The sequence below is a fragment of the Anguilla rostrata genome, chromosome 9 (assembly GCF_018555375.3).
Source record: "Anguilla rostrata isolate EN2019 chromosome 9, ASM1855537v3, whole genome shotgun sequence".
Lineage (NCBI taxonomy): Eukaryota > Metazoa > Chordata > Actinopteri > Anguilliformes > Anguillidae > Anguilla > Anguilla rostrata.
The window spans coordinates 36,950,331-37,011,278 of NC_057941.1; the positions used below are offsets into that span (position 1 = coordinate 36,950,331).

At 42.1% G+C, this 60,948-nt stretch overlaps 1 protein-coding gene across 4 annotated transcripts; it reads right to left on the reverse strand.

Annotated features, from left to right (window-relative positions):
- Nucleotides 1-6,885: 6,885 nt before the first annotated feature.
- dtx2 (deltex 2, E3 ubiquitin ligase) lies at nt 6,886-59,332 on the reverse strand. 4 transcript variants are annotated; one of them, XM_064352026.1, is made up of 10 exons: nt 58,777-59,331; nt 57,884-58,211; nt 56,802-57,393; nt 37,617-37,675; nt 24,389-24,523; nt 22,329-22,396; nt 19,000-19,158; nt 18,658-18,819; nt 18,482-18,571; nt 6,886-7,322 (listed from the first exon to the last, which is right to left on the reverse strand). In XM_064352026.1, the coding sequence occupies exons 2-10, from the start codon at nt 58,194-58,196 to the stop codon at nt 7,077-7,079; spliced, it is 1,824 nt and encodes a 607-aa protein (XP_064208096.1). In that variant the 5' UTR covers nt 58,197-58,211; nt 58,777-59,331; the 3' UTR covers nt 6,886-7,076. The 4 variants fall into 4 exon arrangements, with proteins under 4 accessions (XP_064208096.1, XP_064208098.1, XP_064208095.1 ...); XM_064352028.1 differs by having other exon boundaries at nt 57,884-58,001; nt 58,777-59,329; XM_064352025.1 differs by having other exon boundaries at nt 57,884-59,331.
- Nucleotides 59,333-60,948: the final 1,616 nt, after the last annotated feature.

Genomic DNA, 60,948 nt, shown 5'->3' on the forward strand with positions numbered 1-60,948 from the left:
GAACAAAACAAGTCAAGAACAAAACAAGTCAAGAACAAAACAAGTCAAGAACAAAACAGGTCAAGAACAAAACGAGTCAAGAACAAAACAAGTCAGGAACAAAACGAGTCAAGAACAAAACAAGTCAAGAACAAAACAAGTCAAGAACAAAACAAGTCAAGAACAAAACAAGTCAGGGAACAAACACAAGCAGGCAGGTACATGTAAGTCAGGGAACAAACACAAACAGGTAAAAGAACGCAGGCAGGTATAAATGGACTGAACATACATCGGTAACAAACACAAGGCAGAACAAACGCAAGGAACCAGCACCCGAGTCAAGGGAACAGAGAACTTAAATAGACAAGGGGTAACAAGACACAGGTGAACTCAAAAAACAATCAAACCAGAAGGAGGGGATAACAAGACACAGGTGGGAACAATGATGGGATAACGAGACAATGAAACAATCATACAATTAACAGGGGGGGAGCAGGACACAAAACAGAAGTGCCGCCATCTGGCGGCCCAACAGGGGAAACACAGACAGGAAAACAGGACCATGACAGAGTCAGGTCAACAGGAGGATCCCATTGCTCATCAGTGGGTGTATCCTCACTGGATCTCTTAGCTTGGACTTGGTGGACTGACGCAGTAGATAGGTGGTCTGACTTGAATGTGTTGGCAGGGTATACTGATCTAACAGACTGCACCATTCCAATAAAAGTCCTTCCTGACAATGTGATGTCATGGCTGGTAGGATTTTGCACACTGACGACAATTTCTGAGGTCATGCCTGCCTTCACTGATACAAGAGTATCGCAAAACTCGAGTCCTTCAGGCCACTGTGGAATCTCATGAGACTCAAAAATCAGAGTCTTATTCTCCTTGAAAGGTGGAGCCTGTACTCAACATTCAATCTGGATGGAGCTGTGTTTAGGCACATTGACTCTCTCATTTGCTGTTCTCACATTGTACTCACATGGCTGCCCTACACTCACTGTATTAATAAAGACTTTTGCTCTATTCTTCCTAAGGTGAGGGAAAGCTACTTCAACTGTTTTCATGAGCTTTTCTTTGGCCCTGTGTTTTGTCTGGTCCTGTACGCTGTTCACCACTACATGCTCAATGACATTAAAGCCAATGATGGAACATGGTTGCTGGTTGCCTTTTAGTACTAGCATGGGTATCAGCAACTCTTCATCATTAGCAGTAAGTTTAAAGCTCACTTCAAGTCGACCAATGTACGGCATGTCCGTTCCATTGGCTGCTTCAATTTGCAAATGGTCAATTGGGTTAACTATTTCTGCTACATCCCTTAGCTTTACATCAGGTAAGTGGCTCTCTTTCCAGACCTCATCTATAGCACAAATTTGTGAGCCAGTGTCCCAAAGTTCCTGAATTCTCTGTTTGTGCAGAGAACACCTGATGAGACATTTCTGGCATAAGCAGTATAATGAGGGTTTATCTGACTTAATTGGGTTTTGCTGCCCCCTAGTGGTCACTTAGCTCACTTCAGGATACAAGCCACCAGTGTTTGTCTGAAGATCACCTCCGCTGCCTTGCTGGGCTACTTTCTGATGCCTGGGTAGCAACCACCTGGACCACCCTAGCAACTATCTAGTACTCCCTAGCAACCACCTAGCAGCACTCTAGCAACCACCAGGAACACCCCTGGAACACTCCATAGCATCCACCGAGCAACACCCTAGCAACCATCTAGTACTCCATAGCAATCACCTAGCAACACTCTAGAAACCACCTGGAACACCCCTGGAACACTCCATAGCAACCACCTATCAACTCCCTAGCAACCATCTAGTACTCCATAGCAACCACCTATCAACTCCCTAGCAACCATCTAGTACTCCATAGCAACCACCTAGCAGCACTCTAGGCTGTTGCTGTTTGGTTGCTATTGAGTTCCAAGCTATTGCTAGGCTGTTCTAGGTAGTTGCTATAGACTTCTAGGCGATTGCTTGGCTGTTGCTAGGTGGTTGCCATGGAGTTATAGGCAGTTGCTAGGCTGTTGGTAGGTCTTTACTGAGTCCAATGAGGCGATCCATAATTCTTTATGACAAACGGTTGAAAAGTTATGAAACATCAAACATCGCCCAATCAGGAACGTGGGCGAGGTTAATCTACACCAATACACAAAGGACTCTCGAACAAGTCCAATAAAACATCCTACAATTTGTGGGCAATGATGCCCCATAGAGATTAATACTAAATGTCCAAAACCAGAGAGGTGTTTGCCATGGAGTTCAATGCAGTTGATAGGAGGTTATAGGTTATTCGAGATGGTTGATAACTAGGCGCTTGCTATGGAGTTGTGGTTGGTTGCCAGGGTGTTGCTAAGTGGTTGCTAAGGGGTTCTAAGCCATTGCTATGGTGTTCCAGGTGGTTGCTAGGGTGTTGCTAGGTGGTTGCAATTTATTGGTGGTTGCTTTGGAGTTCTGGGTGGTTGCTAGGGCGTTGATAGGTGGTTGCAATTTCTTGGTGGTTGCTTTGGAGTTCTGGGTGGTTGCTAGGGTGTTGTTAGGTGGTTGCTATGGAGTTCTTTGCAGTTGATTGGGTGTTGCTAGGTGGTTGCTAGGGCATTCGAGGTGGTAGCTAGGGTGTTGCTAGGAAATTGCTATGGAGGTCTAGGCGGTTGCTAGGTTGTGCTACGAGGTTGCTAGGGAGTTCCTAGGTGGTTGCATTTGAGTTCTAGGCAGTTGCTATGGTGTTCTAGGGGTTGCTAGGGTGCCCTAGATTGTTGCTAAGTGTTTGCAATGGAGGTCTAGGTGTTTGCTAAGGTGTTGCTAGGTGGTTGCTACGGAGATCTAGACAGTTGCTAGGGTGCTCTAGGTGGTTGCTAGGGTGTTTCTAAGTGGTTGCTAGGGTGTTGCTATGTGGTTCCTATGGAGTTCTATGTGGGTGCTAGGGTGTTGCTAGGTGGTTGCAATGGAATTCTAGATGGTTGCTACGGCGTTGTTAGGTAGTTGCTATGGGGTTCTAGACGGTTGCTAGGGTGTTGCTACGATGTCTTATGTGATTGCTAGGTTTTTACAGAGTCCAATGAGGTGACACATAATTTTCTATGACATACAGTTCACAAGTTATGAAATATCAAACATCGACCAATCAGAATATTGGGCGAGGCTAATCTACACCAATGGACAAAGGACACTCTCCCAAGTCCAATGAGGCATCCCACAATTTGTGGGCAATTTCTCCCCATAGATATGAATGCCGAATGTCCAAAACCAGAGAGAGACCAGAGTTCAGCTGCTAGATGACAGAGCATTGTGACATCAAAAGGGTGAGAAGACAGCATTGTGACATCACAAGGGCGAACATTCCACCATTCATTCTCTATGAGAAGAAATTTATTTGCCCAAAAGAAGTGGAATTTCTCAAGATCGTGCACAGAAACTCGATAACAACCACCTTGCACCACCCGTTCACCCTAGCAAATAGCCTTGAACTTCATAGTTGCCACGCAGCAACATCCTGACAATCGCCTTGAACTCCATGGCAACCGTCTATTACCACTCTAACAATCGCCTAGATGCCATCTATAACAACACCATAGCACTATTGCTCAATAAATGTGTCGCAAATCACATTGCAGCGATGTTGTTGCACATTGCTTCTTGCACTGATCGCTCTTTTCAGCACAGTATTTGCATTGATTCCGACCTATTCCCAATATTACTCATAAGAAACACTGTACAATAAGAATCTAGGAAACATTTGTATGTACTTATAGTCAGTGCATTGTATGTGTGACTAACTTTGCATTTGTGTACGTTGATGACGTGTAATAAACTATACCTTTTACTGTTCAAAATGTTTTTGACTCAAGGGTGGATGGTAGAACTAAAGATCATTATCAACAAGTGGGAATTTCGAGTTTTCCGTGAGTGCAGTGGTGTGGGTGTGGAATGGGCACGTAGAGACCAATAATTTATAACTGGGTTACAAGCATGACCCTTGGACCATTTTGCATGTCAGATGCCAAGCTTTTCAAGTATGATGGATTACACATATAATTTAGTAAATATTACTTACTGATGTGGTCTCTGTGCAATATCAGTAACTCCTTGGATTGCATTTCACAGCTTTTGGATTTGAACATTTTTTCAAGTTCCTTTTAATAACATTCTCGCTTTATAGCCATTTTGGGCTGATTTGCGCTATAGGCTTTCTTTTCTTACTTGCATCATCAATAAGAGTGAATGTAAAGGTGAATCTGTGAATGACTAGAAATTACTTTCTATAGGGTGATATTATTATTGATATCCATCCATCCATTATGTTTTCCCATTTACCCTGGATACCCAGGCGAACATACGAACTCTATGCAGTGGAACAGATGCTTCACATTGGGTGTCATTGGCTGATTGTGCAGCAGGCATTCTGGCATTCTGGAATTTATATTTGAATTTATATTTATATTTTTCAAATTATGTTTGCTTTTCTATATTCAGGACTTAAAATTTTCAAAAAAATAATGCCTTTAAAATAAGCATAAAAATATGCTTATTTGTGTCTCATGAGCACTCTCCATAAAGAAAATCAGTACCAGAGGGAAGTAGAAACCAAGCATGATCCAAGATAACAATGCCACCAAAGGGGGGAATGGAACAACTTGGACAAAGCCTGCAGCAAGTGAATGACTGCGCGTTGGCCGTTATTGTACATACATCATGATATGTATCGGCCTAAGGCGTTCATCATCTGGATGGAGATTTATCCTGAGTGAAACGTGGCAAAGCTGTACAAGTGGCGCATCTTCCTCGATGAGCTGGGGAAGGCTCGTAGTACCGCATAAACAACGGAGGCAGCACATGCCAAGGATCCCAGCCGCTGCAGCCACTGTGAGGGAGATCGAGGCTGCACCTAGTACACCAGTACCTGAGGAAAGTGTGTGTCTGTGTCCGCGTGCATGCGTGCCTGTCAGGGGATCGGGATCAGTTAAAAGACTGTAAAGTAATCATCTTCCTAGGTTGCTGCTGGAAAAAGAAGTGGAATGGGTGCCAGGTCTGCATGACGTCTAGATGAGCACGACATGTGCGACATGAATAAATTAATTTGCACAAAGCACACAGTGACGACATGATTCTAGTGTGCTGTGTAGACAGATGCACACACGCCTCGTTCATATTGCTCATTTCTTGTTCATTTTTGTTAATATCTGGTTCTAAACATTCTAAAAATTGCATAAATGAAGTTTACTTTCAATAAAAATTTTCTCTCTTTTTGCTTGATTTTAAAGTGAACGGGACAATCTGACCCTGAACAGAAGAGGTGTCTCATCTGTACATATCAATATCACCCTTATGAAAAGCAAAAGTTCAATATTAAAAATTAAATGTCATGTAAAACTAGTGTATTTTAGGTATTTTCCAATATAAAGAAAAAGAGTTTGAACATGTATTTTTCATGAATAACGAGTTGAACTAATGAAACCATGATCTGTGAGAAATGAATATCACCATTGCAATAAATGTTGATTGAATTGATAGTAATTAAATAATGTTTATTAGGAATATTTTCTGACATTTCGATGGACACATTGACCAGGGAATAAGTGTAAAACTGTTAATACAAAGTGCCAAACTCTAAATCAGATGCTCAATTTTCTGAACAGAGCCACCTACTGTTACTACAACGTTCAAATGCTGATTACTACAAATGCAGATAACAATATCAACAAGTGTTTGTAACCATGTCCAATAACATTGCCCAGGTGAGTAGCATTGCAACACAATTGATAATCTCGTCACCACTTCATAAAAGGCTGCGTTGAAACCTGAATGACAGTTTCTGACAACATGGAGCAGGTCGGGGAGGTTGAGGTTAGTACCAAAGAACATGGTCTTGAAATAGGTTGTGGTAGTGGTCGTGGCCAACGCGACAGAACAATTGTGTGCACCGAACTCCCAATTCTTATCCCCATCAGCCTGTAGGTGGACGGTATATTATTATTATTAATGATTAAACCTCATATCATCTAATCTAATGTTTTGTATAATACCTTCTTTCATATAAACATAAGCGCTATACTGCAGTCTATGACAGGGGATGCTTGTACATAATTTAAAATACTTATGAGGATATGACCATTGCACAAGTATTGTGCTGTTGTATTTGAAAATGCACCAACAATTAAAATTCAATGATGAACATATCCACTGTTCTGCCACTGTTCTTCATTTTGATGCTCATAAACATAAGCAGACTTTTGTTCATTGCCATTTGAGCAGTACAAACTAGTATTATCAAGTTAAACACTATGTTAATCCACATGACAATTTATTGATCATATTGTATGAATCCTGTGTGATTTTGCGATATAAAATGTTCTAACCATCTATTTTTGGAGCAGAAGCAAGGCTTCTTGCTTCATAGCAAACCACAAAAACAATCAACCTATAATAAAAAGCACTTAATCGTCCCACGGCGCAACTTACTTCCGCAGACACATTTTACCTGGGACCGCCTGCGAATACGTCCCACAAAACGTCCCTCAATTGTCGTCCGTGAGTGACCACAATTTGCCATGCATAGCCCCCGGCGCGCAGGTTCCCCGGCGCGCCGTGGGAAAAATGATGCCAATTATGTTTCAATTAAAAGGGACAAAACTACAATCGTTTGTATCTCATTTACAACAAAAGCATTTTAAAATCTTTAATAATAGCAAAGGATAATGCACCAATTTATGTGAAATACGCCCTCGAATTTTCAAACAGATCATTTCTAAAATATAGCATTTGACATTTCCTAGATTAATTAATTCATCATTCATTTGTGTGTCCAAGAGATGGGTAGTTTCCCTTCAGAAGAAAGACTGATAAAGCTACAAAATGTAAACAGGACTGGGAGAAAAAGGCAGACAACAGAATAAAAGAAGACAGCTTTATCAATGCACATTTATTTACTTGGATTTATATTTCAGAAATGAAAAATACACTCTGACCAGAGGCAAGAGATTTAGCTTTTTCAACATAAGCACAGCTGTCAAGTCCTAGCATAGTCCTCAACATACATGGTAATAGAGTGCTTAGCAATGAGAGAGGATAGGCTGGTGACAGAGCAGGGTCAGCGTCTTATGTTCCGTGACTAGGCACCGTCTCGTTCAGGCACTCCTCAGTCACGCCCTGTGCGGCGAGCTCCGACAGCACATTGTCCAAGTAGTTGGGGTCTGGGTAGCCATGACCGGAGATGTTTGACATCATCTCTGTCTTATGGTGAATCTCATTCCACACCACGGTATCAGGCTCCCCGGTGGTGCTGGAGGTGCCAACAGTGAAGATGAGCCTCCTGGTCCAAGCTACTTTCAGCAACTCCAGTACCTGAGGGGGACAGAAAAACAAAGATGTGAGCAGCTATCTTCAAGACACACGGTCTCTCATGACCTGTTTCACTTCAACAACTTCAATGCTTCAGCACATATTTCACTGCGGAATTTGAATATACGTCTCGTAAACATTTTAACAAGGTATCTTATTCAACATATGAAAAGGAAATAGTCTGTTTCCAATCATTAATTCCACTTCTGACACATTCTAGAGGACCCTAGGTAGCCGCACAAAAAGTGAGAACGATTCACGGTGGAATTTCATATTAAAGACCCTTTGAAAATATTACGAACTAAAACAAGATTACTCAGAAATGTATTAATAGAAAACTGACTGTTTCCAATCACTAATTCCACTTCAGGCACATTCTAGAGGACCTCAGGTAGCTGCACAAAAAGTGCCAGAACGATTCAATGTGGAATTTCATATTAAAGACCCTTGAAATATGTTATACAACAAAACAAGATATTATACTCATAAAAATAATAGACAACTGTCTGTTTCCAAGTACTAATTCCACTTCCGAAAGATTCTAGAAGACGGTATGTAGCTGCTCAAAAATTTGCATAACGTTTCACTGTGGAATTTCATAATAAAAGCCCTCCAAATATATTATACACTAAAACAAGATGGTCTACTCAGAACATTATTAAAAGAATACTGTTTCTCCGATCACTAATTTCACTTCTGACAAATTCTACAAGACCCCAAGTAGCTGCACAAGAATTCTGAGAACGATTCACTGTGGGATTTCAGAACGAAGGCCCTCCTAATATGTTATACAACAAAACAATGTTCTGCTCAAAAAATTACTAAAAGAAAACTGTCTCCTCTTCACTAATCCTTCACTAATCCTACTTCAGACACATTCAAGACCCCAGGCAGCTGCACAAACAGTTCCAGAATGATTCACTGTGGAATTTCAGAATAAAGACCCTTTGAATATATTGTAATAAAATTATAATTAAAAGAATAGAACATCTTTTCTGAGTACAACATCTTGTTTTGTAGTATAACATTTTCAAAGGGTCTTTATTCTGAAATTACACAGTGAAAAGTTCTGGAACTACCTAGGGTCTTCTAGAATGTGTCTGAAGTGGAATTAGTGATTGGAAAGTTTCCAGTTAATTTTCTGAGCAGAACATCTTTTAGTGTATAAATATATTTTAAAGGCTTTTATTCTGAAATTCCACAGTGCATTGTCCTGGAAATTCAGAGCCAGTGGAATTCATTTGGTGTTTAGAACGATCAATACCGTATTTTGTTTAAAGCGACGGCAAACCGCGTTTTGTCGACGCATTTTTCAGTTCTCCCAAGTGGAAAAACCTCATTACCGTAATAACTAACGTACGTGTACCCGCAGGATAAATAACGTGGCGGCTGGCTTAACTGTGATTTACGAAGTGGCGGCTGGCTTGACCGCATTGAGTAGGGGGAGGGAGAAACGAACTGAATTTGTAATGATAGAAGAAATTACTTTTAAAAAATGAAAATAAAAAATATTGCACTTTGTATTTCCTTAACTATACAAGGTAGTAAAAAAGTGGCCTGTTTAGCGTTAACACCTACATGAAGGACTCTGCAGCTGAAGAACATGCATTCCCCATTCACTTACCCACAGGCAATGACTATCTTCCATATCATAGGTCACCAGTGTCGGGGAGGACTTTAACTAGTATGCTAGTTTTTCAGCAGTTTGCTGGTAGTTCAACTACATTCAAATTTGTGTAGAAGTAGTTAACTACTTTTTATGTCTGAGGTGCCGTTAATTACAGGAACTACAGCCAACTACCAACTACTGCCTCCATCTCTTCTCTCTCTAATCCTGCTTGGTGAGAAGTACTCTACTCTAGTATCCTACAGTATTGTAGTTTCACAAGCTACCTTTCTCATTCGGGTAGTTGTCCTGTAGTTCAACAACTTGCAGTATGAAGCAACTAGTAGTTTGAACTAAACAATTCATTCAGAAATTGTGAAGTGTGGTTGACGCCAATGCAAAGTCGACTTTCTGTTGAACAGAGGGAACAATGCAATGTTGCAGTAGGAGGTTGCAGGTGTAGCTAGGCTGTTGCTATGGAGGTCTAGGCGGTTGCTAGGGTGTTGCTAGGTGGTTGCTATGGAATTCTAGGTGGTTCCTAGGGTATTCTAGGTGGTTGCTATGGAGTTGAAGGCAGTTCCTAGGATGTTGCTAGTGGTTGCTTTCGAGTTCTAGGTGGTTGCTAGGGTGTTGCTAAGTGGTTGCTATGGAGTTCTAGGTGGTTGCTAGGGTGTTGCTAGGGGGTTGCTAGGATGTTGCTAGGTGGTTGCTATGGAGTTCTAGGCGGTTGCTATGGTGTTGCTAGGTGGTTGCTATGGTTCTAGGCGTTGCTATGGTGTTGCTAGGGGTTGCTATGGAGTTCTAGGCCGTTGCTAGGGTGTTGCTAGTGGTTGCTATGGAGTTCTAGGTGGTTCTAGGGTGTTGCTAGGTGTTGCTAGTGGTTGCGATGGTGTTGCTAGGTGGTTGCGATGGAGTTCTAGGCGGTTGCTAGGGTGTTGCTAGGTGGTTGCTATGGAGTTCTAGGTGGTTGCTAGGGTGTTGCTAGGGGGTTGCTAGGGTATTCTAGTGGTTGCTAGATGTTGCTAGGTGGTTGCTAGGGCGTTGCTAGGCTGTTGTTATGGGTTCAGGTGGTTGCTAGGGTGTTGCTAGGTGGTTGCTATGGGTTTAGTGGTTGCTATGGAGTTCTAGGTGGTTGCTAGGTGTGCCAGGCTTGCTATGGTGTTATGGTTGCTATGGAGTTCTAGGTGGTTGCTAGGGTGTTGCTGGGGTTGCTAGGGTTCTAGTGGTTGCTAGTGTTGCTGTGGTTGCATGAGTTTAGGCGGTTGCTAGGGTGTTGCTAGGTTGTATGGGTTCCAGGTGGTTGCTAGGGTGTTGCTAGGTTTGCTATGGTGTTCAGTGGTTGCTAGGATGTTCTAGGTGGTTGCTAGGGGTTGCTAGGCTGTTGTTATGGTGTTCCAGTGGTTGCTAGGGTGTTGCTAGGTGGTTGCTATGTGTTGTAGGTGGTTGCTATGGGTTCTAGGTGTTGCTAGGGTGTGCCAGGCTTTGCTATGGTGTTCAGTGTTGCTATGGGTTCTAGTGGTTGCTAGGTGTGCTTGGGTTGCTAGGTTTCTAAGTGGTTGCTAGGTGTTGCTAGTGTTGCTATGGAGTTTTAGGCGGTTGCTAGGGTGTTGCTAGGCATTGTTATGGTGTTCCAGTGGTTGCTAGGTGTTGCTAGGTCTTGCTATGGTGTTCCATGTGGTTGCTAGGGCTAGGGTGTTGCTAGGCAGTGGTTTATGGTTCCAGGTAGTGTTGCTAGGTGTTGCTAGTTTTGTGTTGCTAGGTGTTCAGTGGTTGCTAGGTAGGCGTTGCTAGGGTTGCTAGGGTGTTATGGTTCGGTGTTGCTAGGTGTGCTGGTGTTGCTAGGTCGGTTGTAGGTTGCAGTTGCTATGGGAGTTGCTGTTATAGTGTGTATGGATAAGCGTTGCTAGGGTGTTGCTAGGTTTGCTAGTGTTCCAGGTGGTTGTAGTATGTTGTAGTGTGCTATGGGTTCTAGACGTTGCTAGGTGTTCTAGGGGTTGCTAGGTGTTGAGATGTTGCTATGGAGTTCTAGACGTTGCTAGGGTGTTCTAGTGTTGATAGGTGTTGCTAGGTGGTTCTAGGATTATAGGCGGTTGCTAGGTGTTGCTAGGGTATTCTAGGTGGTGCTAGGATGTTGCTAGGGTTGCTATGGGTTAAGGCGGTTGCTAGGGTGTTGCTAGGCAGTTATGGTGTTCAGGTGGTTGCAGGTGTTGCAGTGGTGCTAAGGTTCTAGTGTTGGGGTTGCTAGTGGATCTAGAGTTCTATGTGGTTACTATGTGTTGCTAGTTGTCTATGGAGTTATAGCTGTTGCTAGGTGTCTAGGCATTTGCTATTGAGTTTAGGCGGTTGCTAGGTGTGCTAGGTTTTAGGTGTGCTAGGTGGTTGCTAGAGTTATAGCGTTGCTAGGGTGTTGCTAGCAGTTATGGGTTCAGTGTTGCTAGGTATTCTAGGTGCTAGGTGTTGCAGGTGGATGCTAGGGCTAGGTGGTTACTAGGTCTAGGTGGGTATGAGTATAGCCGTGCTAGATGTTGCTAGGCTTGCTTGAAGTTTAGGCAGTTGCTAGGGTTGCTGGGTATCTAGGTGGTGCTAGGATGTGCTAGTGGCGCTATAAAGTATAGGCGGTGCTAGGTGTGCTAGGTTTAGGTGTTGCTAGGATGTTGCTAGGTGGTTTTATGGAGTTTAGGCGGTTGCTAGGTTGCTAGCAGTTTATGGTGTTCCAGGTTGTTGCTAGGTGGTTGCTATGGTGTTCCAGGTGGTTGCTATGGTTGCTAGGTGGTTGCTATGGAGTTATAGCCGGTTGCTAGGGTGTTTCTAGGTGGTTGCTAGGTGTTGCTAGGTGGTTGCTATGGTGTTGCTAGGTGGTTGCTATGCAGTTATAGCCGGTTGCTAGGTGTTGCTAGGCATTTGCTATGGAGTTATAGGCGGTTTGCTAGGGTGTTGCTAGGGTATTCTAGGTGGTTGCTAGGATGTTGCTAGGTGGTTGTTATGGTAGTTCAGGTTGTTCTAGGGTTGTTGCTATGGTGGTTTCAGGTGGTTGCTAGGGTGTTGCTAGGCATTGTTTGGTGTTCAGGTTGTTGCTAGGGTGTTTGTGTGGTTGCTATGGTGTTCCGGTGTGTTCCAGGGGTTGCTAGGGGTTGCTGGGTTTAGGGTATTTAGGTTGCTAGGTGTTCTAGTTTGCTATGGAGTTTAGCGTGTAGGTGCTACATTGTTGGTTTCCGTGTTCTAGTGTGGTGTTGCTATGGTCATTGTAGGTTTCTAGGGGTAGGGGTTCTAGTGGTATGGTTCAGTGTGTAGGGTGTGAGGTGCTATGGTGTTTAGGGGTTGCTAGGGTTAGGGTTTAGGTGGTTTCTATGTCAGTGTGCAGGGGGGTTCTAGGGGTTCTGGGTTAGGGTATGGTTAGGTTTCTGGGTGCTAGGATTGCGGTTCTAGGGTTCAGGTATTCAGTGGTTCTAGTTTGCAGTTGCTATGGTATGGTTCAGGTGTGCTAGGCATGGTTGGTTGTAGGGTTGCTAGGTGGTGCTAGGTTCAGTGGTTGCTAGGGTTGAGGTTGCTAGGGTCTAAGGGTTCTAGGTGTTGCTAGGTGTTGCTATGGGTTTTAGCGTTGCTAGGGGTTGCGGCATTGTTATGGTTTGGGTTCTAGTGTGTAGGGTTCTAGGTGTTCAGGTGGTGCTATGGGTTAGGTGTTTAGGTGTTTCTAGTGTTATGGTGTTGATAGGGTTGCTAGGGTTTAGCGTTGCTAGGGTGTGCTAGGTTTGCTATGGGTTCCAGGTGGTTGCTATATGTTGTTAGGTGGTTGTATGGAGTTCTAGCGGTTGCTAGGGTGTCTAGGTGTTGTATGTTGTAGAGGTTGCTGAGTTCTAGACGGTTGCTAGGGTGTTCTAGGGGTTGTAGGGTGTTGCTAGGTGGTGCTATGAGTTATAGCGGTTGCTAGGGTGTTGCTAGGGTATTCTAGGTGGTGCTAGGATGTTGCTAGGTGGTTGTATGGAGTATAGGGGTTGCTAGGTGTTGCTAGGCAGTTATGGTGTTCAGTGTTGCTAGGGTGTTGCTGGTGGTTGCTAAGTATTTAGGGGTTGCTAGGTGTTGCTAGGTGGATGCTAGGGTTCTAGTGGTTCTATGTGTTGCTAGGTTTTGCTATGAGTATAGCGTTGCTAGGGTGTCTAGGCATTTGCTATTGGTTATAGGCGGTTGCTAGGGTTGTAGGTATTCTAGTGGTTGCTAGGTGTTGTATGGAGTTATGGCGGTTGCTAGGGTGTTGCTAGGCAGTTGGTGTTCCGGTGTTTGCTAGGGTTCTAGGTGTTGCTAGGTGTTGCTAGGTGGTGTATGGGTCAGGTGTTCTAGGTGTTGCAGGTGGTGCTATGGTTTCCAGGTTGCTAGGTGTTGCTAGGTTTGCTATGGTATGGCAGTTGCTAGGGTTGCTAGGTATTCTAGGTGGTTGCTAGATTTGCAGGTGGTCTATAAATTATCGGATCAGGGGTGCAGGTATCTAAGGTTGTAGGAGTTGCTGTGGTTTTATGGATATGGCGTTGCTAGGGGTGTGAGGCATTGTATGGTGCATTTGTTCTAGGGTTGCTATTGTTCAGGGTTCTATGGATTCAGGTGTTGCTATGAGTTGCCTTGCGGTGTTCTAGGTGGTTGCTAGGGTGTTGCTAGGTGGTTGCTATGGTGTTGCTAGGTGGTTGCTATGCAGTATAGCCGGTTGCTAGGTGTTGCTAGGCATGCTTGGGTATAGGCGGTTGCAGGTTTGTAGGTTCAGGTGGTTGCTAGGTTTGCAGGTGGTTGTTGGATTGGTTGCTAGGGTTGTTTGGTGTTCCAGGTTGTGCTAGGGTGTTGCTATGGTGTTCCAGGTGGTGCGGGGTGCTAGCAGTTTTATGGTGTTCCAGTTGTTGCTAGGTGTTGCTAGGTGGTTGCTATGGGTTCCAGGGGTTGCTAGGGTGTTGCTAGGTGTTGCTATGGTGTTCAGGTTGTTGCTAGGGTGTTCTAGGTGGTTGCTAGGGTGTTGCTAGAGGGTTGCTATGGAGTTCTAGGCGGTTGCTAGGACTTTACTGAGTCCAATGTCGTGACCCATAGTTCTCTATGACAAACGGTTCAAAATTTATGAAATATCAAACATCGGCCAATCAGGAAGGGGGGCGAGGCTGATCTACACCAATGGACAAAGGACTCTCTACCATGTCCAATGAGGCATTGCACAATTTGTGGGCAATTTTTAGAGATGAATGGCAGAATATTCAAACCTAGAGAGAGACCAGAGTACTGCTGCTAGAAGACAGAGCATTGTGACATCACAAGGCTGAACATTCTGCCATTCATTCCCTATGGGGAAAAATTGGCCACAAAAATTCAAATTTTTCAAAAACCGTGCAACCAATCTTTCCACAAAGTAAAAGCACACCATTCCCGATGAAGCCGCTCGATTTGACATATTGCACGTGTATGTGGTGCGAAAACTCTGGGAGGAGTAGCGGTCCAAAAAATGGGCGGAAAGAATAATAATATGTGCAACTAGACAATTCCTGCAGAAATTGTGAAGTGTGGTTGCCGCCAATGCAAAGTTGACTTTCTGCTGAACAGATTGAACAGTTTCTGTAGTATAAGCAGAGACAGAGTATGCTATACATGCTATAACATCACGTCAACGACTTGATTTGCAACACACATATTCAGAGCTAAATTAACCCTTCATCAATACTTGAGATCAGCGATTTACTCACGGTATGCTGTGACGAGTGACGGCGAATCATAAAGCTAGCTGGCCAGTTCAGAGGGTCTTGGAAAAACCTTATATTTACACTGCACAACCGCTCCATTTTAAAAAGCAAGACAGGGCTAGGGAGATTAATTTGATTGATTTATGGTTTTACGTTAAGTTCAGCTCATTTTTACCATTCAAATAAAAACATTTAACTGTGCTGCAATTCAGAGTTTAATCTGTTACCTTAGATACGAACTCATAGACACAGGATAGTCTATTACGTGTTAGCCGACCCAAATTTCTGGAGTTAGACCGTACCAGAAGCTGCTGCACACGTGTTGTTGACGGCGTTGTTGCAGTTTTAGTACAGTCTGGCTTGTTTGAGAACTCGTTTATTCAGTAGGTGAGAGCATAAGCTTTCTAACCAGGTATAACAGCACCTTTATTTTGGGTTTTGGAATATCGTTTTTTTAGGTCAACCGAAAGTGTTCTCATCATGGCAATACATGGATGCGCTCTTTGTTAGCACTAGCATGCAAAGACGCTGGACCTGACAAAACGTCGTCAACGAATTTGCGTAATATCTTGTGAAATACTATTATTATTGAGGACTTCTGGGTATGCCTAAGCCATATGTTTGTTGATATACCTAGCTGACAGCGTTTTCATTTGTAATTTTTCATTTGGATTACCGTTTTATCGCGTTCACTTCCGCATTCTGCTATCCTTTCTGGAAGCTGGTGAGGACGTACAGCGGAACCTTAGTACAGTCTGGCTTGTTTGATAATTCGTTTATTCAGTAGGTGAGAGCATAAGCTTTCTAACCAGGTATAACAGCACGTCTATTTTTGGTTTTTTAATATCGTTTTTTTAGGTCAACCGAAAGTGCTCTCATTATCGCATTAAAGCCTTTCACTGTTTGTTAGCACTAGCATTCAAAGACGCTGCATCTGACGAAACGTCGTCAACGAATTTGCGTAATATCTTGTGAAATACTATTATTATTTAGGACTTCTGGGTATGCCTAAGCCATATGTTTGTTGATATACCTAGCTGACAGCGTTTTCATTTGTAATTTTTCATTTGGAATACCGTTTTTTATCGTGTTCACTTCCGCATCCACCTATATGCTTAGTGATGGCTGGTGAGGACGTACAGTGGACCGCACCACGTGTGCAAAGCCGACCAATGCTGTAACTTCACCGTTCGCATATGAATGACGTCACCTTCTCCATTCATCTCTATGGGAAAAAATTGGGCATAAAAATTCATATTTCTCAAAAACGGTGCAGCGAAACTTTCCACAAAGTAATAGCACACGATTCCCAAAGAAGCCGGTCATTTTGACATATGGCACGTGTATGTGGTGTGAAAGCTCTGGGAGGAGTAGCGGTCCAAAAAATGGGTGGAAAGAATAAAACAGAATAATAATAATATGTGAGATAATAGTAGTGTGGTTGCCTTAAAGCAACCACACTAATAATAGTAGTGTGATTGCCTAAGGCAACCACACTAACTAGACAATTCCTGCAGAAATTGTGAAGTGTGGTTGCCGCCAACGCAAAGTCGACTTTGTGCTGAACGGAGTGAACAGTTTCTGTAGTATAAGCAGAGACAGAGTATGTATGCTATAACATCACGGCAACGACTTGATTTGCAACACACATATTCAGAGCTAAATTAACCCTTCATCAATACTTGAGATCAGTGTTTTACTCACGGTATGCTGTGACGAGTGACGGCGAATCATAAAGCTAGCTGGCCAGTTCAGAGGGTCTTGGAAAAACCCTATATCTACACTGCGCGACCGCACCATTTTAAAAAGCAAGACAGGTCTAGGGAGATTAATTTGATTGACTTATGGTTTTACGTGAATTTCAGCTCATTTTTATCACGTGAATTTCAGCTCATTTTTATCACACAACTGAAAACATTTAATTGGGCTGTAATTCAGAGTCTAATCTGTTATCTCTGAGACCAACTCATAGACAGAGTAGCCTATTACGTGTTAGCCGAGCCGAATTGACATATTATACATAGTTAGAAAGTTTATACCATTCATTTTAAATACAGCTTCTGTGAATAAGTATCGGCTGGTAGCCAGTAGTACTAGCTTCTGTTGTAACGAGGGGTACATCAACAGACAAGCGGAGTAGTGTACTGTAGCGTTGGGGTGAGAAAATGTTGCTGTGCTACAAAGAATGCGTAATGCATCTATAATGAGACGAACCTTTTGAATACGATGGGATATTACACGGTATTACAAAAGTAAAAGTTGACATATTATACATAGTTAGAAAGCTTATTCTATCACCTGTTGGATCGATGAAGTGTAGATCAAGCCAGTTTGTACTACAAAGTTAGAGAACACCCAACGCAACATGTGTGGTATTACAAGCTGACGTCTTTTTCTGGAGTAAGACCGGACCAGAAGCTGCTGCACACATGTTGTTGACGGCGTTGTTGCACTTTTTAGTACAGTCTGGCTTGTTTGAGAATTTGTTTATTCAGTAGGTGAGAGCATAAGCTTTCTAACCAGGTATAACAGCACGTCTATTTTTGGTTTTGGAATATCGTTTTTTTTAGGTCAACCGAAAGTTTTCTCATCATCGCATTAAAGCCATTCACTCTTTGTTAGCACTAGCATTCAAAGACGCTGGACCTGACGAAACGTCGTCAACGAATTTTCGTAATATCTTGTGAAATACTATTATTATTGAGGACTTCTGGGTATGCCTAAGCCATATGTTTGTTGATATACCTAGCTGACAGATTTTTCATTTGTAATTTTGCATTTGGAATACCGTTTTATCGCGTTCACTTCCGCATTCGGCTATATCCTTCGTGGTGGCTAAGTCGCCAGGAAACCTCGTTTGAACAACAAAGTCCATGCATGTACGTCTTCGTCAAGGTTTTATCTACATTGTGGCATAAATCATTTTAAGTTTACGAATGTGTTTTCTGTAATTACGATGAAATGGGAGATATGCACTGCATCTGGATGCTGAATTCCCAGTAGATAAAGCAGGTCAAAACCTACTGCATCACGTGTGCAAAGCCGACCAATGCTGTAACTTCATCACTCAAATATGTATGACGTCACATTCCCCATTCATTCTCTATGGGGAAAATTCCCCCAAAAAAGTCAGATTTATCAAAAACCGTGCAGCGAAACTTTCCACAAAGTAATAGCACACCATTCCCGATGAAGCCACTCGATTTGACATATTGCATGAGTATGTGGTGCGAAAACTCTGGGAGGAGTAGTGGTCCAAAAAATGGGTGGAAAGAATAAAAAATAATACGTGAGAGGCAAAGGCAACCACACTAACTACTATTTCTTTCAGAGTAGTTTTCCTAACTCTGCAGGCCACACAGTAATACAGAGGAGCACTGGCTTTAGGAGGGCCTATTTCCTTCTGATGACTACAGCTAGCCAGTAAGGCTTATGTAGAATGAGTCCCATTTTGTACTGCTGCTGCCTCAGACCCCTGATCATAGCCAGCTAATGACAGTCCTGCCTGAACCCTGCGATGTCTAATGCACAGAGTGCTTGTCAAGGCCACCAAGAAGCACCCACATTTTATGATTTAGAACGACAATGTAGCGTGCTGAACACCAGTGTGATTTCCATAGAAATGAGCAGCTAACTGAGCTCAAAATGCTGATAAAAAATGATTTACATAAATGACACAGCATGCTACTTTTGCCAATTTGTGTAATTTGCACCTGGAAATTAAATATCCTCAGTATTTTAAAAAAAAGTCCACAATTAGTTATCCAAGGACTATAGCTGCATGGAAGCTAAAACCTGTTTTAAGAACGTTTCAGAGGATATTCAGTCTATTCGTAGGTTTAAATACAAACCTTTCTGCCCTTGTGGTTGTCTGGCAGGAAGCAGAGCCGTGGGAATCCTCTACAGGTGTAGGGCTGGCCCGGATTGGGATGTTCTGGGCCCTGATGGGAAAGCAATTACATTACAAGTGGTCAAATATAAGCAACATGCACAATGTACCAAACCACACCACCGCACGGAAGCTCACCTGTATCCCTGGGGGAATACTGTAGATTATCTGTATAGTCCCACAGTCAGAGTGGCCTGGGAGTTGCTGGGGAATACTATAGATTTCCATCTTGCCCTTGGGCTGGGTTCCTGTTTTCTCCCCATAGATTGTCTTGCAAGAAGGACACTGAAGGCTGCCATCCTGAAAAAGATAAGACCAGCCAAATTTAACCAGCCAGAAGACAAAAAGTCTTGGAAAAAAAGAGACTACAAAATTAGTTAAGAGACATATCAATTAAATTTTAGGCAGAAAACTGATCTTAATATTATGGAACTGGCCATCCTGCAGTCTCCTAAATGGCTGTATTAATGAAGCACACACCTTGGTTCCATTGTTATACATGGCCAGCATGCAGAGCAGATGCAGGTTGTGGCCACACTTAGTGAACTTGCCCACTGTGTTGGGTGGCATGGTCTGGCTGTCCAATGCTCCCTCGTAGCCAGAAGGACAAGATAGCCGTTCCATGCAAATGATGCAGTCCTGAGAAGTGAAGTAGGGGGGGATTTACACAATGAAACAAGTTTGCTTATTTACACAATTAAGCAAAGCAAAAGCTGGTAGATCTGGTTTCTAAAATGCTAACTTTAAACTAAATTCAAATCAGTCTTAAAACCTCACTCATCCCGCTTCTGCCTGCAAGGCATGAAATGTGGCCAGTCTCCTGCCACAGAAAATTGCAGCCCAAGCTGCTTTTCTGTTAAGCACTTTGGGCTGCAAACCATTGTATGAAAAGTGCTATATAAATAAAGTGATTATTATTATTATTAGTAGTAGTAGTATTAACTGCCCCTCTTAAAATTAAAACATAGGGGCACAGGGGTGAACAAACTGGTTGTTTCCAGTCCTGAGCAACAAAAACTCAACTAGAAAATATTACACATTTATTTTCACCTTTTACGCATTTACTTTTCAAATCGTGGCAACCAGATTGTTGGTTGCCCAACAGACAACCATATGAATTTAGGATTTGCTTTCGACTGGTGTGGCTTGTGAAGACAAAACAGTGCAATGCTACTCAAGCAACCAAGAGCATTTGTCCATTTGAATTAACTGCTGTTATCTTGCTAGCTTTGTTATTTGCTTGCTAGCTTGGTTATTTTCTGTTCTTGAATGCACATTTAAATAAGGTCAGTAAAAGAATGTTGCACGAAAAGTAAAAATAAACCAAAAAGTAATCACTTCTGTGGGAGCGGGGGAATAATTCTAAAATTGTGTGTTTGATCTGTCAAGTGTCCATTGTCATTAAAAAGAAAGGGCATGCACAGGTATTTCTGTACTGTGCTGGCCTCAGAAGTAGGATCACTGTTGCAATGAGCGCTGGAAGTGAAATTTTATCACTCCAATCTAACATTCAAAAAAAGTGGGAGGCCTCTTCAGGACAGTTTTGGAAGTTAGCTCATCAAAGAACACTATCCAAACATCAGCAAATGCACCACTTATATGAACCAGATTCTGCATATATGAATCAGATTATGAAATTAAAGGCCAACCTTGAACAATAATTATCTGAAGGCTTGAGGCTTGCTACCAGTGGCTACTGTCCTGTTAATGCCCAACTTTTCTGTGCAAACATCAGAATAACATACAACCTCAATTTATTAAATCTTCATAATGGACTGCATGGGCATTTTGTGGCCAGTCTAATATTATAATTGCTACTCTCTGTTAAGATTTTAATCCTACAATAACCACAAAAGTTCCAAGCAGAGGGGCAGTTCAATGTGTTCCAGAAAAAGGAAATTTTACAAGTTGATACTGGCCATTGAAAAGGCATAACGCAAGCCAAAAAAGCGTGGGCATCCCAGATCTAAAAGTTATGGCGTGGATTCCCAAACGAAGCCAGTGCATCCAACACCAGGGAAGCAACAGATCTCCATTACCTTGGTCAAATGCCTGGGTAACATATCAAGCAACCAGAGGAGGTTTCTCCAAGACAACAGGTGAAGCAGTGCTTCACCAAAAAAAGGGACATGTATAACACAACCCACATATCTTTTTTTAACGTGCCTTACTTCAAAAACCTGCCTTATATTGTGCAATAAAGTGACACCTTCAGAATTTTAAAAGGAACCTCAGTGAGGCAAGACTTCTGTCTGCTTCACTGGTCCAACAAGGTGCCGTGGCAAGCAAATGAAAAGCTTGCTGACAATGTTCCCAATGTTCACAGTGAAAAACAATTATTTCCCACAGTAACATCTTAAATCAAATTTGTTTGTAAAAATAATACGTCCACTGGAAACGGTTGGTGTAATAAATCCATTCACGCATATTCACTTATGAAATAATGGTACCTGCCATGCTTATTATTTAGAGTCATGCTCGTTTAAGTAAAATTCATGTACAAACAAATACATAAACCTGATCCCCCATCTTAAATTGACAAATCTGTCTAGGATATAAGCAACAAAAATGAACTGACATTTTGTTACCCATTGTAGCCATCTACTTTTTCATGGCACTTAGAACTTACAACAATTACACAGTATTTTGTTTATGTATTGAATATGCATAGGTGATGAGATAATCTGATTTAAGTGTAAGTAGACGACTACTTGTCACTGTATTCTATTTGATGTTCCCTTGAGAAGGAAACTCAGTTTAAATGGGACAGCCATAGTGGTGAGTTGTGTGATGGCCGCCAGCTGAAATTCAATTCAATTTTATTTGTATAGCCTTTTTACAGTGTCACAAAGACACTTTGCAGAGTAACAAGGCAAGAGACAGAGCACGCACATGAGGGGAGGAAAAAAAAAAAAAAAATCCCAGTGGTGAGAAAACTGGAAAGGGACGTAAAGTAGCGGTAGAATGGAATGTAGCAGAAATGCTATAAGGGATCTATCACAGAAAATAAAATGGGTTAATCATGGTACAGTTGAGGTGATAGCTAACAGGACTAATAGAAGACCAAATGGTATAGGTCAGTATAGAGCAAGGTGATCTTACCTTCTTTCCACTGTTCTGCCTACAGCTGGCCATGTGATGTGGAAAGTGTGCAACAACTCAGAAATGGCATAGCTCAACAGATAAAGCATGGCAATAACAGCGGTTCAATTTTCGATATTTGAGGGGGGGTGGGTTCAGGAGAACCAGGGGTGATGGTGGGTTTGCTTCAACAAAAATTCTGGTCAGCAGCTGCTACTGCAAGAAACAGACCGCCATCTCTCTCCTGAAAACAGATGGCACTTGTCCTTTGGACGATAACAGTAGCAACAGAGAAAAGTGTCAGATTGCACATTTCACAGCCTGCCTTTGCACATTAAATTCTAATCCAAATCCTAAATAGAAGGGGGGGGGGGGGGGGGCGGCAAGAGCTGGCTTTATGAAGCCAGCTGGCTGGCTTGTATTTCTTATTTTTAAAAAACTGAAAAACAAACCATGCGGGTTCAAAATTAGGCAAGTGTAAATTCGTATTTACAAAATTGATGTTTCTTTAAAAAATGTAAGATTTAAAGTTCAACCCCTCAATGTTCCCTGAATCTGCTGGTGAATGTGTGCATAAAATGTCCCAGAACCCACTCTACCCTACCAAAACAGACCTACACGCATGCAGGCACAGACAAACAGACCAACAGAGAGATAGACAGACATACACTCAGGCAGGCACATGCACACGTGCATGTACAAAGGAAAACACACACACAAACACACACCTCTTCTGGGGGAACAGCCACTTTCTTCATGTACCTCTGGATCACCTCCTCTGGTTTCTGGTCTTTGGCTGAGGACACAGAGACAGGATGGTTTAATGGTTGGTCGAAATTCAACTAAGATAGGAGGACCGCACATTGTATTGTAAATTCAGAATATTGAAGCCATTACAGACTTACAAGTACAAGTTTCTTCTACAAGAACTGAACTGTACACTCAAGACTAAATAAACGTTTCAAAAGTGCAAAAGGTCAAAACAAAATAATTCAACTCTACCTCCAATCCATGTAGTCCAGAAAATGGTATGAAAATTGAAATTATATTAAATTTCACAAATGAAATGCAAATAAGATGCAATTCACTGTCTGAATCCCATTCATATCATCTATGTTGTGGTAATTACCAAATCCAACTATATACATAATTGTATGTCCATAAGTCGATACATTTACTTAAATTGCTCAAATATAAAATTAAATAGCTTCAAATGCTAAAAAAGCTTTTGTTTACACTGCTTAAGAAATAAGCTCAAATCAGGTATGTTTTAAATAATTCCGGACAGCGACACTCTCCACCTAGCTGAGCTCTTGCAAAAAAAAAAAAAAAAAGGATCTGAACAGTGATGTAAATAAAAATGTTTTTAATGTACCATGCAAACACTTAAAAACACTCACTTTGTGTTCATCTACACCACAATGAATAAGGGCTAAATAAGGAGTTTGTAAGACAATTACTGTAGTCAAAAAAACCTTTTCACCCATTTGAGAGGCACCAGCTGATATTATCTCAGAGTGTTAACTGAGCGCAAAACAAAACAATCTTGTACAGTACATCCCATAATGAGCTCAGATAAAGGCATAAAGCTACACATAGGCCACTCAGTAATGAGGAAAGGACTGTCTTAAACGCTCTTATTTAAATAGACTATTAATAAGCCTTCCTTTTCTGCAAATTAATGGAAAACTGTTCAAGCACCCATTATGTCCATTTAAAGTGAATACCGAGTTTCACTTTAAAAGCAAATACAAATGTTAAACAAATGTGTGAAAAATGGTCTTGTGCAGGTACCAATGAAATAAAAAACAAAGTGTACTGATCCCCACAATGATTCAGGAATTCCTCAAAACTTCTAAATATGTATCTTTAAAATCTTCAGAAATAATTATTAATGTATTTATGTTCTGTTTACTTTAGTATTTAAAATAATGCATACAACTGTAAAGACAAACATAAGATTTGGGCCTAGTGACTAAACATCAATTTTTTAATGTGAAAATGACAGAATCAGTTCACAGACTGGTAATTTTGTCCTGGGGCCAAGGTACTTCACCCGGACAGATACAGTATAAAAATACAGTAGAACTGTATCACCATTTCTCATGTTCTTACTCCAAGGACCAATGCAGATCCCCGTTTTCAAATGATGATTCATTTAAATGTGCTATGGCTTCAGACAATAAAAACCTTTCCTTGAGTTTGTTTACCTCTGAGTACTACTGTATATGCTATCCAGTATTAAAGCCATGTGAGCTAATGCATGTGGACTATGCCCAAAGCAGTGGTCTTTTTTTTTGTAAATCACCACCCCCCCCCCTTTTTAGCAAAGGACAGCTTTATTTCTAAAATAACAATATGCAAATATCATAGTGGTGAAGTCTCTACCATCCCCCACCCCCAATTCCACCACCCACCATCCCCTAACCCCTTTGCAATGACTTAGCAAAGCAATGACTTTTAAGATAAAGCTGGTTTTCACAAGAAAAAAAACATGAAACCAAAACACATAAAAGCTTATTCAACCTATCAACTAGATTTGTGTGATTCCAAGACAATTTAAGAGCCAACAACTCTCTGTCCTTTTCAAGTCAACATCACAGGTCCATACAAAATAAACACGCAGGAAACCAAATGAATGTTCCAATCGATTAACTGAATCTTGTGGCAGTCTTGTCTTTGCTGAATGAAGGTATTTATTATCTGTTCCACGGATGGCCTAGAAATAAAGCAGTGCAAGGCGACAACAAGCAGAGAGCACAGGGTGAGAGGAGAGTGGAGGGACTACCTGTCCTGGGCTGTCTCTTTGCCCTCTTAATGGTGCTCTGAGTTTTGGCGGGCCTGCCCAAGGGGTGCTGCGAGAGGGGGGTGCTCATGAGGCGAACTCCAAGTCCTGCTGCTGACATCAAAATGGAAGCCATGCCTGGAGCAGCCAAAGCCAGCAGAGACATGCGGGCGGGGTGGAGAGGAAACACCAATGTAATGAACAATGTGGGGCAATGTATATAAAAAAATTTAAAAAAACTGATCAGTGGCTGTGAGAGTGCGGCAGGATTATGCAAAACTGACTGAATACCCTGCTCAACGTTCCTTGTGCTAAGTAAGGAAATAGGGACAAAACATTGTTATTTTGGCATGCATGTTTAAACAATGGCTGATAAAAGAAATAAAAACTTGCGTTGCCTTCATGGATATCTGTTACAATGAACTGGAGCTTCACAACCACCAACAGCACGAGTAACGGCTTGATTGGGCGGCATGCCCCATACCAGTACAGCACCGAGTGTTTGGCACTTTTCAGGGTTTCCCACAGAAATAAGTACTATGACCACAGACACTATGCCCTTAAAAACATTCATTTCTGTACCTTCTGACCTCATGTCAACAGACAGAATTCACGAACAACTTCACGAATCGACACAACAAAGCCCCAAAATCAGGGGATTTTGCGTTTTTTCCTCCTCCTCCTTCCTGCTGATTACATCAGCCGCTTTTCCACCAAAAGTACCCAGAACTTTTAGTCCCAGGAACTACTTTTCAAAGAACTAAAATGTTCCTTCAGCCCATTGTTGTCTGCGTTTCCACCGCGGTCTAAAGTCCAGCGAGGATTAGGCAAATTAGTCCACTGACGTATGAAAAAGCGACATCGTCGTCGGTCCATCTGTCTTATGATTTCTTCTGTAACCCCATACTACCACCAAAGTAGCCTACATTATTTTCTAATAACCGGGACAGCCCGGAGGGGTTTATTCCACTTATACAACGGGTTACCAACAATGACTATATATGGTTACTTTAGTATTTATTGATTTTTATCGACTTAATCACCTGAAATTGAAATATTCTTCCGCGGCCGTTTGGGCACATTTTACCGTTGTCAAGCAAAACTCTCGTTGGTATTTCGACTTGGACTGTTGTTACGCAACAAATAGGATGTAACAGGGCAATAGTCAGATTGTAACTGTTTTATATATCCTCTCAAACACATTCATTATGTTTTTATGCGAACATTCACTTTCATGTCTTGACATCCGAGGCGACAGAATGCATTCACATTCCACAAATAACTGGTAACAACAGCAGAAAACATGCACACGTCGTAAACAATTTGCTGTTGAATTGATTACTTTGACTCTCATCGTCAATTCCATATAGGCTAATCGCAAAATGACAAGAATAAATAGAATGAAAACTCAGACTTGCGTGAAAATTTTAATTAGCAGTGGTACAGCCACCGTTTGCTTTCCTGCAAAGTTACTGCTAGCGGAGCAGCAAAGTGTGCCCTCCAGATGCAAACCATGCACCATAAATTAGTCCATAATCTTCCTGGTCTTTTTGTGGAATTGAAGAATTGCAGAGTTTTTTGGGGTAAAATAAAGTCCCCGGAACTTAATTTAGACCCTGGTCCCTGCGGTGGAAACGCACTGAGTTCCTCAAAAGGTTCCTAGTTCCTGGGGAAAGTTCCTGCGGTGGAAACGCGGCTATCATCACAAATGCACCAGGGCCAGAAAGAATATGTCTCCCTATTGGACATTTACCTACATCAGCCAATAAAAACATTGGATACACACAAAAAAAAACATGTACAAGTGCACACATTTTTAAAAAAACTATACAGCCCCAGGAGGTACTTCACTAGTGCTGCGCTGGGTAGCCTGTTTGCCTATGTGACTGTTGGACGACAGGGCACGGGTTCAAATCCTACCTCGGACTCAGGCAACGATTGCTTTTGTAACTGCATAATCTTCGCTGGAAACTCATTTATATTTCTGAAATCAAAATAAAATAGACAGTTTGGCTTTTGCCATTTTGACCAAGTTTAATGTTACTATCTTGCTAATGAATCGACAGAAAGGGTGTATAACGTTAATGCTGACTGCTCTGAAATTAACCCCTGAAATCTGCACTGTTTTCGGTCCGGTAGGTGAAGAGTTATGGACACCGGCAAAAGATAATGGGCCTCATTCACCAATATCTTCCTAAGTTTTTTCTTAAATTTTTTGTTAAGAAAGGTCCTAAGAAAAATCTACGTCAGATTCACGACGTGTTCTTCTCTAGTTAAGACAGTTAATGCACCTAAGTCACCTACGACACAGCTACCTAGTTACAACCCTAAGCTTACAGTCATTTACAGGGGGGTAGGGAGGGATGGGGAGAGGTGCAGCCTGAAGAGGTGAGTCCTCAGTCGTCGTTTGAAATGGGTCAGTGTCTCAGCTGTTCTGACCTCCACAGGGAGGTCATTCCACCATCGTGGGGCCAGAACAGACAGGAGACGTGTTCTGGAAGTGCAGGTGCGAAGAGGGGGAGGTGCTAGGCGTCCTGAGGTAGCAGAACGGAGGGATCTGGCTGGCATGTAGGGTTTGAATATCTTGTGGAGGTATGCTGGGGCTGATCCCTTAACTGCCTGGTATGCTAGGACCAATGTTTTAAATTTGATGCGAGCTATAACAGGCAGCCAGTGGAGGGTAGTGAGCAGGGGAGTGACGTGGGAGTGTCTGGGGAGGTTGAAGACCAGACGAGCCGCAGCATTCTGAATGAGTTGCAGGGGTCTGGTGGCAGATGCCGGTAGTCCAGCCAGAAGAGAGTTGCAGTAGTCCAGGCGGGATAGAACCATTGCTTGGACCAGGAGCTGGGTTGAGTAGGTGGTGAGAAAGGGGCGGATTCTGCGGATGTTATACAGGAAAAATCTGCATGCCCGGCTTACTGCTGCGATGTTCTTGGAGAGGGACAGCCTGTTGTCCATCACCACTCCGAGATTCTTGGCACAGGGTGATGATGTCACTAAGGTGTCCCCTAGGGAAATGGAAAAGTCGAGGAGGGGAGAGAATAGAGCAGGAATAAAGATTAGCTCCGTCTTTCCTGGGTTGAGCTTCAGGTGGTGATTGTCCATCCAGCTCTGTATGTCCCTCAGGCAAGCGGAGATGCGGGCAGGGACCTGTGTGTCCGATGAGGAGAAGGAGAGAAAGAGTTGCGTATCGTCGGCATAGGAGTGATAGGACAAGCTATGGGCAGATATTACAGGGCCAAGGGATCTGGTGTACAAGGAGAAGAGAAGGGGACCGAGGACTGAGCCCTGGGGAACTCCGGTGGTGAGGGGACGGGGTGGTGATACCTTACCCGCCCAGGCAACCTGGAAGGAACGGTCAGAGAGGTAAGACTCAATCCAGTCAAGGACTGTGCCGCAGATCCCTGTTGCTGCCAGGGAGGACAGGAGGATAGAGTGCTCCACAGTGTCAAATGCAGCGGAGAGGTCTAGAAGAATCAGGACAGAGGAGAGGGAGGCTGCTCGTGCGGCATGGAGTGACTCACTGACCGAGAGGAGTGCAGTCTCGGTCGAGTGGCCAAGCCTGAAGCCAGACTGGTGGGGATCAAGCAGGTTGTTGTGAGAGAAGACAGCAGAGAGTTGGTTAGATGCAGCACGTTCAAGTGTTTTGGATAGGAAAGGGAGGAGAGATACCGGGCGGTAGTTCTGAATGACGGAAGGATCTAGTGTGGGTTTCTTCAGCAGCGGGGTGATGTGGGCCCTCTTGAAGGATGAGGGGAAACATCCAGAAGATAGGGAGGAGTTCACAAGGGAGGTGACAAAAGGGAGGATGTCAGGTGTGATTGCCTGGAGGAGAGATGAGGGGATAGGGTCGAGGGCGCAGGTGGTAGGGCGGTGGGTGAGCAGAAGCTGGGAAACTTCAGAGTCTGAGAGGAGAGAAAATGTGGAGAAACAGGGGGTGGAGGGCGCAGAGGGGGCAGAGGGCGCAGAGGGGGCGGAGGGGGCGGAGGGCGCAAAGGAGCTGCGGATGTCTGCAATCTTTTCGTCAAAGAATGCTGCAAAGTCATCTGCAGTGAAGGAGGTGGCACGCTGAGGAGAGAAGAGAAAATAGAGAAAAGTTGACGAGGGTTAGAAATGGAGTTATGAATTTTAGTTTGGTAGAATTTTGCCTTAGCGGCAGTGACAGCAGAAGAAAACTCATCAGGAGAGACTGATAAGCTGAGAGGTCAGATGGGTCCCTGGATTTGGCCCACTTCCTCTCAGCAGCGCGGAGGCTGGCCCTGGAGGTGCGTAGGATGCCAGACATCCATGGACTGGGAGGGGATGAACGTGCTGGCCTAGGGACGAAGGGGCATAGGGAGTCGAGTGCTGAGGAGAGAGATGAAGTTAGGGTGGAGGATGCAGATTTAGTGGGGAGCTTGGAAAATGATTGAGGAGTGGGGAGGGAAGCAGTCACTCTGGGAGCAAGAGAAGAGGGGGATAGGGAGCGGAGGTTACGGCGGACAGTGACAGTGGGGATGGGAGGAGGAGAGGGAGGATGTGGAGAGAGGGGGAGGGAGAAGGAGATGAAGTGATGGTCAGACGTATGCAGGGGGGTAACCGTAAGATTGGAGCTGGAACAGGTCCTCAGGAAGATCAGGTCTAGGAGGTTGGCTGCCTTGTGGGTTGGGGGAGAGTGTTGTAGGGAGAAGTCGAAGGAGTGGAGTAGTGGTAGGAAGGCAGCAGACTGGGAGGCCTCTAGGTGGATGTTAAAATCTCCCAGGAGGATCAGCGGGGTGTCCATGTGTTTAAAAATTGTTACCTAAGTGCTTAGGTTTGTATTCAATATATAAACATTTGCTTTTGCAGTATAGACCAAACACTGCATAATTGAAACCCCCAAAAATAAAAGGTCACTACAATAGTTTGATTTTTATCATTTACTCCCGCTGAGGCAACCACCCTCTGAGGCAGAACCTGGCACCTTAATGCTTTGTAAAATAATGAAAATAATTATAAACAATATTATAAATGATAAAAGTATTATTGTAATTTAAATCCTATAATATTATAGAACTGTAGAATTGAAGAAAACGCAATAACCAATTATTTTGCACAAACATGTCAGCACTCAAATGTGCCTAAGTGTGCTCTTGAGTGTGCGTAGATTCTGTTCTTACCTAAGAGCAAATCCCAAATAAGAAAACATTGGTGAATGTCAGAATCTTCGTGAAAACTGCGTAAGTGGGATGTAAGAAGACAACTCTTCTTAAGAACGGTTGGTGAATGAGGCCTGATGACTTCTTGACGGCAGGTATATCAATTTGAGAACGGTCTCTGCTGTGCCTTTAACCTTGTGTGATGGGACCCGTTTTCAATGTTTACTAAAAGAAAAATGATACAATTAATTATTTTTTCAACCTGAGACTCATTGGCCTTGGCTCATTTTCTGTGAAGAACATGTAAAAGAACACATTTTTATTGAGTGCACACTGTGCACCTCCCCTACACATTTATATTACATATGCGGTGTTCGGGTCCAGTGGACCCGAGGGTAATAAAAGTGTGGAACTTGTTGGCGAAAACAAGTCAGCATTGTAAAAATGAAACAAAAAGGTTTGCTGTGTACCTTCACTCTGTCTTCCTCCTACCTGGGCGTGCTGTGTGTGTGTGTGTGTGTATGGTTTGTCCTTTAGATTTGCAGCATGTTTCATATATTGAACACAACCCTCTCCACCATTTTATAGGCATTACCACCAAATGTCCCAAGCCTAATCCCATCACCACCCCCTACACCCACACCACCTCCACCAATACACTCCCATCCCCACACGCACACTCATAGTCCATAAGGATTCTTATTTCTTTTCAAAATCAGAAATCACTTCCCAGTTTCTCTGTCGACAACACACACAAACACACAGACAAGGTTTCAACACAGCTCCCACTTTTCCCACACACTATACCCTCTGTAGTGTGTGAAACTACACACACAGACAAGGTTTGTAACATTGTTACATTTCAAGCACCAAGAACCTGTCTACTACTGCTTTTCCCACAATCTTTACCCTCTTTAGTGTGTGAAACTACACAATGTTTTGCGGGAACCTGCACAATGTTATTTCAAAACGTTCTAAACATTCAATATTTTCCTCACACTCTACCCCAACCGCAAATTGGGAGAGGGACACAACAAATAAATAGCTGTCCGTGTGTGGCTCCTTACTACAATCGATCAGTATGGCAAAAAGAATCTCTGCTCAGAGGGCCTTAACTCATTTTAGAAGAGAGAGAAGCTAGAGTGGAAGGAGTGTCTTCCACTTTGGAAGATGAAGAATTTTCCAAATATGAGGATCATGTCTCTGTCGAGTCTGACAGTGAGTTTGAAGAAGAGGATGAAATTGACCATCAGCCTGCCCCAAGACCAGCCCGTCAGCAGCTAGCCCCAAGACTAGCCCAGATTGGAACAGAGGGGAGCTCCAGAGGAGACTGCTCTTTCTCGAGGAGCTGGGCAGGGCATTAAGACCTCAAATCCAGAGGAGCCAAGAAGAAATACATTTGCAACATACACACAGTAAAACTGTCCCTCATGTGGTGTGCAGACCGTCATGAATTTGTGTTCAAATGGGGCTTGTTTATCATTTCCATAAATACCGTATGTAAAATTAGTTTTTCCAATTTGTTCAGTTCAAGAAATAAACACCAATAGTGATGAAAACCTTGTTTCATTTGTGTGTGTTCATGATAAACATGATTTATTCCACACGTCTTGATAATAGATTTTTTCCCCACAAAAATCACATTTTATCACAAAAAATAACACTTTCATTGATAAATGTGACCTAGCAGAGGTAAATGGCATATATCAACCATAAATGCTGTCTATATTGCTTGTAACTGAGATAAAGTCAACATCTTTTAAGTATTTTAACATAAATTGTTATGGCTGCATGGTTTTAGAAACCCAATAATGTTGGGTGAGCAACAAAAACACGAACACCACACAAGGGTTAACTAGACTACTGTAGCTACTCTGCAATGCCACATTTCAAAATGAATGTTAGCTATCCCTATATATACTCTATACATAGCCTCCAAACAATTAATAGCTCTGTTGTGTAGGCTACACAATGTCCCATTAAAAACACTTCCATTTAAAAATATGACAAACACTTTCATTTATTTCTCATTCACAGTAAAGGAAAAATTACTGAATTCATGCCTGTGTGTTCCTTTCATCTATAATGTATGCATGCATTTATGTGCAGGCATTTCACCAGGGCTGCCCCCCTGAAAGTCGACGATTCGAATCATCTGTTAGAGACCCCTCAGTCGACTCAGATTCTTTGAGTCGAGCAGTCGTTAAAAAAAAAAAAAAAAAAAAAAAAAAATTTTTTTAGACAGTCAATGTGCATTACAATACCGGAATACATCATTATAGAATCTTACAAAAATGGACAGTGGTTATATTACAATATTGAATTATAAATAAAATAAAGGGAATTATAAATTTAGTGTTTATATTCTTGCAACCTGCGCATGCTAGAAAAATTCCACGTGACAACCTGAAGAACACTGCATAACTTGGGAAAGTAAGACCACTCCCGTTAAATCATTCATTTTATAGGCCTATTATTTATTTGGTTGTGTCGGAAAAGCCAGAATACAAATGTTTGCTTTTCCATCTTAAATAATTATAGGCTAATCCTAATTTGTGTTTAATCTGATTATTTATTTAGGCTCTTACACTTGTTTAGATTTATTAGATATTTTATAGGCTGTGTTTAGGGAAATAGCCTACAGAAATAGAATATTCTTTTGAAGACGAGAGGTCGGTTATTATTTCAAAGTGGACAATGCCGTTAATTTATTTAAACCGTTTGCATTTACTTTCATCTAAAAGAAGTCAAATCTTAACCCCTTCGCGCAAGCCCCCTAGTGGTCGGCACGCCGGCGTGCCCAGATTACTGAACTCAGACATTCAGTGCTACTACAACCAAAGTACAGGTTATAAATGAGTGGTCATACATTGTCTTGGACAATCCCTTTGTGAAATATACGCGCATTTGTGATGTCAGGGTAGGCTACCTTCAAAAATAGCTGTGCGTAGTACCACACGTGTTGTTTACAGCGTTGTCGGTCTTTTAAGTACAGTCTGGCTTGATTAACAATTCATTTATTTAGTAGGTGAGAGTATAAGCTTTCTAACGATGTATAACATGTCTAATTTTGCTTTTGGAATAGCGTTTTATAGGTCAGCGTAACCGGAAATTTTCTTATCATTGCATTCAATTACGCATTCACTGTGGTAGCAGTAAAACAAAGATGCTACTAACAAAACGTTGTCAAATATTTTTCGGAATTTCTTGGAAAATACTATTATTATTGAGGACTTCTGAGCATAGCTAAGCAATATGTTTGCTGATAGACCTAGCTGACATCGTTTTCTGGTGTAAGACAGGAGCGGATAGAACTATATCATTGATTTCCTGTCTCTGTGTCTCTCTACTGAAAACAGATAAGATGTCATCATTGCTATGTAAGTATTACTGCTCAAAATACTTCGGTTATATACGTTATTTTTGAAATTGAGTGTCTTTAAATAGGTTACTGGTATTATATAATGTGGATATTTCACACTGTAATGTAAGCGTTAGATAGTAGTGCAACAGTTTTTGTGAAGCATGCAACAGTGATGATGTGAGAGTTGGAGCATTGCCAAAATGTGGTAGACGGTTGAAAATTGTTTTCATGTCATCCCATCCCCATACAAGAAAACCTACGAGAGTACAGAGTATAGAAATACACACGAGTTAATTATTACACATTTAGGTACTGCACAGCATTGTGTGACAATATTTTTGCATTATGTTTAAATCTGATATCAATGTTTTATCGTAAACCTTCAAGGGGATCATTTATATGCTTTACAATGGACAAAAAGCATTATATTCCTTTTTGGAGAGATTTTGGATATGTTTCTGGACCACTGTACTGACAGAAAGCTTGTAATTACCACTTGAAAATGATGCAACAGTGAGTTTTCTTGAGTAAAAACTGTTGATTTGTAGTGAAATACGTGAATTTGTCGTGATTTACAGCAATACATAATTTAGACATTTTGGGTAGATTTGGAGACCTTGGGTACACTGCTTAGTTTTTACTTTATTGATCTTTAGTAGTTCTACATATCCACCCTTTGATTTTATGAACTTGTGGTAAAGACGTTTTAGATCCAGGACATGTATAATTTAACCTGCTGTATATATGCAATCTCCCAGTATTTCATTGCAAACTAAAAAAAGAGCAAATTCATTATAGATTTTTTTGCTTAGACAATTGCATTTGTGGCACTTTATTTCTTCCTAAATTATGAATATAAAGTCATCTAAGCTAGTATTATAAATTGTACAAATGTCTTGCTTCATTAAGCCATTTTTCAAGTGTCTGTGGTGTTCACATCTGGAATTATAAAGCTTTAAATAGGGTACCCCCTAAATAATGGGCAAGGATTGGCCAGATTTGGTATGAGCACTAAGGGGTTAATATCAAAATTAGGCCAATTTACAAGAAACAATATTGGCAATCTTAGCTCACACAAATTAAACAAGCTGTACTTCAAAGCAATGCTACTCAATGTTTCCTAAATTATTCCCTAAATAATTGTAGATAACATATATAATGTATGCAATATTATATACAGTGGGCTCCAGAATTATTGGCACCCTTAATAAAAATGAAGAAAAAAGGCTGCATATAAACCAATATAAACCAGAAGTCAAAATTATTCTCCACCTAGTCGGAAATTTAGAAACAGTCAGTGATAACACTTCCTTTCAATGCTCAGAAGTCCCCTTATTGTTCCGTTTCCACGATGATTGCTTCAAGAAAAGTGGAGATATTGCACACATTTTACGAAGGAAGGAAAGACTAAAAGGAAATTACTATTATTTAATTCAATTCCCAAACATACACAAATGAACGAGCATAGTTACCAGTTACCAAATTACACCAGAGTATCACACCCATATATACTTGTTGAACATCTGATTCCAAAACCATGGGCATTAATATGAAGTTGGACCCCCCTTTGTTGCTGTAACAGCCTCTACTCTTCTAGGAAGGCTTTGCAGTAGATTTTGGAACATGACTGTGGGGATTTGCTTCCATTCAGCCACAAGAGCATTAGTGAGGTTGGGAACTGATAAGGCGATTAGGCCTGGCTATTCAATTGATCCCAAAGGTATTGTATGGGGTTGAGGTCAGGGCTCTGTGCAGACCAGTCAAGTTTTTCCACACAATTTTTGACAAAACCATTCCTATATGGACCTTGCAGTGTGCCCGGGGGGTATGGTCATGCTGAAATGGGAAAGGGCGTTCTCCAAACTGCTGGAGTAGCACAGAATCATCTCTAATGTGACTGCATGCTGTAGCATTAAGATCTTCCTTCACTGGAAATAAGGGGCCTAGGCCAAAACCATGAAAAACAGCCCCAGACCAAGGGGTGTCCAGATACTTTTGGTCATATAGTGTATTTACACAGCTATCTATCTAGCTACTTAGCCACTGATAAGCAATAATTCACAGTGTTGAGTACAAGTTCCTCGCTCATATTCACAAATCACTGAGCTTTCATAATACAGTATATCCTAAATTCAGCCGACATTTTCAAATGTCAGTTATAAAACTGGTCACTGGTCAATACTTAGTATAGTGTGGAGCTGGTTAATTAGCAGATTCATTGTGCTTAAGGTAATTTAGAGTACTTTACTTTTTATACAAAACAATACTTTATCAACTAAGCTAGCGATATGAAAATTACAGGAAATGATTCCATTTTATACGCCTGCTCAACCACTCCGCTCTCCAGCAGCAGGGCGCCTTGCACCCCATCCCATCTGGGTAAAGGGTTCTCCTTCATCCCTATCACAGAACTTCTCCACCCTCGCTCCCCAGAGGTGGAATGAACTCCCTGCCCCTCTTCGAACCACTCCCCCATTACCCATCTTCCACCATGATCTGAAGACTCATCTCTTCAGACTATACCTGTACCAACGAACTGCCACCACTCTGTGGATCAATTCAATTCTTTTTCATGCCACTCATGTTACATGTATCTCCATTCCAGCACTTATTGTACATTGTATTATCATCCTAATGTTGTAGTTTGTACTGCCCCCTAGTTTTACTTAGCATAGGTTAGGTCAGAATAATGTTAACTGTGTGAACTGGACTGTGTTCTTGGCTATGAATAACTGTACAAAATTAGTACTGTACCTTATCAAACCTGTGTTTTGTAGTTGTTCCAATGACCCTAATATGCAGTTCTGTATGTCTCTTTGGATATAAGCATCTGCTAAATAAATGTAATGTAAATGTATTACAAAATGAATGACACCTTTAAATAAAGTTTATCACAGTCTCTGAACTAGGGCTGTCAAAAAACAAAAAGTAGCTACTTTGTTGGGACTTTTGGAGCGGAACTTAAAATCACCATAGTTTTAACGTTATCCACTGAAAAACGCTAGAACTCCCAAAATGCTAGTATGCAAAAAGAAAAAGGTAAAACTAATTCCACTGGTTAAGCATTTTATGCCAATTTCAGGCCTGCAGTTGATTTGCCAAAAACACCAGACGGTCCACGTGCAAAGAGGCCAGTGCCAATCTCTTATTAGCAAGGAAGGAAAGGACTTCCTAACACACCGAGGAACCAGGGAGGAAATTAAAGTGCCATGTCCATCAAGAAACAGAACAGCAGTAGGAACGACCAGTATGACCCAGCAACTTCGGTTTTCAACAGAATAGGTGCTAAAATGCAAGATTTACTTTTGGTCTAACATAATCCAAGTTGAAAGGAAGACAGTTGCAATGCTACATTTTTTTCTTTCATATTTGAATGTTAATTTTCATGCTAGAATATCTTTTTCTTTACAATTCGAATAGCATTCGAATACAAATCATCGTTTGATAGTCCTCATCTGATCCAGGCTCAGTTTTTGTAAATCTTTGTGACAGCACCACATTTAGCTGGTAAAACTTATAACCATGTAGCCATTCCTCAAATACATTTTAAATATCCTGATGACATCCATGGTATACAACTATATCTATAAAAAAAACCATCCTCATAAGACCTGTCATGTGACCATGGTCTCCAGCTTCATTTATTATGAAAGATTTCTTCCAGGCTTCAAACAGCTCATGGCTCCAGAGGCGTGACATTTTAATGATTTACTGAAACATCCAGTAAGCTTTGTATTGATTTTGGATTAAACCGTCCTGGTATACAAAGGTGGGGCATTCTTTAGTGGGGCATAATCATGGATAATAGCAATTGAAAATTGCAGTTAATTATGTGTTCTACTCAAGCAGCCAAAACTGGGATGTGTGTTTGAAGCTCACTTCCTGGTGCTGTTCAGAAACCTGCTCACTAGCACCAGTGCGGTTGGCTCCAGTATAGGTGTTTCAGCTACCCATTTCAATGAAAGTCAATGGTAACAATAAGGTCAAAATATGAAGACAATTTTTTCCCACAAGAAAATGTATGTGTTTTTTCTTCATCTAACGTCTCCCCATATGCCAGGTTAACTTATTCTGTTATTTGGATAAGACTGCAATATTTTGTGGATGAATCAGGGACAGATTGCGTCACTGCTGAGTCCATATAACGGTCCCTCTTTTCCCAACTGTCTCTAGGTCCAAATTGTACAATATGGCGGCGCCCACACACTGCACTTCCCAGGCTCCAAAACGCTTTTCACCAAGCCCATGGAAAGTCAATGGGTGATGTCACAAAGACTTGGTCCATATTTTTCTACAGTCTATGGCTCTACTGCACAGAAGTTCCATTCTGATCTTAATGGGGAAAGTTCAAGAAAATAGAAGAGTATATCGCTTGACCTCAGTCATGTCTCAATAAGTGTTTAGTGTCAATAATAGGCTATATTAAATGGCACAGGGAAATCATACTCTCTGATAAAGATGTCACTCAGTACCAAAGTCCTTCATAAGTTAATTGTTCTAAAAAGACACTCAAAAATGACTTATTCATTACAGAATAAACATTCTTGACTTTTCACTAGAATAGACTTGGGGTATTTCTCATGAATCCATATTTATCTCTAAATAGATTTGCAAAAGAAAAAGCTGGTTGCAGTGAAGATTCATACATAATGGAACAGCTCCTTGGTGAGGCCCATCGAAGTCACTGCAGACATTTTGCTATATAGGCTATCCATTTACATGGCTGTGGTTCCATTATAAACAACTTTACCTGCCAGAGCTGAGCTCACACTGTTGGACCCATTCAGCTGCACAGGGATTGAGGGAATGCTGGTGAAGGGAAAAAACAAATGGGAACATTAGTGTGACAGGGTGAGGGAGATTCAGAAAATAGCACATTCTGTAAGAGCACAGGATCAGTAACTTGGACCAGAATGGACTGACAAGTGACGCATTCCGTCTCAGTTTAAATAACTGTGTATATTTATGCACTGGATCTCTTTATTACTTTGCGATTGAAAGCTGCAAACAACACAGACAGTGGTCAACAATATGTAGGCTAGGCCAGGCTAAGCATAGATGCCTAAAGAAGCAAAAAACATTTATTTGTGTTGGTGGGAGAAAGGAGGTGCCTGTTTTCCCAAGTAAAGCAAAAGTGAAAGTAATTTATAGATGTTCGTCATTGCTTATGGATGGCCAAGAGACGACTGTTTCAACCCAATGAAGGTCCCAGAAACAGAATGTCAGTTTTACATTTACCAACTGATTTCCATAAGTGTGTAATGCAAATTCAGTTTTACCATTGAATCAAATTCCCTTAAGCATAACAGGCATAATCACAGGCACACAAGCTAGTAGCAGTTAGGGGTGGGGGGGGGGGGGGAATCTTGATTCTTCAAAGCTTTGCAGTGCATTCTTGAATGATTCTGCATCGATGTGGGAGAACTCAAAAAATGATTATTAAAATCGAAATTTTCAATGGACTGCCAGTTTAAGTTTTTATAATGCGGGAGTTTGAAGTGACAGATAAACCAGTGCGAACACTCTCCACGACGTATTCAATATTTAAGTCTATTTTAAATTTTCGGACTGCCACTTCATTTTTTTTTTATAATACCGGAGTTTGAAGTGAAGGATAAACCAGTGCAAACACTCTCTATTACGTTCTGAATTTATTTAAAAGGGTCTGACATACAACAAACATCCTGGCGTTACATTCAATGAAAGAAGCTATTTCAAATGCAAAATGGCTGAGTGAGAAAGAGAAATCCAACCACCGCCCACTTTTTTAAAAGCCTAGTGTTTAGGCACACTTTGGTTTTCTTGAGATAGACAGGAAACAGGAGCTAGACAAGACTTAAGCCGCGTTTCCACCCAAAGTACCCAGAACTTTTAGCCACAGGAACTACTTTTCAAGGAACTAAAAGATTCCTTCAGCCCATTGTTGTCTGCGTTTCCACCACGGTCTGTCCTGTGACAATTAGGGAAATTAGTCCGCTGACGTATGAAAAAGCAACGTCGTCGTCAGTCCATCTGTCATATGATTTCTTCTGTAAACTACTTCTTCTATACTGCCACCGAAGTACGTTATTTTCCAAGACATAAACAATTGGCTGTTGAATTGATTAATTCGACTCATTTCCATATAATCGCAAAATGACAAGAATATATAGAATGAAAACTTGGACTTGCGTGAAAATTTTAATTAATATTGCAGTGGTACAGCCACCGTTTGCTTTCATCTTTTAAAGTTACTGCTAGCGGAGCAGCTAAATACTTGAAGTGTGCCCTCCAGATGCGAACCATGCACTATAAATTTGAGTTCATATGTCTAGTCTTCATGGTCTTTTTGTGGAATTGAATTGCAGCTGCAGATTTTTAAAAATGGCGGTTGAAATAAAATGCTGCAAGTACTCGACCAATCAGAAATGTTCAGCGCTTGTGCCCCACCCCAAAAGTTCCTGTACTTTTCGAAAGTACTACCCCCCCGAGCAGGGACTTTTTGGGGGGTAAAATAAAGTCCCCGGAATTTAATTTAGACCCTGGTTCCTGCGGTGGAAACGCGGCTTTACATAATTTTCAAGCTGTGACACGCAAAACTCAAGTACTTAGGTGACAGTACCACTAATATGAGAAATCATATAATCCGTTTCCACCCGGAGCAGGAGGAGAAAAAAACCTGTTCTCGCGGTGAACCAGAGAGCCTTTGAACAGGTACTTGTATCAAAGCTGGCACTCAACGCTGATAGGGCCAAAAAGATCACCAAGGCTATTACACGTTTCATCACTAAAGATTTGCGTCCTTACTCAGTCGTGGAAAACCAGGGCTTTCGTTTTCTGTTACATATGTTGGAGCCAAGGTACAACATCTCGTCCTGGCGATTCTTCACAGATAGAATATCTGGCCATACTGACGCTGTACAAAGAAACAAAAAACTCAAGTAATGGAATCATTGCGGAACGCAAGATGGGTGGCAATAGCCTGCAATGCATGGACATCCATTGCCACAGAGTCCTACGTAACCGTTATATCACATCAGATTAGCGATAACTGGCAGCTTGAGTCACGTGCTCCAAACTAAGAACATTTGCTATGTTGCACTTGTCTGGATTTAATTGTGGCATTTTTCTGCATCATTTATTGTTTAATCACATGTTCTATGTTACACCCCTTGGATGTGAGCAGCAACACTAGCTAGTGAACTCTAATTTGGATGTAAGCAGCAGCAGGGGCTCCCAGAAGAGATTTCTATTAGAGCCGCTACAGAAATAATTATTTTTTATATTAAATTTTTTTTTCTATATGTGACAATGTGATTAAAAACAAATGCTAAAATATTTACCAGATTGTTGATCAAGAAAAAGGGAACCATGTATTAAAAAGAGAAATTGAGATGCATCAAGATAAATCGATAATTGTTTTGTATTCAAATTGTGGCCCTCTGCATCGTATTCAAATCAAATCATGAGGTGACCGAAGATTCCTACGCCTCGTAGCAGTTCTTCATTATAGTGGTTTTCTCCATTATCTCTGTTGCACTATTGTAATATAGATATAGATATAATATTTCAGTTTTATTAGTACATAATACACTACAGCGATGCAAAACATGGAGTTTTTAAGTGCCACCATTGTCGCGCAGGTCATCCATTTAACAAGCACCCCCCTCCCTGCTGTCTCATCTGCAACTATACCCCCAAAGCATGACACACTGAACAACAGCATCCATCTGGGAGTTCATAAAAATATACTTTCACCACCAAAAATTTGCATTCCATCATAGTAACAAGATAAAGCCAACAATAGCCAAAGGCATGCCAATAGAGTAGTGAAAAACACTCTTCACAAAATAGCATAATAAACAAGAGGAATTCTTCAGGAATTATACCATGTCATTCTACAATCAATATCTGTGACAAAATATGGAATAAATATAAAATCTTAACATTGGTTTTACATATAAAGAATTTCATACAGACTGCAGCTCAAAGTGCTTAACAGGAAAAATAATGCATCAGCGTCAAGGAGTGCAAGAACCCACATGGCCTGAAGATCCACCAGGCCAAGATGAAGTGCGTGTAAACTGTTCAAGCGTCAGAGTGCTCAGGAACTACTTCTGGTGAGACACAAGAGGAGCCAGGCACGGAGTCACCCCACAGTTCCCGGAACCTCCAGGTGACGCAAGCCTCAGCCCCATGCAGCCCATCCTCAAGTCAAGTGGCCTCAGCCCCATGCAGCCCATCGTCAGGTCAAGTGGCCCCAAGCTTGCAAGGAGAAGGAGTGGTCCAGTTCAACGAAGACACCATCTTGGAAGCAACTGCTAAAGGGGAAGCTGACCAACACCTCCTGACTGTAACCACCATCATCGTCAGCCTAGCAGCTGAGAGATTCAGGTTGGAGGAGAAGAAAGCAGCAAAGCCTGAATACACCATGAACAAGAGCTACCAATATGCACCAGCTCAGACAGGAGCTGAAGAGCCTGAGGTGGCAGAGGTGGAGAGGAGGAGATGGGAGCTCTCGCAGAGCTGCGCAGCATTGTCTCTGAAAGAACCACATGACCTTGAGCCAGGCTGAGTGGCATCGAAGGTGGAAGAAGAGAGGGCGAAGAAGCAGGCTGCCTTTCTAGCTAACCCTTTCAGGTTTACAAAACAGCTGCTGAGGCACAGCAGCCAGCTCACCTGTTCCAAGGCAGAGATTGATAGCCACCTCAGAGACAGCTTCAGTGATGAAAATAGGGAGCAAGATCTGGGCCACTGTAAGTCCTTGATAAACCCACCTGCACCAACCCTGGACTGACCGGAAAGGAGCCCATGTGGAGGGAGATCCAGGAGGTGTCAGAAAGACAAGAACAAGCTCAGCCCCAGGACTGAGTGGGGTACCCAACAAGGTGTATAAGAACTGCCCAAGGCTATTCCACAGGTTCTGAAGGAGATCTAGAGGGGCAAGTTTGCTCATCAGTGGAGGTGTGCAGAAGGGGTGTGGATTCTGAAGGAGGACTCAAAGAACATTGATCAGTTCAGAACCATCAGTGTTAAAGGCAAGATATTCTTCAGCATTGATGCTAGGCGCCTGATTGACTACCTCCTGAGCAACTCCTACATCGACACAGAAAGGAGGGGTCCCAAAGGTACTGGGGTGTCTGGAGAAGACAGATGATCAGGGAAACCTGGGAGAACAAGGGGGACCTGATCGTTCTGTGGTTGGACCTCGCAAACGTCTATGGTTCCATAGTCCACAAGCTGGTGTCGGTGGGACTGAACTGGCATCACATCCCAGACAAGTTCAGGGACCTCATACAGGACTACTACTACAACAGCTTCAGTGTGAGGGTCTCCTCCGGAGCTACAAGGAAAAGTTGTTTAACAGCAGTCTGAGGGACGCATCATGCATCCGAGCAACTAATAAAGAAGCCTGTTTAGCTGCTATGGACAAGTCGGGCCTACCTAGGAAGTTAAAAGCCTGGATATACCAACAATCCATCCTCCCATGCGTTCTCTAGCCCCTCTTAGGTACCAATCACCACAGTCAAGGGTTTCGAGAGGAGGATCACAGCAGGTTCCCACGGAAGTGGGACTACCTCGAAGCCTGAGCAACATCACCACAGTCAAAACAAGCTGAAGCTTCCCATCAGCAGTCTGAATGAAGAGTTTATAGTAAGCCGAACAAGGAAGGTGTTGCAATACTGGGAGGTCTCCCAGGCTGGCATTGAGGTTAGGACAGGAAAGAAATTAACAGAAGCAGAGGCTGGGCTGTGGAGGTTGCTGAATCTCGACTAAGACACAACGCCCTGCTGAGTACAGTGACTCGAGGAAGGGTTGGCCTTAGTAGCAGCACAACACCACTCTACAACAAGGCGCAGGGAAAGGACATGAGGGCACTGATGCAGGACGAAGTGAGTGCATCAGTCATGGAGGAGCAAACCAGCAGGATGGCAGCAGGGAGCCTAGACAAGATGGGAGCAAGCAGTGGACTGCAAGGTCTCATGAGCTAAGCTTTGAAAAGTTGACTCCCAGCGTATCAAGTTCTTGATCCAGGCTGTCTACGACATTCTACCTATCCTGTCCAACCTGATCTGCTGGGGAAAGGTGGATCCGCCAGCATGCCCACTGTGCCTCAAAAGAGGAACCCTAGAGCATATCCTCAGCTGCTGATCGAAAGCCCTGGGTGAGGGGCACAATGGGTGGTGACACGAACAGGTCCAAAAGACTATCGCAGACACCATCTGCAACGGGATCAGCCAGTGGCAGGCACCTCCGCCCAGTGAAGAAGACCATCGCTTTCGTCAGGGCTGAGGAGAAGGTAACACTAGCTGCTAGGACCACCTCCGCTGACCTGTTTGCAACAGCACAAGACTGGGAAGCAACTCAAGTTGTCAGAGAATGTTGCTGTAACAAATCTGAGGCCAGACATGGTGCTGCTCTCCAGGTCTCTAAGCAGGTTGTCCTCTTGGAACTCACTGTTCCGTGGGAGGACCACATTGAGGAGGCTAACGAGAGGAAGAAGGCGAAGTATGCAGAGTTAGCGATGCAGTGCCGCAACAATGGGTGGCGCACGAAATGCGAGCCTATCGAGGTGGGATGCAGTGGGATTGCTAACCAGTCCCTCTGCAGGGCCTATAATGTGTTAGGCAGCAGAAGGGCCAGCAAGTAAAGGGCCAGCAAGTTAGTCACCGTGGCAGCCAAAGTTTCCTCAAGGTGGTTGTGGACCAGGAGAGGCGATCTGTGGGTTTGTTATTGCTACCTGGACACAAGCTGGGACTTGGATCAACCCTGGCTGGGTCACCTGAGTGAGGGTGTCTGAAAGACCGAAATACCCGATGACCCCAGGTAACATCACTGATGTGTCAAAGTGTATCTCAAGATGTATTTTACCAAGTATTCATTTTAGGAGAGGTTTTGGATAGGCTTTTGGACCCCTACATATCTTAGACACCTATACTGATGAAAAGATGGTAATTCTCACTTGAAAATGACGCAAATGTGAGTATTATCAATCAAAACAGTTGATTTGCAGTGAAATATATGATGATGTCAGTGTTACTATATGGTTTACAGCAATACACTATTTCAATATTTTGGATAGATTTGTAGACACAAAGGGGCACCAGGGTACACTGCTTACGTTTTGCTTCATAGATCTTTAACAGTCCCACATACCACCCTCAGATTTTGCATTCCTGTGGTCAAGGAGATTATGATTCAGGACATGTATTGTTCTACCTGCTATATATGTGATCTCAGTATTTCTTTAAAACAGAAAAACAACTTCATTTTTGCATTTTCACCCAGAAATGTGCATTTGTGGCACCACTACTTTCTAAAGTATGAATATAATGTAATCTAATAAATTGTAAATGGTACAACAGTTTTCATTTAAGTCATTTTCCAAGTCTCTGCTTATATCGGGAGTTATAAAGCCTTAAATAGAACACCCGCTAAATGGGTGAGGATTGGCCAGATTTGGCATCTGCGCAAAATGGTTAAGACAAAGTACTACTCGTTTGAGGACATAAAACAGAGATAGAGGCTTTAATGTGCTTTTGATGGCCTTGCTAAAAATACAAAACAGGTGGAAAAGAATAAAGGAGCGAGAGAAGGAGGCAAAGCAGTGTATTTCCTGACTGATGATCTGCCACTTCAGCCTTGATTAATCAGGCTGTTCGGGATCCTGCAGTTTATCTTGCGGAAGGTGCGGAAAAAACAATAAAACCCTAAATCTGTGCTTCCTCTTCTACTTCCAACAATGACAGTGGCCCTCAGCCATGCCTCCTCTTCCCACTTCCTGGAGCTGTTCAGCAATTCCACAGGAGCAGTCTTGCAGAGAGTAGGCAAGAGGGGAGCATGCACATGATACGCAGTGGAACATGCGCACACGCATGCATGCACACAGAGCCAGACAACACTCCGTTGTTGGGAATAAGTCTCCTTTCTAATGGGCAATAACATGGATCACCCACCAGCATTTCAGTTTTTACTGCCGCGTCCGATTGCCTGGACCAGGTGAGTTCATCATTGATGACCACCCCGAGGAACTTGAAGCAGCACTTGAAGCGGAGACTCTCCACTTCAGCTCCATCGATGTGAAGGGGGGCGTGAAGTCCGTCACTTCCTGAAGTCCACGATCAATTCCTTAGTCTTGCAGATATTGAGAGAGGTTATTGTCCTGGCACCATGTTGCCAAGACACTGACCTCCTCTCTGTAGGCGGTCTCATCGTTGTTGGAGATGAGACCCAGGATGGGGGGTCAAAGAACATTGCAAACTCGTCTGCAAACTTAAGGATGGTGCTGGAGCTGCGCATGGCCACAGTCATGCATGAACAGGGCGTACACGAGGGGACTGAGTACGCAGCCCTGAGGGGCTCCGGTGCTCAGGGTCCGTACAGAGGAGGTGAAGTTACCCATTCTCACCACCTGGGGTCTGCCCGTCAGGAAGTGCAGGATCCAGCTGCAAAGGAAGGTGTTAAGACCCAGGATCCTGAGCTTGGGAACGAGCTTAGCGGGAACAATTGTGTTGAATGCTGAGCTGTAGCCTGTAAACAGCATCAGTATGCGTTTCCCTTATCCAGGTGGGAGAGGGCGGTGTGCACTGTCAGGGCAACGGCGTCGTCCGTAAATCTGTTGGGGCGGTATGTGAATTGAAGGGGGTCCAAGGTGTCAGGAAGGAAGGAGCAGATGTGGGTTCTGACTAGCTGCTCGAAGCACTTCATGATGATTGAGGTCAGTGCTACAGGGCGGTAGTCATTCAGGCAGGAGACGGAAGGTTTCTTTGGTACGGGAACAATGGTGGTATGTTTGAAGCAGGTGGGGACTGCAGACTGGTTCAGGGAGAGGTTGAATATAGTGGTGAATGCCTCCGCTAGCTGGTCGGCACACGCTCTGAGGACACGGCCTGGAATGCCATCTGGCCCTGGTGACTTCCGAGGGTTTATTCTTTTAAAAGCTCTCCTCACGTCAGCCGTAGATAGGGACAGAGTGCAGTCGTCCTGGTCCTCAGCTAGCCTTGCAGTAGGGATGGTGTTGCTCGCCTCAAACCATGCATAGAAGGTGTTGAGCTTGTCAGGAAGAGAGGCGGCGGGCTGAGCATCACTGCTATTTCTCCCTTTGTAGTCAGTGATGGAACGCAGTCCACACCACAGGCGTCTGGGGTAGGAACTGTGGTAGTTAGACTCCAACTTGTCCTGTAGGCTCTTTTGGCATCTTTGATGGCTTTCCGTAAGTCATATCTGAACTTCCTCAAGGCCTCCAGGTCCACAGAGCTATAGCCAGAGGACTGTGCTCTGAGCTTAGCACAGACATCACCATTAACCTAGGGCTTTTGGTTATGTCCCCGTGGAGCTAATAAACCAGAGTCCTCAAAGGGGGTGATCCAGGACAGTTGTGAAAAGACTGATGAAAGAAAGAGCAAATCAAAGAAGGAGGCATCATCCGGTTGTTGCCTGCTATAGCGCCCCTAACTACAACGATTGACACTGCAGCTCGGGCTTGCGTAACGTACTTACATAGAGTATGTTTCCAGTCTTACTTGCATGTCTCTTGCACTTCCTATCATATGAGGGTCTAGTCTCTTTCACACACACAAACTAGAAATAAGACTAATCTGGCTGGGTTCTTGGATAGTAGTTTTGATTCTCTGAGATAGTTCAATCTGTGTTATTTTGAGCCATTCTGCCACAAACTTTAAATTAGCCTAAGTCATTCGGAAAGAAGAGAAAAACACTGCACCTGATTCCTGTCACACGGTCCAACTCACTGTGACAGACTTGCATGGTTAATATCAAAATCCACTCAAAAAGCATGTGAGGATGAGCTTCAAAATCACCAGAAATCCCCTGGTACAGTCTAGACTACTAAACAGAACAGACTACTGTGCAAACCCTATCCCTGTCCCCCAGTCCCTATAAACTCATAAAACATGACAGCCTACAGAAACACTTTGAGACACAACTAGAGGAAGTGAGTCAAATCTGATTGGCGATGACAACAGTAGTAAGCATGATTACTAATAGGGACAAATCAGCTTAAAGAAGTGAACCTGAAGCAATTCTGACGTACTGTTAACAATTTGAACCTCAATTGGGATGGCAGGTATGCCATCCCGCCAAGTTACGCCTTGGCGGGGGCATGCCCCATACCTACACAGCACCGAGAGTTTGGGACTTTTCAGGGTTCCCCACAGAAATAACCACAACAGCCACAGACACTCAGCCCTTAAAAACATTAAATTCTGTACATTCTGACCCCATTTCAACAGACAGATTTCATAAACAACTTCACATGGCCACACAATAAAGCCCCAATCTAAGGGGATTTTGCGTTTTCTCCTTCTCCTTCTCCTTCTCCTTCTTCTTCTTCTCCTTCTTATTTTTCCTGCTGCCTATCCCACTAACAACATGTCTCCCCATTGGACATTTTACCGACACCAGCCAAATCTTCACCTACACGACCCAATCAAAAACTCGCATACAAACGCAAAATACCCATACCTTTTTACTCTGAAACATTTCCAGCTTAAACAGCTAATCTGCCTGTGGCCTAGTGGGTAAGGTTACAGTCTTGGGAACATGGGGTTGTAGGTTTACGCCCAGCTAGGGACACGTTTCTTTAACCTGCTTTTGCCCTCACTAATAATTGTCTACTACTTCTCAATTATTGCTTTTGCACCATATCTACCCGCCGTTCACCGAACGTATACACTGCATTATGACGTACCGTCTGCACGTTCAGTTATTAACCGGCTACAATATTGCAAAGCCATACGGACTCAACGGGAGCTCTTCTGTGCTTACTGGCCTGTGTTCTTCTTTAAAACCACGTACAGGTTTGCTAATGATATTTCACGCATTGCATAGCTATGTCATGGTGCTGCACTAACAAAGTCACAGACTGGTAAACCTCCGGTTGAAGGATTGAATCCCACCTCGCCCTCTTTGCTCTTTTACACTAACGTTTTCTTACGCTTTTACATTTTCTTTACCAAAACTCACTCACGGCCACCTATATACATTTCATGACGGCAAATGTATTCCTTTTATTAAAAAGTTACACCAGTTCACCAATGTGCCATTTCTACTAACTACATTTCTTCACTTGGCTACCGTACAAAACCTTATCAGAAAACGCCACGTTTCTACATTCATGTTACCTCGCCCTGTTCTCTATCCAGCCACATACAAACAATTACTACATACGTAGGTTCTGCAACTCCCCATTAAAACATTACATTTAAAATCATGACTCACTCATAATTATAACTACTAGTACTAATCATGAGAAAAGGACAGCAGTGCTATAGATCTCACACGTTACTTAACCCTCCACTTTAACGATTAATGCTTCAGCCCCACTGTTATATATACCATTCGATAAGGAAACTGAGCTCGCTCATGGTCACTTCATTCACTTTGCACTATAGTCTGTGATCATGTCAACCTTCACCTACATGGCCATTCTGCTAAAAACATATTGTTTCAATTACGCAATTTCATCATTTCATCCTAATTTCTCTGACACTGTTGTTATTTTCTCATATGCAAAGCCTGCTGGGACATACGCGTCTGCTCCTATTCTCCACTATCAAGTTTTCCGATTCTAGCTTAGCAAAACAGCGAAGAGAATTCTCACCTACAGATAAGCCTATCAAAATGCCTTATAAACCTTACAAACACTAAAAGTGCATCTCCACGAAATAACAGACAACGGAGCAGGACAGCAGGGTACACAAGTTGCCACCTAGGGAGCTCTAATTCTACGGGCTTGCTGATTCTTTTGTCAGTCAAGGCTCGTTGGATGGCCGTCAAATCCACGAGTACATACACTGGCCATATTTCACCAGCGTTTCTCATGCGTTTACACTTACGCCACCGCATCCTTTGTCACAGCCACTGTTTTACATATATAGCAAACCAAAACTGCTAAACGGTACACGCTCATCAGACTATACAAATTCACACAAGGATAGCCATAATCCACAACCGTTTTTTACAGGGTCACTTCGCATTTCTCACTCTCATAATAAATCGCTTTGCAAAAAGAAATGATATCTCATAAAAAACACGTTTTCAACGTACAAAAATGCCAAGTTACTCACACATACAAGACCAGTCCAGGCCTGCCATTAAAAGTATTGATATCAAAATGACGCCACGTTACGGTACTACAAACAATATAGGCTATCTTGCCTCACCGAAATGAAATAAGATGTATTCCAAAGCAATGCTACCCAATAATTCCTCAAATCTTCTAAGGCACTTGGCCCTGTGTTTTGTAATCTTACCATTTTACAATGTCATGCAAACTTTGTGTCAGATCAAAGTGTCAAATATTTCGAATTGCCTCATGGAACACATTGAAATTCATGTAGAAAACTGCTGGTGAGTAACTACAGGAAGCATATTTCTCCAGAAAACACATGTTTATACTTGCTTCTGAACTGAATTTGAGTAAATGTACAAGTTATTGTATATTTGCTACGTACAATAAATACTGCATGTCAAATACATATTGTACATACATACACAGAGAACTTCTTTATCCCCATGAGGACATTTCCCTCGCAGCATGTTACATTCACATTTACGAACACATACTTATACCAACAAACATACTATCATTCACGCAACAGAAAAGCTGGGCAGCAAAATACATAGCCTACATACCAATACAAATTGGACATATACACGCCTATTCAACCAATTTTGACTGTGAAAAAGCCATCCACACATATGTTTGGCCTGTCCATGTACTGCATGCTTAATAACACAGGGCCAAGTGACTTGAAAGAATTGAGGAAATATTGGGTAGCATTGCTTTGGAATACATCTTATTTCATTTCGGTGAGGCAAGATAGCCTATATTGTTTGTAGTACCGTAACGTGGCGTCATTTTGATATCAATACTTTTAATGGCATGCCTGGACTGGTCTTGTATGTGTGAGTAACTTGGCATTTTTGTACGTTGAAAACGCGTTTTTTATGAGATATTACAAACACTGAATAAATGGTAGTTTATTTTAGAAGGAAGAAAGATGAACTGTCACCACTAGTTATTGATGGTCAAACCATGGAGAGGGTGAACTCCTTTAACTTCTTAGGTACTGTAATTTGTAACTCATTGATATGGAAAAACAGCATGATCAGCATTATTCTAAAATCCTATTTAAACCTTTACTTTTTCAAACAGCAATGGGATTTTGGCTATCCAAGGAGGCAATGCTACACTTTTATCTCCGTCTGGTATGCTTACACAACAGCCCATGAAAGGAAGCAGCTGGTGAAAGAGTGGTGCATATGGCTTCGAAAATCACTGGATTAGATCACCACTAATTGTGTTTATACATCAGAGAAGATTACTTCAAAAGGCTCATAAACCTTTTACTGTCACCTCTCACCCAGCAACCTGTAAAACCTCTTGTTTAATTAACAGAACCTATCCTCTAGCCATATGGAATTTTAACTCAACAAAGGTTGTTTTCGCAATAAATGATTAATGATTAGATGGATGCATTATATACTTTATTGGATTATTTATTTTTAGAATTTATTTTATTAATTTTTACTTATTCACTGGGTTCTAATGCTACCATTTTAGTTTGCTTTTACTGTTTTTTACTGTCTCACTTTCACTGTGCTTATTTCTTCTCCCTGTTTTGTGTTTGTTATTGCCATTTTAATTTGTTTAGAGGATGTAACTGTCCTTAACTGTATCAAATGACTGTGCATCTGATTACTTTAATGGTATTGCTTCTAACAGAGCATAAAACAGCAGCAAACTCAGTAATGTTGATAAAAACCTGATAGACATGTACTAGAACCAAGAATTTTGAAATAATTGAAAAATAATAAACTCTGAAATAAGTCCTGAATTGATGTGATCAGATTATATTAAAAATAAATGGAATCTTCTACTAGGCGGTATGTGATAGAATCTCATGGACTGAAAGCAAGCAGTGAAATGCACAAATGTTGACTAACTGGCTATATTATGCATATAAATCTTGCTTATGCTTATAAATCTTTAAATCTATATTATGCTTATAAATCTCCTTTTTTAGGTAAGGGCTTCATTCAACTCTTCCAGAACTAGGGTTGGGCTGATGTAAAAATTTTAAAACCAGTTTGATATTAAGCCAAATACTGGACCGGACCGGACCAGTAATACCGAATATGACCACTAGTCGCAAGTGACTCAGCCACTCCCGTGCGGAACGGTCACGCCAATTTTGATCCGGGCTGCAAAAATGATCCGGGTGAGGTAATGACATTCTAAAACTATTGTGACATACTTAAAGTTTCCTTGCAGCATCCGTTGCTATGTCGACGCTGCCAGCCTTGCTACATTCTTTGGAAATAAAGATTCTAAGACAACTCAGCAATTTCTCTGGTTTAATGGGTTATTTTCCAGACTGAAATGTGATCGTATTAGTAAACAGCTACACATGTCATCTAACTTGCAAGTAGTTGGCTATCTCCCTGGATATGAATTAAATGTTTTTAAGAGAAAATAATAATAATAATAAATGCAATTTTATCCACGAAAAGGGCTATACAAAAATGCAAAATAAATGTCGTGGTTGTGTACTGTAGGTACTGACTTTCGGTTGTGTACTGTAGGTACTGACTCTCGGTCAGTCTGTGCCGTCTATATAAAAACTGTGGCTGTGTCCCAAACCGCAAACTTCCATGCTCCACACTACCATGCTCTGGAATACACACTCCAGGCAATGCTTGGGACTATGCACTCCGAACCATGGAAGTGCAGTAGCACAGAGAAACAGTTAAATGAGTGGGATGCACTTCGTGACGACATCTGACCCATAACCTTTAACCTTTGCCGTAACTATCGGCAAAATTCTGGTAATAAACCTGAGGGGAATAACGTGAGAGTGAGAGGACATATTATCGACCATCTGAAATGCTATTTCATATTTAATCAAGCGGACTGGACTCCGTTACCTATTTAAATGCAAGTCTTGTAAAAATTACACATAACTGTCTAAATGGGGGAAAAATCCAACTTAATACATATACATTTTATTATATTGATATTGAATTAATTCCATAATCGCGAACATTAAGTAGTGCAAATGTCGCTTCTTCTTAATGGATATTTTGCTTCCTGCTACTTGGGTTAAAACTGTGAATATGTAACGGATCGCTAGAAATGCTAGTAGGGACCAGCCTTTTTCATATTAACCTGAAATACACAAGACGGGACACTTCTACAATATGATCGCAAGTAAAGACAAGTTCCATTAATCTCTATGCAGTGGCAGATACACGTCCCCGTAGCAACTAAAGCTAGCACTGGGCGACCTCTGACATATTTCCCGGCACAGAAAAAAATCGCGAAAGTACTGAAAAAATTACCTCCGGAGGATAACAAGGACGTTTTTTCTACATAACTAGGTACAGGTTGTTACTTATATTTCGCCTATTTTATATAGACTACAAAATCTGATGTTTTTCTGTCTACCGAACGAACCCGGTCGATAGATGCTCACACTAGACTAACCAGTAGGCTAATATCAGCAACTTTTTGCAAGCTAGCCACTTCAATTGAATTCTCATTTTTGCTGTCAGAAGAGCAGTGGAAGGCAACGATAGCTTGGAAAATATTAATTGCAGTTTGGATAGCTTTCAGTGTACTGTCAACCCCATAATAAAGTTGCCATTTCATTGTAAACAGTCGTGTCTGTTTTTTCATTATTTTCACGCTGTATACCAACTGTGTGCGAACAACTGGGTACTCAGTTTGGCAACATTTATGGAGCCGGTCATGTTTGTGGTGGCTACTCCATAGGCAAGGGGTGTATTTCAAATTAAATGAAAAGATGGGCAGTGGCGAGGATAAAACGGCAGTTTATAATTCAAAACGGGACCCGACAATTAGCACCGATGTATTCAATATAGCTCGTTACACTCGTTAAAAGTACACATCTTTAAACTAAAAAAAACAACTGATACTTTACATATTGCGTTATTCATTAACACTGTACCACTTTATTTATATACCAACTATCACTACAGAACAAGGACTCGGCTTGTGTGCCTCACACCTGGACACAGCGACCACTGGAGGCCGCAACTCATGTGAATGGGCAAACAGTAAGACTGAGCAAACTTTCCTGGCAATAGCAGTTAGCTTAGACTGTATAGGGTTTGATGTGATATTGTGTGTTTCCATTTTGTCTTTTAAAATTATTTGAGCCGGCAATGTAACGGTAACAACCACACATGTGGTCTTTCTCTTTCTTTTTCCCTGATGAACTTTCGAACCTTAATGACGCCAAACTCCTATTATAGTTGGTAGTGGAAGAATAACTAGCTCGGATGCATGTATCGCTTAAGAACTGAAGTTATGCTCTGCTCTCAGGCAATACCAGGGGCAATACTCCTCCGTAACTGAGCTAAGTCATTCAGCCATGCTGGTAATACTGTACCCCACATACGCGACCAAACAGACGTTTGCCCTTCTCCCCTTTCGTCCACAGACAAAGGGACATGTGCGCACACGCAATCACACACACACACACACTCTACCTTCCTGTATTTAGCATAGTTCTCCCCATAGAATAGTTTGTGTATGCTCTGTTTGTACGTTTGTTTAACCTCTTAGCGCAAAGCCCCTAGTGGTCGGCACACCGGCGTGCCGAGATTGCTGAACTTAGACATTCAGTGCCACTGCAACCAAAGTATAAGTTAAAAACAGAAATGCTTTGTTTTAGTTTCATTAGTAGACGATACACGACAACTATGCTGAATACAGAGTTTCGCAGTGCCACCATTGTCGGTCTGGTCATTCATTTAACACGCACCCCCTCCCTGCAGTCTCATCTACAACTACACCCCCCACCCATGATATAATGGACAACACTGTTTATCTGGGAATTCATAAAAATATGCTTTCACCACTAAAAAATCGTATTCCGTCATAACAATGAGATAAACCCGACAACAACCCGAGGATATGCCAATATAGCAGTGAAAATGCTGCTCACTGAATAACGAAATCAAGAAAAAGTTTTTAAAAATTGTGGGAAAGAAATATATTTAAGAGCACCAGCCATCACCACCGTGATGGATTATGCTATTAACAGAGGAAGTGTGTGTAGAGCTAACAAAGCCCGGACCCAAAATATTGATGATCTGTATAAGTACTTGTGCACCAAATATAAAACACAAGCAGTAAAAATCTATATACAATGTAAACACTGCTTCTGCCACGCAAACTAGGCCTTTCACACAAACGTGTCGCAAAAAGATAAAATCCAGCAGGAAGGTGGGGAGTTGAACACCTGTTTTGCAACAGGAAGGGGAGGAAGATTTATATGGGAGAAGGGAGTACCTATTTTTTTTAAATAAAGAAAGGAAGGGGTTCGGAAATAATGGTGTCAGAGTTGGGAGATAATGGTGTCAAGAATAAGACCTAAGAAACAAAGCGAACAAGTGGAAAGTACCAAGTTTAAGCTCCACAATAGGAGGGGCTAACAAAAGTGGATAAAAGGAAGTGTTTAGCCCCAGGGGATTTCAGAGAAATGATTGGATGTTTTGTCTTTGCATTGTGAACGACTGTTGTTTGTATTGATCTGCGCAAATCAGCCCGGGTTCTTGTATGTAATCTTTGATTCACCTACAATAAACCCAGTTACATCACTCTCTGTGAATTCTGCATACTTTTGAAGAAATATTCAACAGTTTGGAAGAGAGCGACTCTGGTGTTTCTGGCCCAGGCCGGGGCGTTTTCTCCCCCACAAAATGATACCATGTCATTCTACAGTCAATATCTGGGACTAAATATTGAATAAATATACAACTATACCATTGGTTTTACGCGTAAAGATGTCCCTTTTGAGACTGAGTGGTCATATATTGTCTTGGACAATCCGTTTGGGAAATATATGCGCATTTGTGATGCCTGGGTCAGCTACCTTCAAAAATAGCTGTGCGTAATACCACACCTGTTGCTTACGGCGTTGTCGCCCTTTTCAGTACAATTTGGCTTGATTTACAATTAATTTATTCCGTAGGAGAGAGTATAAGCTTTCTAATGATGTAGCCTATAACATGTCTGATTTTGCTTTTGGAATAGCGTTTCATAGGTCAGCGTAACCAAAAATTCTCTTATCTGCCAATGTCTAAATAAATAATATGGTAGGCTAGGCTACTCTGCGCGCAGCACGCAGGTCGCGAGTTGATATTTCGTCTTTTGTTTCGTTTTTTCTCAACGTTGTATTTATTATTTGAAATGTGTATTTATGTGTTATTATTCTAGCTGTCTCTGGGGCGCTCAGAAATGTGCATTCTCCTGCTAAGATGAGCAATGGATTGGAATATGGGTGACGCCCATCTAAATGCTGTTTTATACTTTTGCGTAGTCTGCATAGTTTCCATTGTGTGTGGCACTCGCGAAGGGCCAAATCATTTGTGCGGCATATTGCACAGGTTGCGCATGCCACGTAATTAGATTTTGTTACTGACCGTTATAGTTCAAAAGCCAACACCTCCATTCATATTTCCAAACCTACTAAATACTGCACCAATGACCACAATAATGCTCAGCTAGACGTAACTTGTTGCAACGAAGACATTCACCTGACAAAAGCGCTTTTAGTCACATATTTAATGTTGCCTATCGGTTTTATGAATCAACTGTTATAACCTATTAGTCAAAGCCGTATGCCAGTGACCTCATGTCAGCATTCAACCAATCATCTTCTTTACCGCGTATGTGGGCACTGGTTACTAACTACGCGCTTTCAATTTCTTGAAGAGGTCTGCGTCTTCAACGCGGCCGTGGTCTGCAACCGTCGCACATGGCGCACATTGCGCACAGCCCCTACACAGACCCATTATTACGTGTACAGCCTTTAGTGTTACGACATAGTAAAGGCCTTTACGCCTAGCGGCTAGGAGCCATCCATGGCGATGCAGTAGATATGGTGGGTGAAGGTATATGATCATGAGGACAAAACCATTTAAAAATCACTCCATAGGGGGCACACTTGTGCCAATGCTTGGACCCCTCCCAACCAATGAACATTAGGTTAGAAAATACAACATTTGCCCAATTTAACGTGACTTCCGGTATAAACCACACCCACTTCCGGTCTTCTATCCGAATACAGATACAGAGACAGATAATTTTGTTGGTTGAACAGATACAGATACAGATAATGACGTCTCTGCACACCCCTAGTCCCTGTGGTATTAGTTGAATAATACTGACTGTGGAATTGATGGCTACTCGGTTAAATTGTGCTTTAGAAAATAGTAGTCCTCTGAAAAGGGGCGTTGATGGTGGGCAATAGTAAAAAAAAAAAAAAAAAAAAAAGACATGGTTTCACTTACTCTGAAAATAAGAGATGACATCACTGGATTGCTAAATATGGTTCTGCTTTCACTACTATCACTGCTTTTCACTAACATTAACCAGACATGCAAAATAGAACACAGATACACCTCCCCGTTGATCAGGTTAAATTCTTTGAATCAGACTGACAACTCAAGCCTTTTACCACTTCTCTATAAAAAAAAAAAATAAATCAGGGGACATTCTCTGTACAGAATATCTCTACAGAGTGCTTGTAAAGGGTCTTTTTCATTCCCTAAACGAGGTTCACAGGGACTTTCATTCACTGAGATTGGGCACTTTAATGAAGAAGATGCCAGTCTGTTTTTTTTTCTCCTAGTACTACATGTGAGCTTCCACTCTGGACTCAGACTACCATGTATCATCACTTGTTCATATATATATATATATATATATATATATACACACGAACAAGTATATACATGTGTACTGTTCTTGTTATTATGCCTATATGTCAATATCGTCCATGGATGTCTGCTGTTGGTGACAATTTGAAGTCCCCCTTGGGGATAAATAGTTTGTATCTGTTAATCTAAGTGAATCTACAGTGAATAGTGTACACTTCTGGTCAGAGATGGGGCCTCCTACCTCAAGCCATTGGCACTGGTGCAGTAGGTCTGTGAAGTTCCAGGGGATGGGCCTGCAGATGTAGCTGGGGTCCAGGGGCCTCCCCAGGCTATCCCACCCACAGACAGCGGCCTCCTGGGGTAGGGGGAGTAAACGGAGTTGAGGCTCCCGCTTGCCGGCCTCCCAAGCCCTTGCAGGCTGGGTCTACTCATCTGGGTGGAGGAGAAGGAGTGGCGTGAGCGGCTGGGCATGGGGCCAGCGGCACTGTTGCTCAGGCACTGGTGGCAGGAGCAGGCTGGGCCAAAGTGGATGACAGAGCCTGATACAGGAGGCACGAGCGGATATGGCTGGTTGGCCTGCCGGCGGACCTGCCGCTTATAGCCAGAGGCCTTGTTGACCTGGAAGAGCGCTGTGAGGTCCACGATGTAATTGTAGCCATGTGGAACAAGGTCTGCTGTGGTCTGCCTGGCCTGGTAGCTGTGCTCCAGCATGATGGATGTGCGCGTCTCATATGGAGTCCAGCCTCCCTCATCATTGGCCCACTCCCAATATACCCCATTCCCCAAGGCAGAAGACTGGGGAAACAGGCTTCGGCGTACAGACCGCACCTTCCCTGGACAAGAACAGATTAATTTAATTAAAAAGATACGCTCTCATTGCAGAAAAGACGGCATAACAAAATTGATTTTAGGTCGCAGAATGGACAAAACTAAGCTTATGCATTGCAAAATACTTTAATGGGAACAATGCTGAAATGTCCCGTAGTTTTGCCACTTCTTTTGTTTCATACTTCCCTGACTGCTGTTCTTTTCACAGACAATTTGGCATGATGCCTAAAAATAATTTGTTGTCAATAAAGCACTAAGCAGTGGACAGGGCAGTTACTACACACCCAATTCGGAAAACACCATTAACTGAAACCGGTATAGTCAGTTTAAACGGTGATTTGCAACGATAGGTCATTAACACAAAGGACCATAAATTACAGACAATGGGAAATGGTTGTAGTTTAAAAAATATATATAAACATGGAAATTCTACCGTGCTTTAACCAATACTAGCAGTTCGGTTGTTGTAAAGTCAGCTAACATTAGGTAACTTACCAGTATCTTGGCGGAACTGTTTGAGACTTGGGATGTCAATGATGTAAGAGGCCAAGTTGGGGTCTGACTGTCCCAAAGAAATGCTTGTGGAAGCTGGTCCCACACTTCTCAGTCCTCGCTGATGCAAAAGACATTGTTCGATAAAACTGCTCACTTTGCCGCTGTACGGCCTCCAGTATCCTGCATCATCTTGCCATTCCCAGACAACCACCATAGGCTGTAACTGTCCACGAGTACCAGAGGACGTTGTAGTCGGGGGAGGCCCGGCCCAAGACCCGCTTACCCCCGGTACAGATCCAGAAGCTGCAGCCATTCCCAACTCCTAAATCTGCGAACACTTGACGATAATCCCTGCTAGTTTGCTAATCAGAACTGTCCAGCCAGTCAGATTGTCCTAAATAGCGATAGCTACAGCAAATAGCTAGCAAGCTAACTTGTGTTTGTAAAAAGCTAGCTACAACCACATATCATGGAACATCACTTTGTAGTCAGCTGCCAATAATATTAATGTTACCTTATGCTGTCTAGTCGGATACACCGTATAATTTGAATATCAAAAATCTCAAACGGGTAGCAACACAACTAAATAACGAGCTATTCTGGCTTGTAAGTTAGCTATGCGTATGTAGCGAACAAGCAAACCTAGCGTTACTTAGCTAGTTAGACTATCGTAATACATTGTGCGCTAGAATACCACTTGAAACACGTAACGTTACATGTAAAACCCGAACACCCAAATTCCTTTCCGCTTCGACAGCTGGTTGGATTTCATAATTTAGCTGAAAATGTCACACAGATGAAAGCTAACCAACCTAAATAAAAGCCATGTTTACGTTAGTCTAAATGTTTAAATAAGAACCAGCTCGATAGCTAACGTTAGCCAGATATCTCACCAAGAACGTTCAAACCAGCGACCACTTCCACGCTTCGAGATTTGGGGACTTTCCGTCTTGGGTAAACACTGCTTGGGATCAGGGACGTGCAGAGGGGGTGGCTACAGTGGCTCGAGCCGCTGCCCCTTTGTCCTCCTTGGCTGAAATGCCCCTCTGGACCAAATAAATAAATATTATTATTACTGTTGTTGTTGTGTTGTTGCTGCTATTATTGTTGTAATTGTGATTACTGTTATTAGGCCTAATTAAATCTCCGTAGTCATTATAAAACTAAAATGTAGTGTGTCGACGTCGGGGGACGGGGGGCTTTTTCTTGGTTTGAGCCCCTACCCCTGAACATGTCTGTGCACGCCCCTGCTTGGGATAAACGGTTTGTACTTCGTAAGTATAGACATGCATATCTAACGAGACAGGAAAACACGCCCTCGACCAAAGCGAGTAACATCTAGGGTGCGCCCTGCTTTCCTCCTCTCCGTGCCCCGGAAACCGATCGTTGTGTTCTCCTTCCCCCCCGAATGTTGGCGGAGGCTACTGCACTGAACCATGAACTGAACTAGAAGGGCAACGTGGTCACGTGGTTCCATTATATTCAATTCGATACTTCCGCATGTCGCACCACCGCAATATGGCTGCCACCATAGACATATATACATAGACTCCACATTAGCCGCTGGATCGTACGTCAACGTCGCCGCCATATTGGACCAGGCAAAACTGACCTGAAAAGAAATGCAAGTAAACGATGGAGCTGCGGTTTTTCTGGATAAAAAGCACTGTAACGTTTACATTTCTAAACCGATTTCAATGAGTCGTTTTTATATTCAAGGGTTTATGGTCTACGTGGAGTACAAAAAAAGTTTTACCTCCAGTTACTGAGAATCTCGATAGTTAGGCTATAATCGCTAGACGCTCAAGAGAGGAGTGTGTATCAACGTTAGGTTTACATGAACTGAATTAGCCTACTTACGTGGTGGAAAATAATTCATTGTCATAAGGAATTGTCACAGTTAATTTTAAGCTGGCTAGAAAGTAATAAATGCATTATAACATTTAGATGCTGATTCTGAAACGTTTTTCTTTAGAACATGCTTGTGTTTTTCACTGCTTGCTAGCTAACTTGAGTAGGATTGTAAGCATCAAATAACCTTGATTGTAAGGCTAGCTTTGCTTGTTAGCCACCTACCAATGTTTTCTTGCAAGTCGTGTTTTGATTTTGAACTAATTAAACGGAACATAACTACAATAATTTTACAATTTAACATAGCTAGAAAGCAAATGGTTAGCCTGAAACTATTTGGGGAAATTTGGACATTTAATATGTTATGTATGAAAATAATAAATCAAAACACAAATTTAATGTTGTAAGAAAAATTATAATTATAAAGATACAAAAAAGATACAAAAATTACACACAATATAGGCTATATTGCCCCACCTAAATTAAATAAGCTGTATTCCAAAGCAGTGCTACCCAATGTTTCCTCAGTTGTTTCAAGTCACTTGGCCCTGTGTTTTTTCATCTTACAATTTTACAATGTCATTCAAACTTTGTGTCAGATCAAAGTGTGAAATATTTCTAATTGCCTCATGCAACACATATAAATTAATGTACAAAACTGCTGGTGAATAACTACAGGAAGCATATTCCTCCAGAAAACATGTTTATACTTGCTTGTCAACTTCATTTTACTAAATGTACAAGTTCTTCTATATTTGCTAGTTACAATAAATACTGCATGTAAAATGCATATTGTACATACATACATACAAAACTTCTTTATCCCCATGGGGACATTTCCCTCGCAGCATGTTACATTGCATTAACAAACAGACATTTATACCAAGAAACATACAATAATTCACGCAACAGAAAGGCTGGGCAGCTAAATACACATACCAATACAAATTGGACATATAGACACCTATTCAATCAATCTTGACTCTCACAAACCCATCCATACATATGTTTGGCCTGTCTATGTACTGCATTTGTATACACACATGGCCAAGCGACTTGAAACAATTGAGGAAACATTGAGTAGCATTGCTTTGGAATACAGCTTATTTAATTTTGGTGAGGCAAGATAGCCTATATTGCTTGTAGTACAGTAACTTGGCGTCAGCTTGATATAAATACTTTTAATGGCAGGCCTAGATTTTGCAAGTTTGAAT

Coding starts and splice junctions, on each gene's coding strand:
- dtx2 (XM_064352026.1), bottom strand. CDS start 58,196: ATGGCTGCAGCTTCTGGATCTGTACCGGGGGTAAGCGGGTCTTGGGCC. Junction 24,524..37,616: donor TGTGAGCTCAGCTCTGGCAG/GTAAAGTTGTTT, acceptor TGGCTGCTCCAG/GCATGGCTTCCATTTTGATG. Junction 22,397..24,388: donor AAAGAGACAGCCCAGGACAG/GTAGTCCCTCCA, acceptor CTGTGTCCTCAG/CCAAAGACCAGAAACCAGAG.